This window comes from Myxocyprinus asiaticus, chromosome 10 (genome assembly GCF_019703515.2).
Source record: "Myxocyprinus asiaticus isolate MX2 ecotype Aquarium Trade chromosome 10, UBuf_Myxa_2, whole genome shotgun sequence".
NCBI lineage: Eukaryota > Metazoa > Chordata > Actinopteri > Cypriniformes > Catostomidae > Myxocyprinus > Myxocyprinus asiaticus.
In genome coordinates this window covers 43903581-43975669 of record NC_059353.1, presented here as the reverse complement: position 1 = coordinate 43975669, position 72089 = coordinate 43903581, and the positions used below count along the sequence as shown (strand labels likewise).

General features: G+C 38.4%; 1 protein-coding gene and 1 pseudogene across 2 annotated transcripts; both read left to right on the top strand.

The window, feature by feature from the left end:
• Window positions 1–21532: 21532 nt before the first annotated feature.
• On the top strand, window positions 21533–33319 carry LOC127447603 (integrin beta-2-like; annotated as a pseudogene).
• A 5236-nt stretch (window positions 33320–38555) lies between these two features.
• Window positions 38556–71876, top strand: LOC127447373 (villin-1-like). 2 transcript variants are annotated; one of them, XM_051709204.1, is made up of 20 exons: window positions 38556–38705; window positions 46097–46202; window positions 46297–46371; window positions 46501–46697; window positions 47944–48052; window positions 51205–51315; window positions 51486–51691; window positions 52204–52282; window positions 53234–53332; window positions 53559–53712; window positions 54961–55061; window positions 55148–55285; window positions 56211–56369; window positions 62140–62319; window positions 62567–62712; window positions 64937–65081; window positions 65171–65359; window positions 65466–65534; window positions 65621–65770; window positions 71201–71876. In XM_051709204.1, the coding sequence occupies exons 2-20, from the start codon at window positions 46125–46127 to the stop codon at window positions 71312–71314; spliced, it is 2499 nt and encodes an 832-aa protein (XP_051565164.1). In that variant the 5' UTR covers window positions 38556–38705; window positions 46097–46124; the 3' UTR covers window positions 71315–71876. The 2 variants fall into 2 exon arrangements, with proteins under 2 accessions (XP_051565164.1, XP_051565163.1); XM_051709203.1 differs by lacking the exon at window positions 38556–38705 and adding an exon at window positions 41004–41144.
• The last annotated feature ends 213 nt before the right edge of the window (window positions 71877–72089 follow it).

Sequence of the window (72089 nt, the reverse complement as noted above, 5' to 3'; positions counted from 1 at the left end):
GTGGCAGGTTGAACTTCCTCAACTGACGAAGGAACTACAAGGAAGGAAGTACTGTGCTGGGCCTTTTTAACAATGGAGTCAATGTGGCTCTCCCACTTCAGGTCCTGAGATGGTAGTGTCCAGGAACCTGAATGACTCCACTGCTGCACTGGGTTAATGTTGGTGTGTTCCTCCTAAAGTCCACTATCATCTCCACTGTTTTGAGCGTATTCAGTTCCAGGTTGTTTTGATTGCACCAGTGAGCCAGCCGTTCAACCTCCCTTCTGTATGCAGACTCGTCATCATCTTGGATGAAGCCGATGACTGTAGTGTCATCTGCAAACTTCAGGAGCTTGACAGAGGGGTCCTTGGCGGTGCAGTCATTTGTGTACAGGGAGAAGAATAGTGAGGAGAGCACACATCCCTGGAGGGCACCAGTGCTGACTGTACATGTGCTGGAAGTGAATTTTTGGCCTGTGTATACAAGATTTTATCCCCACTTTTGTAAGCATCCTCTTTGGCCTGACGAAGCTGCCTGAGTTTTGCTTTAAACCATGGTTTGACATTGTTGTATGTTAAATAAGTCCTAGTAGGGATGCACATATCCTCACAGAAACTGATATATGATATCACAGTATCTGTGAGCTCGTCCAGGTTGGTGGCTGCAGCTTCAAAAACACTCCAATCAGTGCAGTCAAAACAGGCTTGTAGTTCCAGCTCTGCTTCATTGGTCCATCTCTTTACAGACTTAACTACAGGTTTAGCTGATTTTAGATAATGCCTGTAGGTTGGAAGAAGATGAACCAGAGCAGAAAGTCCAGAGAGCTCTAGGGACAGAGCGATATGCATCCTTTAATGTAGTGTAACAGTGATCCAATATATTTTAATTGAATGGACTCAAATTTAGGTCATACAATAACACATCTTAAATAAAGAAGATTATAACTGATTTTAGGTCAATCATTAAATAAACTTATTTCTCCACAGAATTGCATTGACACACGTACCTTAATTGCACATGCACAAGGAGAACTGAGATGTTAACAGGGTCCAACTTGACCAAAGGGGACACAAATCACCCTAATGGTGACATCTCATGAAACAATTATTTGCAACAAAACAACATCAACAATACTACAAAAGAGCTAAAACCTCTAATTCTTAATAGCAACTATTCAGATGCCCACAGGTTCCCTTTGACCAAGGAAACACAATAAAATAATTAAAGCGCAAGGCATTATGGATATCCCCATAGCCTCAATATTGTACTCATTAGTTTGAGTTATTAACATTTAAATCTGGAGTCTATGGATTTTTAAGAAAAATAAGTTCAAAGAACATAGATATTTGGGTTATGTACCCAAAACTTGATATTTCAAGGAATGTTTATTTAAGACATTAGGGTTTAAAGTGATAGCAATAGCAAGATGTGACATGGGGGGCGTGGTCATGTGTCGGTCTGCGGGAGAGCGGTAAGGCTCGTCACCTGGCTCATAATTATCTCTAACACCTGTCTCTCATTATAGTGATGGCGGAGGAAGGCTTAAAAGGCATGCCAGAGCATCAGAGAGAGAGAGAGAGAGAGTGACCGACAAGTCCAGAGACGGCCACGAATATTCTTATTTATTATTTAATCTGTATCGATGGTTACCGTCGATTGTGTGTGTGTGAGAAACTGAGGATTAAAAGACTGACCTTGAACCTCCTTTGCTGTCTCCTGACTCATCCATTTGCCCAAACTAAGAACTTGTTACACAAGATTTCCTCAATGTTTTTCAATAAAGGCCTCTCCTACCATCATTAAAAGTAACTTCTAATGGTAGGATTAGAATCGTAGGACGAAACGTAGGATATAATTCCAAAACAGCAGTAGAAATAATGATAAGAGTCAAATCTATTATGAGTCTGCTGAACCTTGTGCTGGTTTTTGTCTAACTTACCGCTTTAAATATACTTTCGAATGATCAGAATATTAGAAATGAGCGACTGATTTTTATAACAAGTAAAAAACAGTTTGAGTGGTCAATTTCATAGGGCTGAAAGTGGATTCCTAAAAGAATAGATTCATCAAATCCGAGGTGTTGGAATCGAGAGTCGACTCCCTGGGAATCGAGTCCACTCAGAGGCTTGACATGTTCAAACGATCATAATTTCTTGACTGATCAATACGATTGTGACGCTCTTGTTCTACCCGCTCTGTACGGGACTCGAACCGGTGTCTCCGGAGGTATGCGCAAACAAGGAGGCTAAAGGCTACAGCCTCTAGCATCAGTCAATAGTGCACCTCTTGAGGTCAGGAGAGTGAGGTTTATACACATTGCACAGCTACTTACCAGCTGGCCACCATTACACTCACCCCCCTAAACTTCACTCCCATCTGGGTCACGGCACCATTGTGACGCTCCTGTTCTACCTGCTCCGTATGGGACTTGAATCGGCATCTCCAGCATGAGAGGCGGGTGTGCTAACAAGGAGGCTAAAGGCTACACCATCTAAAGTCAGTCACCAATGCACCTCTTGAGGTCAGAAGAGTGAGGTTTATACACATTACACAGCTATCTATTAGCTGGCCACCGTTACACTCACCCCCCTAAACTTCACTCTCATCTGGGTCACAGCACCATTGTGACGCTCCTGTTCTACCCGATCCGTACTCTAACCGGTGTCTCCGGGATGGGAGGCGGGTGCGCTAACAAGGAGGCTAAAGGCTACAGCCTCTAGTGTCAGTCGATAGTCACCTCTTGAGGTCAGGAGAGTGAGGTTTATACACATTGCACAGCTATCTATCAGCTGGCCACCGTTAAACGATTCTTTTGTAGTCCATCAGCCATCTGTATGAAGCAATCACAAGAGTCACTTCTGAGTGACTCAATACATTCTCAATGTTCATGAGAAAGAATAGCTTCTAGACCGACATCCATAATATGGTGAAATGACAAATTTGGTTTCGTGAACTGCACAGTAAGTAAAGATGAACCCACCCTCCTTCTGTCGTCTCCTAAGAATTAATGCAGAACTGAAATGGGGGAATTTGGGTCACTAAACTAAGAGAAATCCCACTGAAATATTTAAAAAAAAATGACTCCCACAATGTTTAGGAAGCTGTTGTGAAGGATAACTTATTCAGACAGCAGTAATAGTTTAAGTTGGGGTCAGCAATGACTCACTGGGACCTTTGAGAAATGCAGTAAATGTCAGCTCTTTGTGAGTATTCTATAACTCCTTGGAAGTAAATTACAAGATTATGGTGAACACGTAACCTGTAGAGGTTTTGAGTTCAATTCATTCATTTTACTTTTTATGGAGTTGACACCATGAGTTCTTGGAAACTTCAATAGATGGTGCTATTTCCACAACAATTCAGACATAAAGAAATTCCAAGAGGCACTGGCTGTCTAGTTTGATAGCTACAGTACTAAAGCTCCATCGCTCTAGAATATAAAATAGCTCTTGTGTTGAGCTAATTAATTTGAGGTATAGCTTTTCGACCTGCTAACTTTAGGTTCTATCATGAGAATCATCATGAGTGCAAATCTCATTTACGACAAAGTGAGGTCTGTGGCAAATGTGTTGTTTGAGAGTTCACAAAAGTCAATGTGTGCAGTATGCAGCGGGTTTGTCAGATACTAAATATATGCCATTGTGCTACACATCTCCATTATAAACAGTTTTGTTTTTCTGATTTAATTTTCATTTTAAATCTGTGATTAATCTCAGAGCTGGTTGGCTTGGTTCAAATCTTAACTTTATTGAAGAATTTTATTTAAAAACCTCATGGAGAAAATGAATAGGTCAAATTCACACTGTGTTTTTGGATCACACTTGTATGGTTTAATCCCAATGTATTATTTTAAAAAGTATTTATTTATCAGAAAATGTTGCGTCATAATTTATATATGACTGGCAGTTGTGTCAAGAGCCCTTCGCCCAATTCTAAAACATATTTAGATTAAACAAAAATAAAAACAAAACAAGCTAGTTCCCTCTTTGTGGCTGTATCTTCCTTATCTTTTCTTCTAATCACCACAGATACACAGAAAGTGTCTACTTTATGATGTTTAAAGGAAGCATAAATTATTTTCTATGTTTTTTAACAAATGCTTACTGTTCCAGTTCAGTTTTTCATGTGCGTTTTGTGTGGGTCTGAGGTGTGAACTCACACAGAAAGTGTTTTGTGAGCAGCATTCAGTTGAATTAGCGTTATGTATCTTGCATCAGGCTGCATTACTCATGATAAACAGAAACACGTATTCATACAAAATGTAATGCGCTAATATTTTTCTGTATGTATATTGAATTACGTCATGCAATTTTAAATGTGGCACAACAAACAGTAATCAAAGGCCTCTTACAATGCTACAGTATATAAGTTTATCCTTTTTATTTCACCCAGAAATGCAAATTCAGTAATCAATTACTCACCGTCATGTCATTCCATATTTGTGGAATACAAAAAGAGATATTTTGAAGAATGTTTAAGCTGCTATTTTCCATACAATGAAAGGGGATGTTGATTTTTACTGTAAAGCTCTTAAAAGAAAAAGACAAAAAAAAAAAAAGACAAAAAAACACCATAAACGTGTTTTTTGAGAGCCACATGGGGTAGAACATTTTCAGCAAATAATGACTTAAATTTTTGTCTGTTCATCATACAAAGCTATCATATTCCTTCCGAATACTTGGAATTTAGCGCATAAGACATGGGCAACTTTAATGATACTTTTATTGTGCTTTTCAATGCCTGGAGCTTGGCATTAAAAATCTTTCAAAGCAGAAATTATGCAAAATATCTCCTTTTAAGTTAATCAGAATGAAGATGCAGGTTTGGATTGGCATAAATGACAGAATTTTAAGAAGTCTACTAATTCAATAAAAAACTGAATGTATCTTAGTTGTGGTGCTGAAATAATCTCTACTGTAAAACTTCAAAAAAGTTCTAAATCTCTAGTTTAGTAGTTTGAAAGTCCTGTAAAACCTTTTGGTACCAACACGGTGGAAACTGGAAGTTTGTATATTGCCTCATCCCCTGTGACCCCCACCCCATCTTTTTCACAGGACTTAATTAACTCTACTTGCTCTCTCTCTTCCTGTCATGTGTACAGCAGTTTGCTATCTTTCATTCTACACTGACGCAACTGTGATCTGTTTCACGAAGCCAAAAACTTCTCATACCCACCCATGATGGTATTTCTCATTTAAGGCGCTGCATTTCAACAAAGGTAAGTATGGGCAAAGTTGTTGTTTGCAACTTTTTTAACAAAGTATGAGAAAAATTATGTCTACTCTCTATGAATCAATATCTAATGTAGTTTATTTTATAAGGGTGACTATTTTTGGAGACCAGTTATATCTTGCCTGTCTGCATAACATTGTGTTCACTCATCCACCCACACTAAGTATTATCAAAGACTAATCTGAATAATATTCCTGACTGTGATGTTCATTTACAGTGTATAAAATAGCATATGTAACCTCTTTAACCAGTGCAAAAATCATTAAACTTCAAATACATTTTCTGACTTTGTAAAGAGAATTTCTCTAAAGGAGTTAGAGAATTTGTATGATGACAGTATCTCAAATTACTACATTCATGGATAATTGTGGTATGTTACAGATATAAAAGAACAGCTTCATACTTAACATTACCTTAAATGAATATTTCACCCAAAAATGCAATTTTGCAAACATTAAACCGCATGTCGTTCCAAACCAGTTTTATTATTTTGATTTAATTGAACAAAAAATGAGATATTTGGCTATATCTGAGCTGCTCTTTTCCTTACAACGAAAGGGGAAATTTTTATACTGCCAAGCTCCAAAAAGGACATAAAAGCATCATGAACATGGGAGTTACTTCGTTTAAAAAATATTAATATTTAGTTTATGCCCAAATAATTTCTAACAATCTTTTACTAAGAGAGCGCCTCTTAGACTGGCACACAGATAGAGATGTCTGTTATTGACGCATGATGATTTTCCTTGACACACTTTTCTGGTATAAATATGTTTGATTGTCTTTGAAGATGCTTTGATATTAATTTTGTGTCTCTCCCCTTGCAAGCAAATTCCTGAGTGAGCAGGAAAACGAAGAGCGCTGGTGGGGCTCAAAGGTCGAACTACATAGATTATAGGAGAAATAATCTAACAACTCTGGTGGCCCGTACGGGGACAGGTAAGAGAAACATATTCTTGTTTTCACTCCTGTCTGCAGAGAAATACATTAGTTTTCACCCAAAAGATCTTTAACATATTTCAGTATATGCTATTATAACAGATCGGTTCTTCCATTGGGAAGTGGGAGCCTCACGAGCTATAGATGTGGGAAGAGGAATAGATTAAATAATTTTCTGAAACTTTTCAGTGGGATCCTATTCCTATAGTACTCTTTGTGTCCTTTGCTCACAAATGAATTTTGAGGAAAATAAGTCCCTCTTTATACCAAAAAGAGTGGTCAGAGCAAAAGTAAAGCCTAAAAATATTTTTTGCAGAATATTTGGTCATCAAATTGATTGTGTTTATTGTATCACTGAGGAGGAAAAATCTTTGTTGAGTTGTGAGAATGGGGAACAAGATAAGTCATCAGATGCCGGGGGAAACACCCAGAGACTGGATGTTCAGAAATAATAAAAGCTTTATCACAGAACTGAGTAATCTGGCAGGATGGTTATCCTAGGGAAGGTTCATTTAAAAATGCAGACATGGCTAGCATGAAATCTATGGTCACGGGAGAATGGGGAGACCCAGCGTGGGATTATAATTACACGACAACTTCATTTTCTATATGGAAAGACATGAAGCCATTTTTGGAGAAGGGCCCTGAGAGAAAAACGGACAGTAGTCAGAATCAACAATCGACCTCTGGGTCATGGGCCCAGCACGCTTCCGCTGCACAAGTTGCTCTAGGTCTAACCTCTCTGCCGAGTGCCCCTCCTTGTGTCTCTCCCCCTCAGTGCACGGAGGTGGGAGACATACAGGATCAGCCGCCACCGCAGTATGAGTCTGTTGTAAAACAACAGCTGTACCCTAATCTAAACACACTGTAGAATAGTCAAAACATCTCTCATGAGATATCGAGTGTTGAAAAAACACTCCCTACGCAGACTGTCAATCTCCCACCTGTTAGTTCTGTCCATGCGTTTCCATTCGCACAAGTCCCATATGGTTGCAAAATATCTAATCTCTTGGTGACAGAAGCAATGGCTATCTGTAAAGAACTTCCAAACCCCATTAAGAACCCACATCAGTATGTGGCAGTGCTTAAACGTCTGACTTCCTATAGTCAGAAACTATCGTTTCTTACTCTCCAAAACTCTCCCTTCGGAATGCAATGAATGTGAGTTGATAAAAGAGGTGCCAGCACTAGATCCAAAAAATGACATGCCCGTTGAAACTAACAAAGTGGTGACTAGAAGTAAAGATGAGGTAACTGAACTGCCAGAATTATTATGGGCATCCATTGCCTTTGTTGAAGGTTTCTTTAAACACTTGGATGAATTCTTGACTACTCAGGCTGCATCAAAACAAGACATTTCATATGCTGCTAATACCAAACAAAAGAAGACTGAAACACCAACTGCATTCTTTATCAGGTTTAAGCAGGCATGGACTGAAGAGTCAGCCCTACCGATCACGGGAGCTCACAGACAGTTGTTTCTCAACACACTTTTAAATAACATGGACAAAGAGATCGCCTCTTTAATTAGAATCACAACCGCCAATTTAGGTGATATTTCAGTTGAGGATATGGGACACAGGCTGCACGAACTGTCTAGTGCAGGGGCGTTTACAGATTCTAAAATGCATGCCTTCGTCCAGGTTCCATTGAAAACTCCACAAGGGAAAACTCCAACTCCACAGGGCGGGGCTACTGCAAAAACTGCACCACGAGTGTGTCACTAATGTGGCAAAACTGGTCAATTTAAGAAGGAATGCAGAAAGAGAGAATGGGATGAATAACGCAGAAACAGTAGGGTGGGTCAGAAGAAAACAGGAGGCCAGAAAGAAAAAGAGCAGCCTAAATACCCTGTTAGGTTGACCCCACAATAGGGATGCCCACAGAGTTTTGAGCCCTCTGCACCGGAATTTTCTCTGGTGTCTTTGCTATTTCCAAATAAACCATCTTCATTGCCATTTGTTGAACTGAAAGTTGATAACAAACCATATGAGTTTTTAGTAGATACCGGAGCTTCTTGTTCTTCATTGGCTGGACATTGTTTTGAGGGATCTGTTATGGGGAAACAATCAACTCTGTTGACGGGACCCCCGTAAGCTGTCACATGACACCTACTTTGCCAGTAACTTCCAAAGATGACAGATCACTGTTCAAAATGCATGCTTTTGTTATCATTCCTAATTCACCGTTCTCATTGCTCGGACGTGACAATGTATAAGATTGGTGCAAAAATCACATTTGATGATAACTCTGTACAACTCGTTTTTCCTGCTGTTTTTTATCTCACTACAGACACAGGAACTGCTGAGATAGCTGCTGACACACAGACTGAAGAGACACAGAAAGTAGCTAATGTTAACCCAAAGTTGTGGGCCGCCCACAAAGACGAGGCAGGAATTATTGACGTCATTCTGTACAGAGCAGTGCTACAAACAGATACACCAGCATATTGTAAACAATATACTCTCTCTGCTGAGAAAGAGGAAGGTATTCGACCAGTTATTGCTGAACTACTCCAGCAGGGCATCCTGGTTCCCACTCACTCACCATACAACACGTCCATTAACCCTGTAAAGAAAGCAAATGGTACTTGGAGATTAACCCAGGACCTTAGGAAGATCGATAGTTTGATTAAGCCATTATCTCCTATTGTTCCAGACATGCAGACTCCCATTAATTCTATTCCATCTAATCATGAATACTTTACAGTGATTGATTTATGTTCTGCTTTTTCAGTGTGCCGGTGGATCCTGTGACACAGCCACTGTTCGCATTCACGCCAGGTGGGGTCCAATACACGTGGACGCGCCTTCCTCAAGGGTTCAGAGATTCCCTGGCTGTGTTTTCTGCTGTAATGCACAACGCCCTGAAAAACTGAAGAACTGCCTCCCAACACCTGCCTGTTGCAATACACAGATGATATTCTGGTCACTGGACAGTCTAAAGACTTGTGTGCTGCTGCATCCAACATTGTTTGCAATAACCTCGCTGCTCCAGACAGAGTGAAAACTATCACTACATTCACTCATCCAAAGAACAAGAAACAGATGCAAAGCTTTCTGGGACTGGTGAATTATTGCAGATCCTGGGTGCTGAACTGTTCAAACTATGATAAGACTTTGCTTGAGTCTACCCTGGGCTCAGACGAGAACATAACATGGACTACTGAAATGACAGCCGCTTTCAAACACCTCAAATCTGCACTGAGCAAACCACCTGCATTAGGGCTACCTGACTATACTAAATTGTTTCATCTATATGTGCATGAAGGTGGGGGCATAGCCGCGGGGATCCTGGCCCAAGAGCATGGTGGTAACTACAGACCTGTTGCATACCTGTCCAAAACACTTGATGCAGTTGCAAAAGGACTTCCTGGTTGTCTGCGGGCAGTGGCTGCCACAGCTCTCATGGTACAAGACACTGAGCGAATCGTCTTATCACACCCCCTTGTGGTGCACACGTCTCATCAGGTAGGCGCTATAATGCATAACATAATGACTCAACATATGATGGCGCAAAGAAGGTCAGGGTATGAAGCAATTTTATTAGCTACTGCAAATTTAACCTGAAAACCTACATCAATTGTGCATGGCCCTACTGTACATTTACATAAACTTTTGACTGAAGGTGAATTTGAGTGTGACGAGCATGACTGCTTGGAGAGAGTCCAGGAAACAACTGCTTGCAGGCCAGATGTTTTTTCATCTGTCCTGGAGGAAGAGAAACACTGGTATGTAGACAGGTCGTGTTCGAAACCTAATGATAATGAATACTCGTGTGGCTATTCAATTGTAGAATTGCCAAATACCATAATCGAAGCATACTCATTACTGTATAAATCTGCACAGGCTGTTGAAATAACTGCATTAACCAGAGACTGTGAACTGGCAAAAGACCAGTGCATGAACATATACACTGATTCTAAATACGCATATGGTGTAGTGCATGATTTTGCTAAATTATGGGAAGAGAGAAGCTTTAAAACTTCAGGGGGAAAACCAATTGCTAATCATAGCATTGTGGCCGAGCTTATATCTGCAGCACAATTGCCTTCTAAGTTGGCAGTAGTCAAGGTTGCCGGACATGCTGCAGGAGACTCAGATGAGGCAAAAGGAAACATATTTGAAGACAAGGTTGCCAAATGGGCAGATAAGGAAGCAATGGTAAGTCCATTTCTGGACAAAGCGGGCACAGACATGCCTAAGATGCATTCTACATTAACTGAGGATTTAGATATTAAAGTTTTACAATCAAACCCAAGTCAGAGTGAACACCGGGCTGCAAACGATGTAAAACCTGATGTACAAGGATTTTGAGAGACAAACAAAGCAGATTAGCACTCCCAAACACTGCTCTAGTAATGTTGTGCAGACACTATCATGGTATATCACATGTTGCCAAGGAGAAAGTTGTTCAAAACATTAACAAACTGTACTGTATCCTGAATGTGAGAAAGATTGTCTCTTTTTTGCTAGATTCCTGCTTGGTATGCGCCCAGACGAATAGGCATAAATCAGTGGCCCATGAATCCCTCCCACATCCGGAACTGCCTTTCCAGCATCTACAGATAGACTTCACACACATGCCACCTCATGGCAACAATAAGTATATGCTTGTGATTGTTGACAGATTTTCTAAGTGGCCGGAAGCTTTCCCTTGTGGAAAAGAAAATGCGCAAACTGTAGTAAAGATTCTTGCACGAGAAATTATACCAAGATTTGGTGTACCCTCCGTAATAGAAAGTGACAATGGGACACCTTTTGCTGCAAAAGTAACACAATTACTAGCTGAAAAGTTAAGTATTGACTGGCACTTCAATATACCTTACCATCCACAGTCTGCTGGGGTAGTTGAAAGAACTAACAGAACAGTTAAGGAGAGAATAACTAAAGCCTGCTTAGATACGGGATTAAAGTGGGTAGATGTACTTCCTATGGTGTTAACAGAGATAAGAATGACCCCATCCTCAACCACAAAGATGTCACCTTTTGAAATATTAATGGGTAGACCTTTCCCGACCCCATGGGTCAAAGGTCGCGCTGGCAATCTTTCCACAGGAGACGTGGAGGTGCTGATTTCAGATTATGTGGACTCCCTAATTAAAACTTTGAATGGAATCAATGGCGATGTTTCTTTGTCTCTTCCTTTACCCACAGAAAAGCTGACTCATTCACTTGTTCCAGGACAGCAGGTGTTGGTGAAATGTTTGAAGCCCACTTATGTCGGAGAGCCAAGGTACCTGGGACCCACGACTGTCATTGCTGTGACACGGACTGGGGTGCTGACTGACTTGCAGCTGCAGTGGATCCACGCTGGATGGGTGAAAGCAGCCCCAGGAGAGAGAGAGCCACTGAGATCGGGAGAATCTGATATCGAGGGTTCTGGAGAACCTGAGTTTGAGAAAGCCATAGTGAAAGCACAGTAACGAGGAGCAACACAGTCGTCTGAATCGATGAATGACAATAACAAGACAAAGAGGAGAAAGAAGAAAAGAGGAAGAAAGATTCTATTTGTGTTCTTGTAGGAGTAACATGCTCTAAATTTATCCCTGATAACGACGCTGATGGCCATTTGATTGATGAAGGTTTGCAGAACATGTCAAGTATTGCTAATGATTTACTAAGTAGAGAAGTAATTGATGCTGAAAATGGTATTTTGGCCTGGCTGAATAGCTGGAAGAAGCTATTTCTGAATGCATTACTACCCATTGGTGTAATCCTTTTGATATTAGCCTTTATTGCTTGCTGCATTTTGCCACTGATTAAGTCTTTGATTAACAGGGCAATGAATACCCTTGTATCTACTCAGTATGCTCTTTTTCATGCTAGAACTGAATCTTTGTACAACTAAGAATACCACTCTTTGATTATTTGTGTAACCAGAAATCAATTGTAATCAATTTGTTTTTTAAATCAGTTTCATTGTTTTGGTTGGTAATTAGATTAGTGGATGCAAATCTTTTACTCTCTTCTAGTCAGTTCGGGAGAGAGATGTTTGGTTTGTTGTCCGAAGAATGGTACTATACAATACGGTTGATTGGTAAGAAAGTAGGTGAAATATGATTGGTCAATAGACAGTGCAGAAGGAGAAACTGGGTTATAAAGTACCACTCTTGAATAGTTTAGGTCACATACGGTATTCTTCATCATGCATTTACTGAACTAAACTGAGAGCTTGTGGTTCTTTTAGAACCAAAGCGGGCAATGTGAGAAATATAGATTTGCTCTCAGTTTCAGGCCTACATTTTCATTTTGGGCCTCCATTGTCACTAGTCTTTACTGACACATAACACTTGTTTTTCTGTTCCTTCTGCTCTCCTTATTTGAAGCTCAAGGATTTCTTAAGCTTGTCTTTTAGTACAAACTGGTATAAACTGGTATTCTGATAGCGGAGAGCGCCTCTTAGACTGGCACACAGATAGAGATGTCTGTTATTGACGCATGATGATTTTCCTTGACACACTTTTCTGGTATAAATATGTTTGATTGTCAATAAACTTTTGAAGACACTTTGATATAAATTTTGTGTCAGAGTCTACATAGGTCGAACTACATAGATTATAGGAGAAATAATCTAACAGTTTATACCCAAATAATTTCTAACAATCTTTTACTGTTTTGATAAATAAATAGTCTACGTTATGTATTGATCCTGAGATCAGGTATGAACATATTTAATTTGATCACTTTATTCCTACATCTGCCACTCTCTTTCCTAGGATAGTGTAGATTGGTGGATAAATATCTAAATCTGCATTATAATATTAAGTTAAACTATGTGGCTGTGTGGGTAAGTTTTAACTTTGCATGCAAGGGGTTCTAGGTTAATCTGACCTAATGCAACTTAATTATTAATTGCATATATTAATGTTTTAATAAACCAAATTTGCAGCTGTACGTCAGTGGATGTACGAGGAGTTGGGACACGTGTTTGCATTTTATATAAATATTTCTCTGGAATAGATTGTGATCTGTGGAAAAGCAATAGATAAATGGAGTGCATTTCTGACAAAGGTGTCAGTGTGAGAGAACATTGTTGCATAAAAGTATATAATGTAGTTGTGACGAGGAGGAGGGCATGGCCGGGCCTTGATGGAGCACGGCCGGCGCTGAATCAGCTGATCAGCAGGAGAGCGAGATAAGGGGCAGCCGGAGGCGCCGGAGAGAGAGACACACATAGCCACATTGCATGTGTGTCTGTGTCCTTATATTTTATGTTGTTTTAAATTCATTTATATCATTAAAGTTTACGTTTACTGTTCAGCCAGTTCCCACCTTCTCCTTGCCCGTCCTTATTCTATTACAGTAGTGTTGGAACAATAGGGATGAAAAAGGTGACCAAATATTTTTGGGGTGAACTATTCTATAACGACAAAACTGGCATTTTTTTTTTCTTTTGCTGGAAGCATTTTCATAGACCGAAAGTGGCGTATCACTTACCGCTTACATTTATTTTGTTGTAGAAACTAAGGTGTAAATATATCTCTGTGTGGGAAAGTAACTGTCAATTTATGGTGAGTTTTACAGGGTGAAGGGGTGATGGGTTAAAACCACTATGAAGCGATGAATGTCAAACACAGCAATGTCCACATATAACAGCCACTCCCCTATCTGAGATGTGTCACCCACAGTGACTTCTACTAAAAATATCTGCTGTTTTTCAAGTTGAAACTTTTTCTATGTAGCGCCTTTCACAGGTGTTGCAAAACAGCTCAGAAATGATGCAGTGCAGCATATTTAGATGTAGATTCCCATCTCAGTATTAAGACAGCAAGTTAATTTTCTCTCTTTTCAGTGAGGGACCATTTTAGATTGAGAAATAGGTACTGTGTTTGTTAAAACTGATAATAAGGAATACTGTTTTACATTAGGAAATGCTTCAGTCACAGTGTATGAGGGGCCTTTTCCTGTTGTTGGTGGGAAGACATGGTAGGTATATGATATACACCTTGTGCAGATGTTTTTAAACTGCATATTACAATTTTAAGATTATATCAGGCCCAAGTCAGAGGAATGTTGCTCTGTTCCAAAACCTAGTGAGCTGCATTGCCATCTAAGGACTGTCAATGGTTCCTTTAGTAACCTTATCATAAAAGAAAGTCTTTTTAGCCCTTGAAATATTGTATCTCCTGGAGATCTGAGAACATAAACAATTTATTAAAGGCTCCTTTAAAGGGTGCTTAAAGGTTCTCCAGAGGGTTCCGCCCATGTAGCATGTGAGGAACCGCAAAACTGAACAGAACAGAGCCACTGAAAAGAACAGAACCAACTAACCAGGCTTTCTCATTTGCACCCACATGCCGAAAACTGCTTTTAAGGCAGCATCCAAACTAAAATTGAACCACATAAGTTATTTAGAAAACATTCCATAAGCAGCAACTCATACAAATGAGCATCATACAAAAAGTACTTTTCACATGAAGTGCACATGGCACTTGACTCCCAGTTGATTTCAGTAGATTTTGCGGTTAACATTTTGCTAGGCAAACAACACAATACTTATAAGCAGGCCCAGACGGAATCTGCAGACTTCACATTTTTCTGCTCTAGGGACAAATCTGCAGAATTCTGCATAAGGGATATAAAGTAGGGCTGTCAGTTGTTTAAATTTTTAATCGCGCTTAATCACATAATTATTCGTAGTTAATTGTGATTAATCGCAGATTTTGAAAGTGCTGAATTTTTATTCTAAATATACTTCTTTTCCTGTCAAAATTAATTTATTCTATTCTATAATGACAAAACTGGCATTTTGTTATTTATTATTTTGCTGTAAGCATAGTCCAATGGAAAGAAAACTAAACAATATGTAACAATATAATGCTTTATTAACATTTTCCAAACAAAGCCTTCCACAGTATAAAGATAGAAACGCACTAAAATAGCAACAAGTATTCAAGTAACATTAAACGTTTCCCAAAGTCTAAGTGGGAGTTTGACTAATTGAAAGAACTAATCCCCACATAGGTTGCATATTAATTGCAATGGGCATTAAATCTCTTAAACTTCAATCCTCTTTAATATTAATCAGCCGGCAGACGGTGGCTATCCGCTTTGTTACGGCAATCGTGAAGCAGCGTTCATGATTTGCATCAGGGCATCTCAGATGTCTTAATTCTGTGGAAATCTGTAGAGCCTTCTGTGGAGTTCTGCACACGCAGAGACCACCTGGGCCTGCTCATAAGCATAAAATTACATACCACACACAAATCTTGGGTTAAATAGTACATTGTTATTAGACTGAACACTTTTTATCTATATTTTGCAATGGAGAAATTACTACATTTTGGAACAGCCTTCGCATTGGGATAATGTCTATGTCTTAAAACTAGGTTCACTATGTTCTGGAACTGAGCCTGTCTCACAAATAAATGCATTGTATTGTGCTTTTTAAAAAAAAAAAAAAAAAATGCATTAACTGTTACTAAGCAAATATCCAGGATGGTAAATCATGTGAAAAGATTGTTTAAAGATGGAACTGAAGTTTAAACTATTTGTTGTAGTCTACACTCAGGAGCAATGCTTAAAGGCTTCCGTAAACACATGTGGAGACTGTATCAGTCTGGGCCTGGCTGTGCCTGGTGTAAATGTGGTAAGCCCTGCTTTGAGTGGAAGATTGGATAGATTCTTTTGACAATGATGCAAATGTTAAGATCTAAACAGTGGAGAACATATGCAGTAGTTTTGATCACTAGTCTCGCATAGCCAGACTTTTGACTTGTCCCAGAAATTTAGTCCATTTTGCAGCTTATTCTGGCCATGAATCACCCACGTCTGACGGACATGTAAAGTGACCACAGATTTTGTTTTTACATGCCATTTAGGAGCAGTGATACCTAGCAGAATATACAGTTCTGCTTTTGAATATCTAGTTTTCATTACAAAGAGCCTCTAACAAAACTTTCAAAACTCTAAAGCCATGAAACTTGCAAACTTTGGTAAATCCAGTGATTAGTTCATCTTCACAAGCGATTAATTTAGCAACCTGGTACCTTTTAAAAACAATTTGGTTTCTCTGTCAGCTGCTACAAACTTGATTTCCAAAAGTTGCGTTGATGTCATGATATCTGATTGGATCTTGTGATTTTCAGTTTTGTGTGCAATATGCAGCAGAAGGTCAGTAAACAGATTGTGGGCGGTCTGTGGTCTGAGGCTGAGACTATTTGATCCATAACGCTGGTTATCCAACAATTATCAGTCTAATTCTCAAGAGCTATTTCAAATAAAGAAATAAACTTAAAGATCTCCTTCACATCCTGCTCTCTTTCTTATTTAATCCACAGAATTTCACCAAGACTGGGAAGCAGGAAGCTGCGCATTGTGACATTGTTGCTGTGCTTAAAGAAAGAGGGTGTGCACCTGTAGATATAATAAATCATCCGAATGAAATTATTAAAAATTCAAACAAGCCTTTGTTTGAAGGCTCTAACCCAGTGCAAATCCAACCGCAAGAAGTAGAACTAAATCTCAGACCAGGCATGTTATTATTTAGGCTTATTTACAGTACAGTTAAGCAACATCCACACTAATTGCAACCACTCATTCAGATTTTCTCTTCGGAGCCGAACGGTCATGCTCACTGAGCTGAATTCTCACGACTGTTCATTCACCTCTGCTGGATCTGACGGCGCATTTCAGCGGCTTCTCCCTCCTCTGCACTGGTGCACTGCAGAGAACGCCCCTGGGTGCTTCGGCAGAGAAAAGAGAGTATATTTTCCTGAAAGAGTATATTTCTCTAAAAAGAGCGGCACACACGGAACGTCTTTTTAAAGACGTGTCTTTTCAAAGATGCCTTTCCGATTGTGTGTTATTCCTGGTTGCGGTAGTTACCTCTCAACTTCAGACGGTCACGATCGCTGTCTTTCCCACATGGAGGCAGCGTTCGTGGATGGTTCATGTTCTCACTGCGAGAACATGACCATGGCAACGTTGCGGTCACGGCTTGCTTTCATAAGAAAGCAAGCCACCCCAGCGGCTCCCCGCCTTGGTCCTTCTACCTATGGGTTTGAGGCCAGCGCGGCTAGCACTGGGGGCGATTTGGGGACCCCAATGTGTCATCCCTGATGGCCAAGGTCTACAGCGCTGCTGGACAAGCCGCCTCTGCCCTGCACGCCATGGCTCTCCTGCAGGTCCACCAAGCCAAGGCGCTAAAAGAACTGCACGAGGGTAGTTCCGCCCCAGATCTGATGCAGGAACTGCGCTCGGCGACCGACCTCGCTCTCCGAGCGATGAAGGTCACGGCGCGGTCTCTCGGGCGGACGATGTCCACATTAGTGGTCCAGGAGTGCTAACTTTGGCTGAACCTGGTAGAGATGGGTGAGGCCGACAAGATTCCTTGCTGCCCCCATCTCTCAGGCTGGCCTATTCGGCGACACCATCGAGGACTTTGCCCAGCAGTTCTCAACGGTGAAGCAGCAGACGGAGGCTATCTGGCATATCCTGCCCCGGTGCGGCTCAAGATCCCGCACCCCGTCTGCTCATCACCAAGGGCGTCCCCCTGCGGTGACTGCATTGGCTCCGCTGCAGCCCGCCCCTTCGGCCCGGCCCCGGCGTGGAGCCCACCGCAGGAAGCAGACGCCACCCGTCTCACGGCCAGCCACCAAGAACCCACGAAGGTCGCCAAAGCACCCCTGAGACGGGCGACCCAGGGTCAACGAAACCCACTGCATTAGAGCTGGTAGTAAGACCACTCCATACCCCGGGAGAATCTTTTTTTGCCTTTTCATTTGATTTCGCCGCATGCCCAAGTGGCTGCGGTACCCAACAGTTCAGCAAAAGAGCGGTTTTCTCCTTCCCTGGGTGACATACCTGGTGTGCACGGTCATCATCACGACCACCGTCCACCTTTTTTCCCTTGCAGGATTGGCGCTCCAGCGGAGGTCTCACCGCCCCTGTGCGCCCAGCTGTGGCACACATCCGCCCCCAATGTGACAGTCTCCACGGGTTGCGAGGACAGGCCTCTTCCTCCCTGTCCCAGGCTGTTCCGGGGGTGGTCACAAGGAGCCAGTTAAGTGCTTCGATGTCCCTAGACTCAGCACGGCCACAACATGGTGTGGCACCTCGAGCTCCGCCCCGCCGCGGGGCCCCACCTGCCGGTATGTCCGACGACATAGTCCCTTTTGTCCCCCTCGCGCGGAACTTGGTTGCGTGGCTTGCGCTTTCCAATCCGTCGCGATGGCTGGTCCGGACCGTCCGACTCGGCTACGCGATTCAGTTCTCCAGGCGTCCGCCCAGGTTCAGCAGTATCCACTTCACCTTGGTGAAGGACGAAAATGCTGCTACCTTGCGCACGGAGATCGCCACCCTCCTACGGAAGGGTGCAATAGAACCTGTCCCTCCGGCCGAGATGAAGAAGGGGTTTTACAGCCCCTACTTCATCGTACCGAAAAAAGGTGGTGAGTTGCGGCCAATCTTGGACCTGCGAGTACTGAACCTGGCTTTACACAGACTCCCGTTCAAGATGCTGACGCAAAAATGCATTCTGGCGAGCGTCTGTCATCAAGATTGGTTCATGGCGGTAGATCTGAAGGACGCGTACTTTCACGTATTTTAAAGATAATTTTGTAAAAATCCAAATAACTTTAAAGATCTTTATTGTAAAGAGTTTAAACAATGTTTTCCATGCTTGTTCAATGAACCATAAACAATTAATGAACATGCACCTGTGGAACGGTCATTAAGACACTAACAGCTTACAGAAGGTAGGCAATTAAGGTCACAGTTATAAAAACTTAGGACACTAAAGAGACCTTTCTACTGACTCTGAAAAACACCAAATGAAAGATGCCCAGGGTCCCTGCTCATCTGCGTGAATGTGCCTTAGGCATGCTGCATGGAGGCATGAGGACTGCAGATGTGGCCAGGGTAATAAATTGCAATAACACCTAAGACAGCGCTACAGGGAGACAGGAAGGACAGCTGATTATCCTCGCAGTGGCAGACCACATGTAACAACACCTGCACAGGATTGGTACATCCGAATATCACACCTGCGGGACAGGTACAGGATGGCAACAACAACTGCCCAAGTTACACAAGGAATGCACAATCCCTCCATTAGTGCTCAGACTGTCTGCAATAGGCTGAGAGAGGCTGGACTGTGGGCTTGTAGACCTGTTGTAAGGCAGGTCCTTACCAGACATCACCGGCAACAACATCGCTTATGGGCACAAACCCACCTTCACTGGACCAGAGAGGACTGGCAAAAAGTGCTCTTCACTGACGAGTCACAGCTTTGTCTCACCAGGGTTGATGGTCAGACTCGCATTTATCATCGAAGGAATGAGCGTTACACCAAGGCCTGTACTCTGGAGGGGAATCGATTTGGAGGTGGAGGGTCTGTCATGGTCTGGGTGTGTCACAGTATCATCGGACTGAGCTTGTTGTAATAGCAGGCAATCTCAGCGCTGTGCGTTACAGGGAAGACATCCTCCTCCCTCATGTGGTACCCTTCCTGCAGGCTCATCCTGAAATGACCCTCCAGCATGACAATGCCACCAGCCATCCTGCTTGTTCTGTGCGTGATTTCCTGTAAAACAGGAATGTCAGTATTATGCCATGGCCAGCGAAGAGCCCGGATCTCAATCCCATTAAGCACGTCTGGGACCTGTTGGATCGGAGGGTGAGGGCTAGGGCCATTCATCCCAGAAATGTCCGGGAACTTGCAAGTGCCTTGGTGGAAGAGTGGGGTAACATCTCACAGCAAGAACTGGCAAATCTGGTGCAGTCCATGAGGAGGAGATGCACTGCAGTACTTAATGCAGCTGGTGGCCACACCAGATACTGACTGTTACTTTTGATTTTGACCCCCCCTTTGTTCAGGGACACATTATTCCATTTCTGTTAGTCACATGTCTGTGAAACTTGTTCAGTTTATGTCTTAGTTGTTGAATCTTTTAATGTTCATACAAATATTTACACATGTTAAATTTGCTGAAAATAAAAGCAGTTGAAAGTGAGAGGAAGTTTCTTTTTATAGTTTATAAAATTGCAGAGAATATTAATCAAGCAACAATACTGAAAAAGAGAAAATCGTATCTGGATAACTTAATACTCCTTTTAAAACTAAAGACAAAATTGGGATGAGAAATTGCTTATTTTAATTTACAGACCTAAAGTCTGATAGCATTAAATCAGTAACCTATTAATGTATGAAATCTACAGTAATAATCATTTCGTGGAGACAACTGAATATTTTCCTGGTACCAGTCCACGTTTTCATTATTGCCATAATCAAATCTAACAAACTTTAAAGTTGAAAAGATTGTTTTTCTGGGTCGGATGTGTCACTCAGATCCAGTTTAATCTGAAAAGTGTGAATTTGCACACATATGTTTTATCACTTGTAGAGGCATGTTTGATTACTTGTTTAAAATAAATAAAGGTAATCAGAACTGAAATTTATTTTTTTTATGGCATTATTTGAAGATGTTCATTGACATATGTGCTTTTGGAGAAATATTTGACTGATTACAAATGATAACGAAGGTCTGGTAACAGCCATTGTAAACCATTACAAAATAAACAGTGAGATTTTATATACTAAAACACAAAAATACATACACATAATTTCAGATGTGTACGTTACTAAGCATTTCAAAATTGAATAAATATCAGCCTATAGCCTAGCCTATATTTCACCAAGACGGTACATGTGTACGTGCATGGAAACAATTATAGCCTACTACAGAGAAATTTCATGTTGGAGCGGGATTTGAGCAAACTGTTTTGTACCGGTGAGTGTGAGCGGTACTTGAGCAGAGCGTTCGACTGGGCCATCAATGGTTGAGCAGAGCACATGCGCATTGAGCGGTTTATTGAGCAGAGTGTCACACTGCTCCGATTCACTCACATGCTCTGGTCTCTAGGCACAATCATGATTTCAAGCTCGATTACGCTTCTAGTGCTTGTCGCATGCGCAGAGTGCTAGATGGCGCTAATGAAGTGTAAATGAGCTTGAAATCATGATAGCCAAGTAGACTGCTGATGTCAAGATTTATAATGAAAAAGGAGATATATTTTAGTCTGTTCTCACCCAAAACCGATTGGATCACTTCAGAAGATATGGATTAAAACACTGGAGTCTTATGGATAACATTTATGCTGACTTTATCTCCTTTTTGGAGTTTCAAATGCCTGATCACCATTCACTTGCATTGTATGGACTTACAGAGCTGAGATATTCATTTAAAAATCTTAGTTTGTGTTCAGCAGAAGAAAGAAAGTCATACACATCTGGGATGGCATGATGGTGAGTGATTTTCGGATGGAACGGTCACTTTTTCCAAGTAACATCACATTAAAGAAGTAAAATGGATTGTGAATGGAATTTCATGTTGACTTCACACACACCAAAAAAGAATTAGCATTTAAAAGGTAATGAACCACCTTTCCTGATTCAGGTTTTGGTTTGTTTGTTGACAAGATGCTTCTTACATTCACTGACACCAATGAAGAGAAGCTCCAAAAACCTTGTTCGGACAAAAATGAATCATGTCAACCAGCATTTGGCTTTCAGCATGTCCTTTCTCTGACAAAAAATGGGGACACATTCAAAACAATGGTAGCAGGTAACCTGGACCTTCCATAAGTCTGGATGCCAGCATAGTCTGCAAGGTTAGATTTGATTAATTAATCAACATATCATGTAATTATTAGAGCTGTCAGAATTAACAGCACTTTCATGTCAGTGATCAAATGATTGAGAAGGGAACTCTTAACGTAATTTGATGGACAAAACAAGCCCAGATGAGACTAGAAATTAAGTATTTTTCAGCCTATGTAGCCTATGAAGGCGCATTTAAATTACCACAAAAGCATGTCAAGTCTTAACTATCAGCCAAACGCAGAATGACACGTTTTTGTCTGCAAGCGCTTTTTATGTGGAGTTCAAAGCAATGATTGACACTGGCATTGCCGCCCTCACGCAAATCACGAATGCGGCTTAACTATTGCTGTAGCAAAGTGGATAGCCACAGTCTACAGGCAGATTAATATCGTAGAGGATGAGAGTTTAAGATATTTAATGCCAATTGCAATGAAACTGCAACCTATGGGGGACTAGTTCTTCAATTATTCAACCTCCCAATTAGACTTTGGGAAACATTTAATGTTACTTGAACTGGTGCTATTTTAGTGCATATCTGTCTTCATACTGTGGAAGGCTTTGTTTGGAAAATGTTAATAAAATATAAATATTGTTACACATTGTTCTGTTTTATTTCCTAAGATGGAAATAAATGCATTTTGACAGAATAATAAGTATATATAGTGTCAAATGTAAAAATCTGCGATTAATTATGAATAACTACAAAATTAACTGTGATTAATTTTGCAATTAAATTTTTTTTAATCGACTGACAGCACTTATCTGACTAAATGTGTTCCTATATATATATATATATATATATATATATATATATATATATACAGTATATATATATATATACAGTATATATATATATATATATATATATATATATATATATATATATATATATATATACTGTACATACTATACAGTATATACTCTCTATATACAGTATATATACTGTGTGTGTTTATAGAGTACTGTGCAAATGTCTTAGGCACATAAGATGTTTCACAAAAGCATTTGTCTTAAGATGATTATTTATATCTTCAGCTTTAGTGTGTCACTAGGAAATATAAATATTAGACTCCCAAACATTACTTTTGCAAATAGCAAAGATTATAATAGAAGAACAGGGAGCCCTGCAACAGATGTCATGGCCCCCACAGAGCCCCCCACTGAACATCGTGTCAGTCTGAGATTACATAAAGAGAAAGAAGCAATTGAGACAACCTAACTAGATAGAAGAACTGTGGCGATTTCTCCAAGAAGCTTGGAACATCCTATCTGCCAACAACCAAGAAAAACTGTGTCCAGGTGTACCTAAGAGAATTGGTGCTGTTTTAAAGGCAAAGGTGGTCACACCGAATACTAATTTAGCTTTTTTTGTTGTTGTTTACTGGACTTTGTTTGGCATTAAGTGATAAATGAAAACTAATTATGTCATTATTTTTGAAGACATCCTCACTATGCAACATTTTTAAGGCAGTTTAAACTTTTGCACAGTACTGTACATACACACATTCCAGAATCCATTTTTTTCTGACTTCAACCACTGATTTGAGCAAATAAAAAAGAAAAATGTTTTTTCCACACACAGAATGATATTGGTTGGGGAAACAGCAGCACTCGGTTGTTGGTGCTTGCCACAGATGACAGCTTCCACATGCAGGTGATGGAAAACTCGCTGCCATTCTAGAACCAAACAATGGAACCTGTCAACTAGTCAACAAAAAGTACATCAAGAGAAATGTCTGGGTAAGATTCATTAATAGTATTACAGTTCAGGGTATTTATGTTAAGAACATTTAAACTAAACCATGAAAAAGTCAAAACTATGGCATGATCTGTTTTCAGGACTATCCATCTGTTGGCCAGATAGCATGAAAGCTGGAGGGGAAAAACATACAACCAATTTTTACGGTCACCAGATTTGAATCAAGGTGCCCGTGAGCCAATAGCTCAACAGCTCAAAAACAGTGCAACACGCTGTCCAATTTGCAAACGAAACACTCAATTGGTGTGGTTCTTTTTATTGCATCAGTTGAATTAATTGGTGAATCAATCCGAATTGAACATAGGAGTCATTGGACTTAACCGGTCAGACAACTCACTGCCTCACTGAATTGGTTTGAATGACTCTTTCGCTCACTGAACAGCAGTCTGCTGTGTAACTGTGTATCTTAAAAATACAAATCTGTGAGGTTAATGAACCTTAAATCAGTCTAATTGCTGATTGGTTGTTCATATGACAATGTATAATTTTTATACAGTGTATACATTTTATATTATTATATAATTTTTATACAATACAGTGTATTTTTATTGTATACAGTCTTCTTATTTTGTGTATACTGTATATTGTATGTTATTTTTATTGTATATAGTCTTCTTATTTTGTGTATACTGTATATTGTATATTATTAGGTGTATATTGTATATTGTGTTGTGTAACAAGATGTGAAAATTGTGTTATGTGTAAATCAGATGTCATACTGCTATGTTGCGTGGAACTGCACCCACGACTTTCACCCACTGGTTGAGTGACAATAAAGGGATTTGATTTGATTTGATTTGATGTGTATAATAAAATATACTGGGGGAGGTCATTATCTGCTTATTATTAATCTTTTAATAGTAGTTGTACAATGGTGTACTTGACCACAGTTTTGTGTTCTTTAACAGGGGCTCAGCAAACTGATCCCTAAATCTGCTGTTGGACTGCTTTCTGAAGACTCAAACAATGTAGTCAAACTAATTGTGGATGCATACAATGTGAGTGCATTTGGATTTTGAATTGTGATGTGTTTTATCAAAAGTCTTCTAAATCAGCTACCAGAGCAGAGCTTTGGCCTATTTAACATTCTATGGGGTTTAAACAGAATCTAACCTCAAAAGTGATTGTGGCCCATGATACCCTCTCAGAATTCATATCTTTGAAATACACATTGGTCTGTAAAGGTGGAGAAAAGCCCAGTGACCTGATAATGTGGACATTGGGAAGAAGATACGTTTACACCATTACGCACACCTAAATTTGAATCACTGGAATACTTCCCCATGTTAGTGCCTGCAAGTGAAAGCACAGGGGTCTGCAATGTTTTTGACAAAGTTTCATCTTTAATTTTTCTTGTTAATAGTGCCCCCTGAAACACACGCACACCCTTATGGACTCTGGACTTTTTAGTGCAGTTGCATGAAAAATCATGCAAATTACTGCCATATTGTTTACCGTTTTACTCTTTATTCTTTATTTGCATTGGTGTTGCTCATTTTGGGTAATATTTCATGTAGTAATAACTTACCTTTTCCTTCAATGATGTGACTTTGAGTGTTTTTGAGCAGATTAATGTGGCCTTCAAGTGGAGTCGGAAATACTGTAGTTATTACGACTTCCAAAAACATGAATGGCAAAGCTAAGTTGTATTTACCAGTAAGAAACTCAACATTTTAGATGATTAGATGATTTAGTTGCAACATTGGAAGGGGTGTGTTGTCATGAAAGTGGGGCAATTTTTTTAAATAGTAAGTGCTTTATTTCAGTAATATTCATTTGTTAAACATAACAAAATTTATAGTCAACTAATGTAAAGCTAATGACTCACCGTTCATGGATTTCTTAATAATTTGTTATTGGACTGGGTAAAAATATTGATTTTCTGATGCATCGCAATCTTCATTGGAACGATCTCAATATCGTTTCTTAAATCCCAAGATCGATCTTTTACTATATGCGCAACCCTCTTCTAAAATGAGAGAAAATCGCTCGCATTTGCAACCAAGTGTTGCGCTATTCAACTAAAAATGTCTATGATTAGCCACTGGCTGGTAAATGTTCATATTTCACACACCAGTGATTGAGTAATATATCAGAGAAATAGTTCAACATCCTTTCACTGTGTGTTGAGAGAAAAAGTTTGACTTGTTCCATGTCTGTGTGTCCAAAGACAAGATCCATGCAACCCATTTGTCATTGAATAATGTTTCTTTTAATATCCTTTCTGTTCTTTACAATCAGTTGTTGATAAAAAACAACATAAACATTAACCGCTTTTCCACTATCAGGCCGAACAGTTCTCATCGTCAAACCGTACCGTTTCAACTTACCCAGGCCAGTTGCCGCATTTAGAGTTACTTTTTCTACTGCAGTGCGGTGAAATAACGATAATTTCCAAAACAGATCCATCTGTTGCAACAGCGTGAAAGGTAAACATTGGAACGGTGGGCTATTGTCACAGATCCACTTGACTCCCTCTCTCATGCCACACTCTGCTGTCTCCCTCACTCCGTCAGTCACCCGCTCTCACTCGCCTGAGTGTTAATCATGCACACCTGCAGCTCATCATCACCCTGTTTGGACTTGCACTTAAACCTCACACTCACACTCTGTCAGTGCCTGGCCTTGTTGTATGTTCCTAGGACTCACCTTTTGCTCTGCTTCAGAGGAAAATAACTTACCTGTGTGTTAACTTACCTGTTTATCAACGATCTGCTCTGGATGTGCAAGATAAGTGACTTGAAAACCCTGAATGTGCATTATGCCTTTAAAAATTGACCTGCTCCTCAGTTTATGGATGTTGAGAGTCTGAAAACTGGTTGAAGTTTATGTTTCCTGTTTTTGCAAGGATTGGACTAGAAATACAGATCTGTGGATCCTAGTGGCGATCAGTTGATCACCTTCTGCCTATGATCTCTGGTTTTACGAACGGCTGTGTTAATAAGACTGTTTACTTGCCTGGATACTCACCTCACGCTACTTACCAGTTTCCTCTGTGTTCTGTTCAATAAACTCCCACACCTGGGTTCATGTCCAGTTCCTGTGTTGGTGTGTCATTACAGAGAGGCCAGCCCAAAAAAGAAAAGGAACCCAGCGGAGCTGCTGCCATTATGGATGAAGATCCGCTCGCGGAGCTTGTTCATCAACCAAGAGCATGGAGCCGACGGGGGCGTTCATGGAACTGTTTAGGCAGGATCTTCCTCTCCGGGAATACTCAGCTAAGTTTTACCAACTTGCTGCTAAAACCACTATATCGGACTCATATCTCAGAACCATCTTTGGAATGGGACTAAACTTTCACAGACATACAGCTCTTCTGGAGGCGGAGAATCTTTCCTTTTCAGATTATGTCAGAGTCACGCTGGACATCCATTACCCCTCGCCATTTTGACACACAGGACAGAGACCGTCCCAGAGCCAATGCCAGTAGCCTTGACCATCCCCGTAACAACACTCCCAGCTGTCCGGAAGAAGAGGAGAAGAAGGGCTCCTACTCCCCAGTCTCTGCCCATGCTCACAACCACGGAGGTCGTTCCCCAGTCTCTGCCGTGCTCACGACCACAGAGGTCGTTCCTCAGTCTCTGCCGTGCTCACGACCACAGAGGTCGTTCCTCAGTCAGTGCCCGTGCTCACTACCTCAGAGGTCATTCCCCAGTCTCTGCCCGTGCTCACGACCACAGAGGTCGTTCCCCAGTCAGTGCCCGTGCTCACGACCACAGAGGTCGTTCCCCAGTCAGTGCCCGTGCTCACGACCACAGAGGTCGTTCCCCAGTCAGTGCCCGTGCTCACGACCACAGAGGTCGTTCCCCAGTCAGTGCCCGTGCTCACGACCACAGAGGTCGTTCCCCAGTCAGTGCCCGTGCTCACGACCACAGAGGTCGTTCCCCAGTCAGTGCCCGTGCTCACGACCACGGAGGTCGTTCCCCAGTCAGTACCCGTGCTCACGACCACGGAGGTCGTTCCCCAGTCAGTGCCCGTGCTCACGACCACGGAGGTCGTTCCTCAGTCAGTGCCCGTGCTCACGACCACGGAGGTCGTTCCCCTGTTGCTGCTAGTGCTCACGACCACGGAGGTTGTTCCCCAGTCTCTGCCTGTGCTCTCGACCACAGAGGTCAGTTCCCAGTCACTAATGGCTCCTAGCCCCGAGCCTCCCACAGTTCCTAGCCCCGAGCCTTCCACATCTCCGCCCCTCAAGCCTCTTCTGGCTCTGCCTGCCTTCGTCGAGCCTCCCTTGTCGCCGCCCTCTGAATCTTCCATGGCTCCGCCCTCACTCCCTGAATCTCCACCTCCTGACTCTCAAACTCCTGCTTTTCCTGCGGCTCCGCCCGCTTTTCATCCTGAGACTCCTCCTCCGACTGCTCTGCCCTCTCTTTCTCCGGACCCATCTCCAGCTCTGCCATTGGGATCTCAAGTCACTACTCCTGATGCTCTGCCTCTGGATCTGCCTGTGGCTCCGCCCCCTAAGTTTCCACCTCCTGCAGCCAAACAGCCTGACCCTGTCCCTGCTCTGTGGCCGCCTCCCAGGCCTCCTGACCCTGTCCCTGTTCTGTGGCCACTTCAGATCGTTGATACACAAGTAAGTTACACACAGGTAAGTAGGTATACTGCAACAGGTAATATCAAAGGTCTTCTTGATAAAATATGATCGTGCCTGGTAACTTGTGCATGTAAAATGAATAGAAATAGCATTTTAGCTTAGCGTAAAGCTGATAATTTACACAAGGTTTATTTCTATTTCTTCTGCTCCAAACTTCTCTTTCTGCTCGTATGAATGTAACACATCATAAAGTGTTTCACCGCTGTTCAAATGCACTTTGGATCGCATCATTTATATGTATAAATGTTTTCCATCTGAAAGGACTAAATATTAAATGAAACAAATGACAATAAAATGCAAAGTAATCTCTTAAGTAATCAGAATACTTTTTGAATGTAACTGTATTCTAATTACCAATGATTTAAATTGTAACTGTAGTGGAATAGTTACTTATATTTTGTATTTTAAATACGTAATCCCGTTACATGTATTCCGTTACTCCCCAACCGTGTGTGTGTGTGTATATATATATATGAGAGAGAGAGAGAATATATTGATATATTTCAAGTTTTAATTAATCTGCTTCCCTGATGGAAAAAGGTGTGTAAAAAATAAATGTATTATACAATACTAGTTAAACCAGCATCATAAAGTCGTGAATATACACTAAACATACATGATTTTTTTTATGAACTTTTATTAACTTCAGCCAAATATTAGAAATTGACAAGCTAAACTGTAAACTAAAAGCACTAGAGTTACCTTGGTGTTGGCAAATATGTGCTCCTTTACAGAGGCTGTTTACAGAAATGCCGGTTTCTTAAAGAGACAGTACAGGTTCTTGGAACATGTTAAAAAAAAATCTATGTAAATAGTACAAATTACGCAATTAAACAAAACATGTAACAAAATATAATATATGCAATATAATATCATAGTTATTGATGGAATACATGGATTTGTTCATTTTTAAAAAGCTAAAATGTGACAAATGATTAAACTACTAAAATATAATTAGTAAAATTTATATTTCCATAATGTACCTAGATAGAAGGTCCCCTGTATAATTAACAGCATTAGATGGGAGAGAATTTTCTTTCATATGCAAAATGGAAATATACTGAATTATATTGAAATATATCCATATACTGAATCGTAATCAGAATAGAATCGAGAGCTTGTGAATCGAAATCAAATCGAATTGGGAAATCTGTATCAATACCCAGCCCTAATTTGTAATATAACATTCATTAATAAACCATTAAAGGGTTAGTTCACCATTCAAATTCTCTCATCATTTACTGTCATGCAATCCCGGATGTGTATGACTTTCTTTTCTTCAGCAGAACACATTTTACGAACAATTTAAAAATCTTAACTCAGTAGGACCTTAAAATGCAAGTGGATGGTGGTCCAACCTTTGAAGCTCCAAAAAGAACAGGCAGTCAGCATAAACGTCATCCATATGACTTCTCTGGTTAAATTAATGTCTTCCAAAGCGAAACGATTGCTTTTGGTGAGAAAATGATCAATATTTAAGTGCTTAAAAGTGCTTAAAAGTGGTGTGAAAGTGATCAATATTTAACTATAAATCACCGCTTCAGGTCAGCAGCAGTACGTGCGTTTGATGTAATCATGTTGGCATGTTCACATGAGAACAGATGCACATGCGACAACACCCGGAAGAGCAGCACTGTTTACAAATGAGTAGGAGGAATGCTGTACAGAAGCTTGGTTGGGTTTTGGTTTAGATCTGTATTTGTAATTGTTTGTTTACTCACAATGGTGCATTTGTCTGCTCATCCTGGATGTCTCAACCGAGAGAAATACGTGAAATTATGTCCGTAACATGCCAACGTGAATGTCATACGAGAGACCGCATGAACACTGCCCTCTTGTGAATGCGCATACAGCTGCTGACCAGAAGCGATGATATGTAGTACTTAAATATTTATCTTTTTCGCACCAAAAGTGATTGTTTTGCTTAAGAAGACATTAATTTAACCAGTTGAGTTGTATGGATGATGTTAATGCTGACTGTCTGTTATTTTTGGAGCTTCAAATGTTGGACCAACATCCACTTGCATTTTAAAGTCCTGCTGAGCTAAGATATTTTTCCATTTTTTCTTCAAATGTGTTCTGCTGAAGAAAGAGTCATACACATCTGGGATGTCATGAGTGTGAGTAAATGATGAGAGAGTTTTCATTTTTGGGTGAACTATCCCTTTAAGGTTGTGTAAAAGTGCTGCAGGTGTATTTGTTTAAAAAGGAGCTTTTGCCTTTGTACATTGTGTATTTGCTTAATGGATAATGGATGCCCAACTCAGACTTAAGGGCTTTTAAGATGAACTTGAAGGCAGCATTACTGCATATGCCAATTACTTTACCAACAATAACCAATACTATAATATTTTTGCATGCGTCATGTGTATTTTGTTGATTCATGTCTTTTATTTTGAAATGTTTAGTTCCTGTTTTCCTTGTCATGTGATTTCTGTTTTCCCTCCATGTTCATGTGTCATGTTTTCATTGGTTTATTGTTTAATTAGCTTGTTATGAGTTCTGTTTGTTCATTGGTTTATGTTCTCCCATGTCTTGTATTTAAGCCCTCATGTTTGCATTGTCTAGTTGTCAAGTATTGAATGTGTATGTGCATAGTCAAGTCATGTTTCATGTTTGTAGTTGGGGTTACTGGTTATCATGTTTGTAAATAAACTGCACTTGGGTTCTTCACATCGTTGTGGTCATCATCATTACCAGCAGCCAGCACACGTTACAGCATGTTTATATTAACATACTATTTTTTTAAAACCAAGTCACATCAAAGTGATATCAAATTTTTCAATGTTTAAAAAAATACAAATAAATAAATTACTTCAAAAATAACAACTACAATAACAAGCATGTTTCGTGTATCTTAAATTTATTAGCATCAGCTGTTGTCTGGCTATTAATATTATTGTTAAATGTTTTTTTTTTTTTTTTTTTTGGACCAATAGTTGAAACCTTGGTAAACACAGCAGGTGCAGTGATGGTCAGGGAGGTGGCACAGAGGTGGAGCTTTATTTTAAGATTACATTTTAATTACAAATTTTTTGGGGGGGATTTTTCCCCTTTTTCTCCCAGTTTTGAATGCCCAATTCCCAATGTGCTTTTTAAGTCCTCGTGGTCGCGTAATGATTCGCCTCAGTCCGGGTGGCCGAGGACGAATCCCAGTTGCCTCCGCGTCTGAGACCATCAACCCGCGCATCTTATCATGTGGCTTGTTGAGCGTGTTGCCACGGAGACATAGCGCGTGTGGAGGCTTCACGCCATCCACTGTGGCAACCGTGCTCAACTCCCCACATGCCCCACCGAGAACGAACCACATTATAGCAACCAGGAGGAGGTTACCCCATGTGACTCTACCCTCCCTAGCAACTGGGCCAATTTGGTTGCTTAGGAGACCTGGCTGGAGTCACTCAGCACACCCTGGGATTTTAACTAGCGAACTAGCGAGCTCCAGGGGTGGTAGCCAGCATCTTTTACCACTGAGCTACCCAGGCCCCCAAATTTTAATTTAAGTTCTTGCTAAAAACTGGAACACTGTGGATGAGCTGTACACTTTGTAATTAGTCCGTCCATTTCCACTAGTTACTTGTGCATTTAGGCCAATTTGTAGAGCTGTTGCAAACATCACAGGCATTATCGCAATAACATGGTAACCAGCCAATCAAAGCAACAAGTGATATTTATATTTTACTATATTTTGTTACACTTTTTACATTCATGACATGCTGGGGAACTTCAATGAAAGCAGGCGTGGACAGTGTTGAACAATTTACACTGTTGGACAGTGTTACTTAAAAAATTGTTGTAGTTTATATATTATTCAATGTCATATTTTTAAGTATTTGCTTTATGCTTTTTATTGGCAATTATTTTCTCATCTGAATTTATTTTGAGGCACTGCCTCTCTGGCCCCTGGCATGTAACAAAATTTTGCATTCTTATTTTGCAAAGATCCTAATTTTAAATCATTGCTCATGGTAACATTTCATTTATACAGTATTTTGAGTGTTCTCCCATTCTGAGTGTTGTCCAGTTTGTTGCACAAATTCTGGACATCCTGGCCTTCAGCATTTCTCCTCCTCATGCCAATGATCTTACGCATGCCTAATGTTGCCATGGATAATGTTTCAGATTCCTAATATTAGCAATATTAACAAATGCAATAAAATAAAATTTTAGACTGTGTGAATTACTTTGTTTTTCTTAATTGAATCTTTTCAGGTGTTTTTTTTTTTTTTCTGTGTGTGTGTGTGTGTGTGTGTGTGTGTGTGTGTGTGTGTGTGTGTGTGTTATGATTACAGCTGAGAAATGTATTAAGCCTCAGACTTTCCTCATTGGGCCATTGGGCTTTAGTGAAAAACTAAAGGTGATTGTTTCATCTCGATGCGAGTATAAATGTGATGAGACAAATCAACCTCATCCCCACTGTGGGGGAAATGGCAAAGTCATCTGTGGCAGCTGCAGGTACTGGAAAAATAACCCTTGCTCTTATTCCTTTTTTTAGTTAATTTACTGATTAAATTGAAAAGGCCCTGCCGGGGTGAATCTCACATATTTCCTGGTTGTATTTCACACCAAAATTTGTATTACCCTAATGCATCAGGACATCACTTTTTTTTTTTTTCCAAAGTGGTGAATCTTATTAGATTCTCATTACTGTAATATAATAATTTTTTACTTTTAGAGAAAAACATTATGGTAAAACAATGATTTTTTATTTTTTATTTTATTTAAATCAGCATAAAGGCAGTACATCAAATTCTACCATAATGCATAAATACTTTGCAATTGATAGAATATGTAATGAATAATATATTTTTTGTAACGAGAATTAGATATAAATTTCCATTTCTTTCTTGTAATTTTTGGGGTGAAATATGACAAGGACATTTGCTCAATATTTAATATACTCATTATACTGTACATCTCCACCATAAACAACCCCCAACATGTCCATAGGTGTGATCCTGGATTCTTAGGACAGCTCTGTGAGTGCAGACTAGGCGAAAAGGACGAGGCCTCACTCAAAGAACAGTGCAAGAAGGACAATGGGACAGAATGCGAGGGAAAGGGAGACTGTGTGTGCAGACGATATCAGTGCCACATCACAGAGGGCAGAATTCTATGCAAATTCTGTGAATGTGATGATGAGCACTGTGAAAAATTTGACAATAAACAGTGTGCAATTGAATCATGTGGAGAAGCTGATACTTAAAAAGTGTTTTAGAGGGGCTGCCATAATCATGTTTTTTTGCTGACAATTTATTGTTAATAATTCTGGTTAACAATTTAATTGCCTTTTCTGTTCATGTCAGAGTATAAATGTACCATAGTACATTTCCTGTCACTCTGTCAGTCTGTGTTTTCAGTCTTGTGTTTCATTGTCTGTCTTTGTGTGAGCGCACGGTTTCAGTTGTATTCCCTGCCGTGCGCTCTTCAGTCTGTCTTGTTTCATGTCGGGAGCACGGTGTCTGGATCCTGACTTACTGTCTGGTTCGGTTTTGGTCTGTGTCAGGATCCGGACACTCGTGCTCCATGTTTGTCTGTTATAGATGTGGGTGCATCGCACATATGTCATCTTGGCAGCATGCACTCGCATCAATAGTCTGTCTGTCTCTCACAAACATGGATGTGCCTCGCGTTGCGCGCCCGGGTCGCGAGCTGTCTTCATGTTGTGCTGAGGTTCTGTCACTTCGGTCTAAGTTGTCGGGTGTGTGTGTGTGGCCGAACTCTCGCACAGGTTTCCTGTCTTGTTTTTGTCACCTGTTGCATGGATCGTGTAGCGTTTGCCTCGCGATGTACGCTCCGGTTTCGTTTAGTGTGAGAATGCGTGGCATCGCATTGTTTGCTGTTGCTATGCATTCTCTCATCTTGTTTGTGCATTCTCTTGTCGTCTTTGTCTTGAGAGCACGTGGCTTTGCTTTGTTTTGTTTCCCCTGCTGCTGCCTGCGCCCACGGCCATGGAGGCAGTTCCCCTGCTGCTGCCTGTGCCCACGGCCACAGAAGCTGTTCCCCTGATGCTGCCAGCACCCATGGCCACAGAGGCTGTTCCCCTGCTGCTGAAAATGACCACGCCTGGCCCAGTCAACAAGCCAGCGCCGGAAGCCTCGTTCGTCCCAGAGCCAGCGCCGGAAGCCTCGTTCATCCCAGAGCCAGCGCCGGAAGCCTCGTTCGTCCCAGAGCCAGCGTCCTCGCTCATGAAGACCGTTCCCACAGCAGTGCTCCTGGCTGCCCAGAAGAGGAGGAGGAGGAGGAGGAGGAGGAGGAGGAGAAGGACTCCTGCTCCCCAGACTCCCGGCCACGGAGGCCGTTCCCCCATCGCTGCCAGCGCTCCCGGCCACGGAGGCCGTTCCCCCGTCGCTGCCAGCACTCCCGGCCACAGAGGCAGCTCCCCCAGTCGCTGCCAGCACTCCCGTTCTGCATAACGCGGTGGCTCATTTCAGCTTATCGCGGCCCATTCGGCCCGTTTCGCGGCCGACCCGGTTCTCCCGATGGCCAGTCCGCCCTTGATCGGCCCCAAAGTGCATCGGCCCACTGGGAAAATGCCCGGTATGCCAGATCTCCAGTCCAGCCCTGAGCATGATTCACTTTCTATACTTCACTTTTAAAGTCAACATGCATTCAAAATACCATAATTACGTTCTTAATGCATGTTCCTATTCTTGTTGTGCCTGATTTATTGGTGTATGTTTCAAAATTCTATGTAATCTTTCATAAAACAATAATAAAGCAATAACTTTTCAGTTTACATCACAAATCCTTTTTACTTTTGCAACCTCTTTCTTGAATCCTTACAACCACCTGGTTCATTCATGTAACAGCCATTTTTTCCCAATCAAAACAATGCCAATGGATAAAATCAAGTCCCATCCAACTTTTTTTTTTTTTTTTTTTTTTTTTTTTTTTTTTTTTTTTTTTTTAAAATGTCCTGTTTCCCTCAGAAATCCATCAGATTACAGAAGTAAAATAGGTTGCGAACATCATTTAATGTTGACTGAAAAATAACAGATTGTTTTCCCCTTCCCTTACAGGGTACCAGCCCATTATTCAAGGATGCAACAACCACAGTTCAAAACCCAACATTTTCTGGAGATTCTTAAGAAAACTTCGAGGTGAATGCTGGTGATGAAGCACAGAGTGGATGTATTTTAATTAATCTATGGGTTTGATACATTATCATGTAATAAAATAAAACGGCTTCAACTTTTCTTAAAAGTGTACTCAGTAATTCTAACTAATTTTGAATTGATAAACTTTTAAACACAAAGAAATAATAATTGTAGAGTAGTATTTTTGAAAAATGTTTAAAACAGTGTATACTCACATGAGAGACTTAAATCAGACATGTTAGTCTTAGAGAAAAAGCTTTATTTCACATCTGTTGCTGGATGCCCATTCATGAGTGCCACCATTTTGAGATCACATGACCAGCTGAATATTACCCTCTTTATCTCAGTCCCTTGTATTTTAATGTTTGGGGAATAAATTAATCATATCTGACTTCAAATAGTGCATTTGTACAATAAAATCAGTAAGTGAGAACTTCTGTTTGAGGATGATGCCGCATCTACACAGCTAGGTGTCAACACAACATAAACAGAAATTTTACTGAGTGCACCTTGAATGTCCTGCACAGTCTCATTAGAATTAATATGATTTTTTTACAAGTGTTTTTCAATTTTTTTTATTTGAATACACATTGATATATACAATACTAATGTATTGTCATCTTCTAGCTAACGTAAAAAAAAAAAAAAAAAAATTACATGTACACTTTAGACAAATACCTATGAAAACTAAAGAGATCATTCTGTAATGTCACTGTACTGCATTGCACTGATTCTCCATTATGAAATATGAGCACTGAACATAGGTTGGGGTTTCTCATTATAAAGATAATGGAGGGATGACCTGAACATTTGCTTAGCTTTGCATTGTAACCTGCCTTTTAGTCCTTCATAGTTCATAACATCCAACTTAGCTTATTGTGTGTGTTTCAGTGTTATTATAGTTAACGAAAACTAAAACAAAATCTAACTAAAATCATTTTCGTTAACTAAAATAAAAATAAATTATTGGAAAAAACTGAAACTAAACTCAAACACTTTTTCATAACTCCAAAACTAACTCAAATAAATAAAAATGATCTCAAATTCATTTTAGTTTTTGTTATACTAGGGCGAATATGGTCAAAGGAATTTTAAAATTTCTTGACACTTTGAATTATGATCTAAAGGACACCTAACCTAAAATTATACCTTTAAAGAAAGCTTAGGATGTCTTCTACCTTTGTCAAAAGCAAAAACAAAGAAATATTCAATACTGGGATGTAGAACCTTTGAAGACCTTCTTTTGACAAGATTTTAAGCAGTACTGGTAAAGTGGGACAGAGGAAAAATGTTTTTCTAGAAAATATCTACATCTATTTGGAATACATTTTTATATTTTCATATACACTTTAACATCACAGCATTAAGATAACATACTTTTTTAACCTTAACAAGTTTACCTGAAATTTCTGTCATTTTCTTTACCATTGTTTTTCTAACCAGTGGTCATGAAATGAGCTCTGCCACACATCCAAAAGTAAAATCATCAATTAGTTCACCCAAAAATTACAATTCTCTCATTATTTACTCACCCTCATACCATCCCAGATGTATATGACTTTATTTCTTCTGTTGAACACAAATGAAGGTTTTTAGAAGAATATCGCAGCTCTGTAGGTCCGTACAATGCAAGTCAACAGGGTCTAAAACTCTGACGCTCCAAAAAGCACAAAGGCAGCATAAAAGTTATCCATAAGTGGTTTAATCAATGTCTTCTTAAGTGATCTAATCTGTTTTGGGTGAGTACAGACCAAAATGTAACTCTGTTTTCAGTGTACATCTTGCAATTGCAGTCTACAGGACCGATAATTATTTCAAGCTCAATTACACTTACTTTTAGAGTCACAGAGTGCTAGATGGCACTGGGAAATATAATCAAACTTGAAATCATGATTGCCAAGGAGACAGCTGATGTCAATATTTATAGTAAAAAAGGACTTAAATATTGATCTGTTTCTCACCCACACCTACCATATCACTTCTGAAGACACTGGAGTACTATGGATTACTTTTATGCTGCCTTTATGTGCTTTTTGGAGCTTCAAAGTTTTGGCCCCTATTGACTTGCATTGTATGGACCTACAGAGCTGAAATATGGATCAAGCTTAAATGTCCTTTGTCATTTTACCCGTATTCACCCTATAATATAAAATTTGCAACATTTACAATCCACATTAAACATGAAAATACCACTAGATAGAGGCAACACAAGACTGCCCTGAGAAAAGAAAATTATATTATACTTTTTAAATTACACCAGAAAATGCTCAGCTTTGGCAGCCATAAAAAAAAAAATAAAATAAAATAAAAACTAAACTGAATCTACAAAACACTGAGAAAACTAAGACAAACTAAACTAAATTGTTATAACAAATTAAATATAAAATAGTAATAAAAACTATAATAACACTGGTGTGTTTGTATATAAGGACCTTGAAAAAAAATATCCTAAATATAAATAAATCTGGTTTAACACCTGTGATTTGCCCCAGAACTGTACACAACTAGTTGTTAATGATGTGATCAACAGTGTGTGTGAGATGTGTCATTCTTCTTCTGGTGCAAATCACACAAACAGAAGTATCATTCAAGTATTCCAGGCTCTCTCTCCACTGTAGTTTTTCGCATCAGCCCTGCAGTCTCAGGGTGAATTATTAACAAAACTAGTTTTCGTTCTGTGTAAAATCAGTTTTTTTCTAATGCTCTCTGATTGTCAGAAAATGTAACTGGTTTTGTTTGCCTTCAGAAATTCAAAAAAGAGATGTCTGAACTTTTATCAGTAAGAGCCTGATGAAAGGAGTAACAACTTATTCACACTGTCCAAACAATTTAACCGTATATGAATTAGTTGTTAACTTTTTAACTTTTATATATTTATAAAATATAGAACTTTATAAAACTTAGTGGCACCGGTGCCACCGCCCTCAAATGTTAGTCTGCAGCCCTGAGTCATCCGTTCTATTTTTCCACCAACCGCACACATAGGATTTCCTAGGCAGCGAAGGATACATCTATGCTGCTTTCAAAAACTGACCAGGTAAATGCATCTTAATACAGTAGACAGGAAGTCACACAAATATTGAATTCGATCTTATTCAGCCTTAATGCCTTCCTACCTCTGTATACTGCCTAAAAAGGCAGCCTTTTTCACATTTCAGAAACAGCCAAGAGGAGAACCGGTGTGAGGACGAAGCCCAGCCTCCACTGAGGCCTTACACACTCTGCAGCACATTCACAAAAGCAGTGTCACAGAGCTGAACTAACAGCCATGTTAACGTGTGTCCTGGATTATGTAAGAGAAGGGGGTGAGAGTTGGAACTGAAGCATTGGTGGCTTCTTTCTCCCAGCAGCAGGGCTGGTTAATGAGTTTAAGAAGGAGAGGGGAGCGGCCGCATTCTGAAGGCTGAAGTTCACCAAGAGACAATCTGGGAGAAGATAGGAAGACAGCACCCAACACTTGGCTACCAAGAAAAGGAACACTGCCTGAAGAAGGTAGGCAATGTTCCATGTCAATGCATGAGAGTAAATATGTACTGTGAAATTGGAACTGTTGGCAACAACTATTAATTTCAAAGACTTTTAGGCAGACTTTAAAAGAATATATTCAAGTGGTTATTAGCTGGTTTTGCTTCAGGACCCAGATTTTATATTTGGCATCAAGTCCATGACCCAATACGGTAGCAAAATTGTACAAAAGTAAACTAAATTTCCATAAAATCAAACACTGAAATGTATCAATGTTGCTGTTTTCCAGAATTAGGGCATATCATGCAACATATTGATATATATGCCATATTGGCATCTGCCTAATTTGGCTAGCTTCTACCAAGCGACGGATGAATTTGCGGCAAAACTCCATAGAGTTTGATTATGATATGGGAAGTGTTATCTCCACCCTTTTAAAAAGCAGACAAGCTGATGTATTTTGCCATCTTAACTATGCACGATAATATGACAAATTGCATTTCATTATTTGCATTTAGCATTGTTTTCTCCCTGCTCTTTGTGACCCATTCAGAACAGATCTACGACTCACCTGTTGAGAACCACTTATGTAAACTACCTCATAATTTATCTAATGTGTAAGGTTGTGTAAAATCCTTTATGATGCTATTTTATGATGGATCTTGTGTTGGGGGTTAGGGGAGGTATCTTAGAAGTCATAAATTAGTGTTTCCACAGTCATTTTGTTCTGCAGTTTTCCTTGTTTCCCATGTGCCCTTCATAATCAATGTCATTCACAAAGGCTGTACTGTTGAGCTGGCTGCATGAGGTTGAGCACAACACAACAAACGGTGGCGACAGTAGTAGACTAAAAGGGCCTGTACAGTGAGCCACTGTACATCTCACAAATAATCATCAACCCACGTTTGATGGTCTGTTTAACTCTTTAAAGAGGTACATTGCTGCCCAGTGTTTTGTAACTCATTTCACTTGCCAAAAAACGGGCCCTGAGGACAACATGAACCAACCAATGAACTGAAAGTTTTAGTGAACATACTGAGGTTCACCAAGGAAGTGCATTGTCCAAAGAGGCATTAACTAGATTATTATAGAACACAAGAAGCACCCAACATAACCTGCTTATTTTGAAACCTTTAATTTAATTACCACGGCATACCTAATTTCATTTGAAAGGACTTGTTCTAAATTGTAGTAAGATTTCTTACATATACACAACAAGTCAAAGAATAATATTTTTTATCTGCTTCAAGCATTAGAATAACTTTAGAAGACTTTAATATAGAGCACATGTCGTATGGACCACTCTAACAATGCACTTACAGAACACTTTATTAGGTATACCTGTACATCTACTTATTCATGCGATTATCTAATCAGCCAGTCGTGTGACAGCAGTCCAATGCATAAAATCATGCAGATATGGATCAGGAGCTTCAGTTAATGTTCACATCAACCATCAGAATGGGGGATGTTAGGGGGAAAAAAACAATGTTAGAAGGAGGGCAATAGCAGTTTTTGACTCAAAAGGTTAGTTTGGTGATCAAACCTACTAATGTCATCTTACCAATTGCCATTCTCTTTAAGTAGATATGGCCTTATGCTTTGAAGCCTCTCCTTCTTCTTAAGTGTTCATTTGTTTTTGTTTTAGCAGATTAGATATGATGAGCTGAAGAGATTGTTTACTTTTTCAGAAATCTATAATGATCTCATACTTGTGGAACCCAGTTTCTTTTACTCGAGCAAAGAAATATAGAAGGCACTTGGTGCCCTATCAAATTTTTTATTTTTTTAAAATAAAGATATGACACACCTGTATGGATATCACCTGCTCTTGCCAAAAAATGGCCCACGGTCATGGTAAACTAATAAAAAATACCAAAAATTACCAACAATTTTAAATCGTGATTTCCAGCTCTGGAAAAGTCATGGAAATTTCTATAGTGAAAATAATATGCTCAGATAAAAGCCTTTTATTAGAGAGTGCAGTCTCTATAAAATAATTTTTTGTAATTCTTATCTAGAAAAGTCATGGAAAAGTAATTGAAATTCATTAGTCAAAAGCTGTGGGAACTGTATCACTGAAACTGTATCAGTGCAGAAGTGTAGACAGTACTGTTCACAGTCATTTCAACACAGCACAGTAAAATGCAAAGGAAAGGTAAGCACAGCGCCAGATGGGCTGGGGGTGGAGTGGTAAACAAACACATTTGTTTCGCTCTATTGCTCAGAGACATCGATTTGGGAGAGGGCGAGATGAGCAACTAATGCCTGTAAGACAGATATGACACACCTGTATGGATATCACCTGCTCTTGCCATATATGGCTTTGAGTGATTGAATACAGAGAGAGATAAAAGTGCATGGGTTGTAAAAAAGGGAGAAAGGGAGTTGTACAGTCTCCACCATTGTCTTTGTGATCTGAGCACCTTTACCTGGCAGCTTCCTTCTCAATTTCTCCGGTGGCAGGTGAGTACCTCTAATCCCTCTTGCTCTTTTCTATACAGAAACATTTAATGCTGAGAGCAATAAACCTTTAGCATGTCCCAAAACTGCTTTGAACATGCTCGTGATTCATTTGCCAAGCTGACTGTAAAAGTTATAGAAGAACCCAGTAAATCGGTAAATAATGCAGCAGTGCTTGTCCTTTGAAATGAAGGCATAACTCCTACCCAGCAGAATATTATACAACAGTTATGCCTTAATATTTAGCATGAATATCTTCCTAGAGTTGTTCTTCTAAGACAAAATGCCCTTCAAGGTGAAATGTCCTTCTCTTGGTAGCGTTGGTACACTATACATAGAGTATAGTGTCTGGCAATAACAACATTTGCTTGATTAAATTTGACTTTGTCAACTTGCATGTTTGCAACAAGCTGTTCTTCATTTCGAACAGACAAAGCCAAATAAAGTGAATGTCCTTTGACAGCTACACTACAAGTCAAAGATTTGGACACACTTGACTGAATGTTTCTTGTAATCTTAAAAACATTTTGATATAAATGCTAATGTTCATATGCTTAAAATTAGTTTTGTAGGCACATTGCCTATGCATTTCTTTACAAAAATAAAACTGACATTTATTTAATTTGAAAGTTGGACTGGATAGTAAAGAAAGTGCATGGGAACTCCCTTAATGAAGTTGGTTAAAAGAATGCCCAAAGTGTACGGAGCTGAAATCTCGGCAAATGATGGCTACTTTTAAAAACTATAAGGAAGCTTTGATCTGTTTAACACTTTTGGTCACTACACAATTTCCATACTTCCATTTGTGTTATTTCATAGCTTTGATGACTATAGTATTATTCTTAAATGTGTGAAATAGAAATAATAAAGAATGAATTGTTGTGTCCAAACATTTGACTAGTAGTGTATGTGGTTAGGGTTGTAATCAAGCTTTTATGTTCTGGCTACCAATCAAAAAGATAAGAACAGAATGATTTGAGGACATTTTGCTTAAATAACTTACAGTTTTTGCCTATATAATATTTTATATTATACATAATCTGATGTGTTCAAGTGTAACTACATGCTTTGCTTTGAAACAGAATGTTGGATTTGCAATGATGGAGAGTCTGCAGGAATAATATTAATCAAGGTTATAGGAAGGGAGGTAGGGATGGGATATATACACAACACTGTCAGGCCTGATCAAACACAGCGTATTGTTCTGCCAGGTTACATAAAAACCCTGCACACTTTTCTGTAATGCTGGAGGGCAGATAATTCATGATATGCCTAATGTAATTTAAACAGTAGAGTAGATCAGTTAAGATATTATTGCACAATCAAAGAAACTTTTAGGATTTAGTTAGGAAATATGAACCTTTGCACTGGACGGAGGGATTTTGATCAGTGACATAAGGGTCACTGCAATCTGCCTGCACTATAGAGACAGTGATACAACCCCCTAATAAAACCCAACCATCCAATCAAACAAGAGAGATTGAGTCATCCGTATTATCACACAACATCCACATCTATGTTGCAAGGTACTAGGCAAACATAAAAAAGATAGTGATAAGGAAGCTCATAAATTTGGTATATGCAAACAGAAAATTATTTCTTAGGGGTGTGTGTGTAGGTGTATATACTGTATGTAAGACATATTGTATAGTCAGCCAGTCATTATCGTTAATCATGATCAGGACCCTGATGTGAAGCGGGGTGTACATTTTCCATCCTTTTATACTGCTATTTATCAAATAAATAAATTTATATAAAATTTCAGTTGATATTTATTTTAAATATTATTTAAACTGAATTATTTTCTGAGAAGAGTAATATAGGAAATAGGTTGCCTTAGACCAAGTTCAATTATTTATTTACACTTATGCATTTGGAAGGCATTTTTATCCAAAGCTACTTACAGGGTATTCATCTCATCGGTATGTGTGTTTTCTATGGAAATTAAACCCATGACCTTGCCATTGCTAGCGCCATGCTCTACAAGTTGAGCTATTCAGAAATATTTGACTGAAAAGCATTGATTGACCAATCAGAATAAGGCAATCCTGAGAGCCATGCAAAAAAATATATACACTTATTGAGAACTTTATTAGGAACACCTGCACACCTACGTATTCATGCGATTATCTAATCAGCCAATCATGTAGCAGCAGTGAAATGCATAAAATCATCAGATATGGGTCAGGAGCTTCAGTTAATGTTCACGTCAACCATCAGAATGGGGGGAAAATATGTATCGCTCTAATTTTGGCCGTGGTATGATTGTTGGTGCCAGACAGGCTGGTTTGAGTATTTCTGTAACTGCTGATCTCCTGGGATTTTCATGCACATCAGTCTCTAGAGTTTACTCAGAATGGTGCCAAAAACAAAAACCATCCAGTGAGAGGCAGCACTGTGGACGCCTTGTTGATGAGAGAGGTCAACGGAGAATGGCCAGACTGGTTCGTGCTTGAGGCATATGGGTTACAACAGCAGAAGACCACATCTGACACTTTATTAGGACCATAGTGTTCCTCAGTGCTAAGTGAGGGTGCTTTCATACTAGCAATTATGGTGTGCACCCGAGGTCGAATGACGTCAAAGTTCGGTTCGTTTGGATAACGTTTTCTGAACTCGGGTGTGCACCAGCGAACCGCACTCGGGTCCTCTTGAAAAGGTGGTCTGGGGTACGGTTCATGTGAACTCCAGTACGGTTCGCTGCTGATATGAACACAATCGTACCAAATCGCGGAAGTGAACCACATGTGATGACATTAATTTGCATCTTTGCAGGCTCCCGATCACAATTATTATGGTATAATGCATTTCTCATACCTGCTTGTGTCCAAATACATCCCCTGCAGAGAGCAGCTCAGATTCTTTGCATCCCTAACAACGCATCCGCTAATATTCATCACATCATTGCACATTCAATGCATCTGCGGGAGACAAAAACAAGTGTCGTTCTGTGCATGGCAAGTTTGCGTGATAAATCCAAAGAGACAAACTTTAATACTGCATTTAACACAGTGACATCTTCTCGAGTTGTTACCTAGTTACAGTGGTAAACAGCTGCCGCTTGTACTCACGTTGATGATTTAAAAATATAATATGAACAGAGACCAGCGGGGGCAGGGGGAGGGGGAAGGAAACGAACTCGGCTTCGGTGCAAGCAATCGAACCAAGTGTGAAAGCACCCTGAGTGTATATAAGCAGACTGATCTCACTATTAATTCTGAAAAAGTAGGTTGAAAGTTGTGCTTCTGAAATCGGTCTGTGCTTCCTGAAATTCGAATCACTGCTCCCAGTGGCTAAATCTGGAAATGTTATTAAACATACGGGCACATGTCTGCTCCAGTTTCTGGGTAAAATGTCCACAAAGTGGCGCCAAAAGTTGTATTTTTAGTTGTAAATGATGTTAAACTGTCAACAGGAATGCATATTTTATTAACCCTACACCCTAACACAAACACCAGCATTAAACCTAACTCTCAGTGAAGTAAAAATGTATTTTCAGAGCAAAAATGCAACTTCTGTGTTGCGCTCACCATTGTTTATGTGAACGCATTTACGTCCTTGTTCCCACGGGACCAGAACCCATGTAACAGAGGTTGCTATCAGTAGCACTAGAGGGAAAGGTGATCACGTCTCAATTGATGCAAAAATGTCTGAAGGGGGTTGCCGCTTGCCAGTAATTCAGCAGAATGGGGTTGATATCAGGGTACATGAATTTTCGAAACAACATATTGATTTCCCGTGTGATCATGTTAGTATAAGAGCTATTATCAGATGTGAAATAAGTAGGACATGGATGTGTGGATACTAAAGAGGATATGGTTGTTATATCAACATGAGATGAAGCCATGGCTCAGTTCTGAAATAGAGACACTATATCTCCCTAGACACATAGTTTGCAGTATATTTAAACAGCTGGGTAATGGCACACAACAAAGACACAGAGCAAATGCAATATAATCAAATTTTTACAGTCTTCTGTCTGTCATAAACCATGTCCAACTTCCTTTAGAACATACTAAAAGTCTGTTACCTTGTTACAGTATGTCAGTTTATAGAACATTCATATAATGAATTATGGTATTAGGGGATTAATTACCAAATAAAATATTTTCTGTATAGTCTTAATTTACTGAATCAATAGCCTTATTTTAAGGTATGAACTATGTGTTCACTAGAGGAGGCAAATTTAGGGACTGTGGCCTTTGATCATATCTCAGCCACACTTGATGATAACAGCCTTAGGTGTAGTATCTTATAAAAGATTTGCATTAGTTATAGGACATGAAGCTTTCTCTTCCTTTCCCGTGGGTGGCTGACTATCTTCCTTCCTTATAAAGCTTAAATTTTAGCTTTGTGTCTGGGTTTACTAGTGCATGAACTGAAGTGCACTGAATGCTGTTTAGGCCACTCCCTTTTATGCCTTTGAATGACATTGAAAAATCCTAACAGGAAAGAAATCATTAAAGAGGCATTTAATATATTGAAGGCATAGATCAATAATGAAAATGCTGTCATTTACTCACCCTCATGTTGTTCCAAACCCATTTGCTGTTAATCAGTGGAACCCAAAAGGAGAAATGTTTAAGAGTCTTTAAGCAGCTTTTTTTCATACAGCAACAGATCAGACTGACCACATCTGTTAAGCTCCTAAAACACCATAAAAGTAGCATAAAAGTGTGTGCTATATTCCTAGTCATCTGAAACCATGTGCTAGCTTTGTGTAAGGACCAGATCAAAATGTAAGTAATTAATAACAGCAGTCACATTAACCACATATGGGTTTGGAATGACATTTTTGGGTGAACTTCAGGCAAGTTTTGCCAGGGAAAGCACCACTCACATTTTCTTCAGAAAATGTATATAGTTCTGATGTGCAATACTAGGAAATTATGTACTATATGTCATTAAATGGAAGTCATTTTGTTCAATGGGAACTTCCTTTTTCTTTCTTTTAGGTAATTCCCTGAGACTTAAGCTGGCATCATGCCACAGGAAGTCAAGACCGACATTCCAAAAGTCCTCAATAAAACCACACCAGGGCTTCAGATATGGAGAGTAGAGGTATGGAGGAACAATAAGAAACACACTTACTTTGTTTGAGATTTAGACAACTCAACCAAATCACTAATCAATCTTCTGTTTAATCATTGGTCAGAACATGAAACTGGTGCCCTGTCCATCTAAAACATTCGGACAGTTTTATGAGGGAGACAGCTACATAATACTTTACGTAAGTATTAGCACTAAACAGTCAAAGTGTCATAATTAACATGGCTTAGTTGGAAAACTTTTGAGATAACTAACTAAAAAAAAAACTATGAAAACGGATGATTGTGCTAACTTAGCTTATCATTCTCAGACTCACAAGACCAGCAACAACTTCTCCTACGACATCCATTATTGGTTGGGCAAATGCACTTCCCAGGATGAGCAGGGAGCAGCGGCAATATACACCACCCAGATGGATGAGCACCTGGGGGGCATTGCCGTGCAGCATCGAGAGACCCAGGGCCACGAGAGTGCCACTTTCCAAGGATACTTCAAACAAGGCATAATGTAAATTCTTCAGACTAGAAAACACTAAAAAGTCTTATCAAAAAGTCATATTAAAATTACCTTGGGTGAATCTCACCAAAACATGTCCAGGTCACAATCTCCCCCAAAATCGAAAGAAAAACAATAATTAAGCATTTTTTTAGGACCACTAAGGTATTTTGCAATGTGACGAATATTTTCATGACAGTTAAGCACATTTCAACCCCAAATTCTCATTAGTGTATTTACAATTCTAAACGTTTTACTTGTAAAGTATAAAGTTATATAGTACAAGGATTTTTCATTTAAATCAATCTGAATTAAAGGCAGTACAACAAATACTGCTGTGATGTATAATACTTTTAAAATGTAACGTTATTCTTTTAATTACATTTTTTTTATAGAAATTTTAATTTTAAAATAGGAATTTTAATATATCGTTGTTAGTTTCACTTTACAGTAATGACATATTTTGGGTATTTTGGGTAGGGTGGCTTAATTGTAGCTTAATTTTCATGATAACATTGTCATATGATCATTAATCATCCCAAAAATAGACTTTATTTTCTAAATGCAAAAATATAACATCTTATTTTTTCTTTTGATTTTGCATTGAAATACAACATTACATTATCTAGACAGGTTTCATGAGATTCACCTTCTTAATTTATGGTGTATGGGTTAATTACATTTGCAGGTGAAGATCAAGTTCATGAGATTTCTGACACATATTTTTCTGTGGCATAATGGCATGACCATCATGTCATAACTTTTTCATGAGCACTTGACCATACACTCAAATTAATTCATAATTAATTAAATAATAATTTAAAAAAATGTGTTGCACCCTAATCTGTCTTGGCTAGTACTTTTCTGATGCAACTGAAACTTTGTAATGCAGCACTTTTCGTGTTACTATCTCTTTAAGATGTATCCGTCCTCATTTTGTAGGACACATTGGATAAAAGCATCTGCTAAATGTAAATGTACATATCTACTCTTGCAAATGTGATTCCAGCAAATGGGTCTCTTATCTCAACATGCTGTGGGAAGCATATGACTTTGCAACACCTCTCCTCTCTCAGTCACAATGAGTAAAATAAAAAAAAACAAAAATCCTACATTTTGTGGAAGTTTACAAAACAAGACTTCTTTATTTTAGTTTGTATGAAGCAATAGTCTGAGGGTAAAGATAGGCTAAAATGGACTTAAGAACGTGTTCCATAATGGTTACACTGATATCACATTGTTAGTTCCTTCATTTCAGATACAAACAAGGTGGAGTTGCATCTGGGATGAAACAAGTGGAGACCAACACATACAACATTCGAAGGCTGTTGCATGTGAAGGGAAATAAGCATGTGGTTGCAGGAGAGGTGAGAATGACCACACCCTAATGACAAAAGAGAAACCTAAACACATTACTGCAATGTTTAGTAATGTTGTATAAAGTTAACCTCTCATGCTTGTCCCCTTGCATGACATTTTACAATTCCTTTTTTGTATGCCAAACAACACAAAAACCCAGCACCCAGATTAAAATTAACTTAATTATAGGACTATCTCCCTAGCACGTTTCTTAATTTTTGATCCATGATGATTGATTTTACATACTTTTTAATAAGCTTTTTTCAAGGCCTTAACTAGGGTTTAAAAATGAGTGAGGTTTGGGGGGGGGGGGGGGAGAGAATTGTACCAAAATTTCACCTACAAACACAACCCTTTGTATGCACTGCATATAAACTTATTATCTATCATTATATAAATAGACACAGACATGTACTGCTTGCAAAAGATGTTTTACTTAAGATTCAAATTAATTTACAGACCAGGTTCCTTACTGACAATTTGTTGATAATTTACTATAGGCTAGGTGTGGAGAATTTATGTATTTACATATTATTCATGCAACAATACGTATTAATAATTTTCATATTAATAAGCATAAGTAATACAATTACAGTCTACAGCATCAAATACAGGAAACAGGAAATATTTATATAAAACCTGAATATATACTTGTAAATCCTGAATATATACTTGTAATTCCAAATATACAGTATAAATATAAATCTGAATATATAGTTGTAAGCCCGAATATATGGTTGTAAGTCTGAATATATAAAAATAAATCTGAATAGTTGTAAATCCTGACTATATAAATATAAATCTGAATATATGGTTGTAAATCTGAATATATAAATATACAGTATATCTGAATATATAGTTGTAAATCCTGAATATATAAATATAAATCTGAATATATTGTTGTTAGTCTGAATATATTTTTATAAAATCACTTTTTGAACAGGCTTATTGATAGACAAGCTTTAATTTTCCTTATGTGACTAAAACAGTTAACATGCTTAATATAATTATTTGTTTTACAACATAATGTCATAATCAGCCAGCTTTCCACATATTTCTGTGTTTTTATTCTGCTTCATCATTTCTTATTGGCTAGGGTTTGGAAGCCCAATGGGTCCTTTGTTACAGTCAGTTAAAAATGGCAGACTTCTCTAATTATTCTGCTAAACTCATCTAGGCTTGTATATTTATTGGTTGAAAGGCAATTAAATATCAGTTCCAGTTTTTTTTTTTTTTTTTTTTTTTTTTTTTTGCTTTGTCTGAAGAACAAAAAACTAACAACAGCTTTTCGTCATGTTTTTTGTGTAAATAGCCAAATTTATTAGATATTTCTCCTCGTTTTTCTCATAGGAATTCATGAGTAACTAATATGGTAATGGGGAATCAATTTCCCCCATGCTAAACCACGTCTCCAGTGAATGACATGTTGCTGACTGTATTCTATTAAGGACCCCAAAGTCTAAGGACCTTTTGGCATCCATGTTGCAGCCACCCTTCAATGTCATAAAGCAGAAAATATCTCCACTTGATAACTGATTTGAATCATCATTGTGCAATATCGAATTATTTAGACATGGGATCTACTTAATTAATCTTTTTGTTCAAGAACATCTGTCTATGACCATGCCTGATCATTAAGTTATAACTATATATTCAGATTTATATTTATATATTCAGGATTTATGTATATGGGGGGTCAAACAGGAAATAATTATCTAAAATTGGAATACAGTATACTATATATGTCATGTCATGATGATCATTGCTTTTGCCTTAACGCTGCCAGCAATAATGCACTCGCTGTTCACGTGCATCTTTTTGATTACTGTCAGATTAAGTGCCAGTGATACAAAGTATTGGGTGGGAAGGGCTTCACCCACACCCTCACTCATAACTCTCTTACACACAGCGGACAATAAACAATCTAGCCAACTGTCTAAACTGGATTATACATGCAGACACTCAAAGGAGAAGTTTTCAACTGCTAATTTTTCATTCAGTTGTATTCAGTTTCTTCAATTTTTATTTTTGAATATAAAAAATGTACAGAGTTCTGGACCTTGGTGACCTCATAGTTGGTTACAGCCATGGCTTCTTTACTTTTCTTATGCATATTAAAAGTCAATTACAAGTTTCAAGATAAAAAGTGGAAAATCACAAATGGGAAATAATATAACGTCTTAATTAAGAACCCTAACCCCAAAATTAACATTTTGTCATCATATACAGTACTGTGCAAAAGTCTTAGGCACATAAGATGCTTCACAAAAACATTTGTCAATGTGTGTCAATAGGAAATATAAATTTTAGACTCCCAAACATTTCTTCTGCAAATAGAATAGAATAGAATAGAAGAACAGGGAGCCCTGCAACAGATGGCATGGTCCCCACAAAGCCCCCCACTGAACATCGTGTCAGTCTGAGATTACATAAAGAGACAGAAGAAATTGAGACAGCCTAACTAGAAGAACTGTGGTGAATTCTCCATGAATCTTGGAACATCCTATCTGCCAACAACCAAGAAAAACTGTATCCAAGTGTACCTAGGAGAATTGGTGCTGTTTTGAAGGCAAAGGTGATCACAGCAAATATTGATTTAGCTTTTTTTATTTTTACTGGACTTTGTATGATGTTAATTGATAAATGAAAACTATTTATGGAATTATTTTTGAAGACATCCTCACTATGCAACATTTTTCCCAAGTGCCTAAAACTTTTGCACAGTACTGTACATAATCATGGCGTTCCAATCCTGAAAATGTAAAGTGGATGGTGATTTATACTGCCAAGCTCCTGAAGAAACTTTGTGTGAGGAACAGGCCAAACTTCAAACCATTATTCAACCTAATCCACCAGAGCTCAGAAATCTCATTTGTGCATGTGTTTAATTAAAAATTTTATGTCACTGATAGCAAATGCCACTGGTTCTCATGAGTAAGGTGAAAAATTGTGATGATGCAAGTTTGAATATACTCAACCCCAAAATGAGATTAGAGAGCTATGAGATTTGAGAGACTGTATATTATTTTAACATTAAATGCACATAATGAATTATTATATGCATTAAATGTCACATATGTTGATTTACTGCGACTGTATACATTTTACTACTATGTCGTGTAATGATTATATGCAGACTAAACAATCCCTCTGTGCTCAGGTGGAAATGAGCTGGAAGAGCTTCAATCAAGGTGATGTGTTCTTGCTGGACCTGGGGAGCCTGATCATTCAGTGGAATGGACCTAAAAGTAACCGTATGGAGAGGTTAAAGGTAAACCTTTCCTACTTATTTCCCATGCATAAAATAGATTCAATAGCACCACACCAATTCAGTAACTTAAAGTATCACATTTTCTTGATAATAAGGGAATGTTTTTGATACTGAGTGTGTATATTAACACTTCTAGACAGTAGGTTTACTGAAGACTTCTATTTTTGTAGGGGATGAACCTAGCAAAGGACATCCGTGATCGGGAAAGGGGCGGTCGAGCACAAGTGACTGTCGTGGAAGGAGATGATGAGAAATCATCTGAGGAAGCCATGAAACTGATGAAGAAGGCACTGGGAGAGAAAAGAGACACCATCAAAGATGCAATCCCAGATGAGATTGTGGATGAGAAATTGAAGACTGCCATCAAACTATTTCAGTAAGTCATTTAAATCCTGTTTTACAGCCAACACAATTCCCATTCACAACCTGTTTATTCCTGTAATGTTACACATTTTAGAGTGAAACATAATATTTAAAATGTTGGGTGAGACCTGATTTTATCCATCAAAAATGTATTGAAAAGGTGTTTTCCACACCAAAATGGAGACAGACCAAATGTGGGTTTGCTTAAACAATGCCTAAATAACTATTAAACATGAGCAAATAGCCCGCGTGGCCTAAGTGGCATCAGTGGAAAAGGAAAGACATTTTAGAGGAAGAGAAAGTTATTACGTTTTGATTAAAGATTATGAAGACCATAAAAATATATTTGGAATGATGTGCACTGATGAATCATTAACAATAAGACCAGGAATATGCATTAAGTAAGTAAAAATGGTCTTAAAATGCTGTTGCATAATTGTGAAGGATGTAATAAATACATTATTATTCTGACCATCAATATGTGCTTAAACTAAAATAAGTATTTTGTGTAAAAAAAAAAAAAAGTATTTCAGATGCTGATGGAAACCTTGTGGTACAGGAGGTAGCAGTGAAACCACTCACACAAGATCTACTGAAAACTGAGGTAAGACCAACCCTAACCCCTGCCCCAACTTTAACCCACCACAGCACAAAGCAATACTGTATAAAGGCCATGTTGATAGCAGTGGCTCAATTGATATTTATAGTCTAAAGCCATACCTTACACCTACTCTGTGTGAAAGTGCACAGCTATATTCCATTGATTAACAGTTGGGAGGGACACATGATAAAATAGTGAGGCTCATAAAGTAGTTATCCTTATGAGAAGAGGTATTCTGTCTGCATCAGCAAGATCTGTGTAAGCCTACGTAATGGGTGCATTTTTAGATAAGACAGAGCTATCAGGAACACAGTCATGCCCACTACACAGTTAGGCCTGCTCAAGTGATTGTGGTCTTGAAAGTCTAAATATAACTGACTGACTAGTAATGAAAGCTAAAGCCTTAAACTCAATGTGAAACACTGTTCACAACCTATTTTACTTCCACATTCTGACATATTTCTAAACAGCATAGAATATACAATGAGAAAAAAATACAGAGCAGGACTTGATTTTATCTATTGGCAATTGGTTGGATCATAAATAAGTGGGCATATCTTACCAGAATGGAGCCAAGTGGTTGGAAGGAAGGGGTTGGAAAAAAAAGAGGGATTTGTGATGTCAGCTGAGCAGGAAAGTCAATTCAGAAACTGAGCAAGTTATTACATTTTGATTAACATTTTAAATAATGTGCCCAGAAGAATTGCGCACAAAGACCAGCAACATGCATTAACAAAGTAAATTGGGTCAATTTTGGGGTCACGTTAACTTAAGATTTCATGTTATGGTTTCATATTAATGGAGAAATTTAGTAAAAAACAAAGAACCACTTTTGCACAACTGTCCCCTGTTAGCGACACCAGCCAAGATAGCTGAAATTTTGGAGGGAAACTAGAAGAGTGACTATAAAGGTATTAAGTCTGCCACAAGTCTGACATGAGATTTCTATGGCAGGACTGTTACTTGCTGGATCAAGGTGGATTAAAAATTTTTGCCTGGAAGGGCAAAAAGGCATCAAAAACTGAGCGGGCGGAGTGTCTGAAGAAAGCAGAGGTCAGTCGTGACATTATATTTTACACAATTGTGATTTACACAATATTTCTACTCTTGACTTAGTATTTTTGCTTACAGTCCATATCTTTATATAAAGATATGGACTGTAGAATGTTGTATGCCACATTATGCATCTACTGTATGTTGTTATGTCTCTCAAAAGTAAAATATGAAATTAAGTGAATCCTTTTCAAAGAAACACTCACTGAACTTTCTATTATTCTAGGCCTACATAAAGGCAAAAGGCTATCCTGCATCCACCTATGTAGAAACAGTTAGCGAAGGTGCAGAATCATCAGTTTTCAAGCAGCTCTTCCAACGGTGGACGGAGAAGGGACAGACAGTCGGGCTGGGCACCACACACAGTCCAGGGAAAATAGGTGAACATGGTTTAATTATAAAGTAACGACTAAGATACTACTAAAGCTGCAGCAGTGGTACAAAACCAGAATCCAGGAGTTTAAAAAAGTTCAGATGGTTGCGAGTGTGGATAAGTATGTCTTTGTCTTTGTAGTAAATGACTACAGCAAAAGACAGTTAGTGGTACTGCAATGACAAATACTGTAAACTCTTCAAGATTTAATTAATTGCCATGACTTCCCTAGACCTGGAAAGCACAATTTTTTAAATGATTATTTGTATAATAATAGTAAATTCTAAATTCAGGATTGGGAGGGTTACTTTTAAAATGTATTCCACTACAGATTACAGAATACATGCTGTAAAATGTAATTTGTAACGTATTCCATTAGATTACTCAAGGTCAGTAAAATAATCTAAATACTTTGGATTACTTCTTCAGCACATTCTCTGAAAACAGCCTAAATATCTTATGCAGTGTTGCTTCTAAAACAAGATAAAGCAAATTATCATGTTTTAAGGATTTTTCGATATTTTTACAGAAAAACAATACAAAAACTCTCATCAAGAATAAGATTTTTGCCCTAATAGGCCTTACTAGAGAATAAATATATGATCTAACGAAGATTTTCTTGATAAAAAAACACATGATCGTGCCTGGTATCAGGTGCATGTACAATGGCTAGAAATAGCATTTTAGCTTAGCATAAAGCTAAATGTTCACATGACATTTTACACAAGGTTTATTTCTATTTCTACTGCTCCAAACTTACTTCAAACTTAGGCTAATTTTCTGTCTGCTCGTACGAATGTAACCATTTTAAGAAAGTGTTTCACCGCTGTTCAAACGCTCTTTGGATTGTATTATTTATATAGATAAATGTTTTCCAACTGAATAGACTAAATGTCCAATGGAACAAATTACAATAAACTGCAAAGTAATCTCTTCAGTAATCAAAATACTTTTTAAATGTAACTGTATTCTGATTACCAATGATTTAAATTGTAACTGGAATACAGTTACTAATATTTTGTATTTTAAATACGTAATCTCGTTACATGTAATCAATTACTCCCCAACCCTGTCTAAATTACAATAAATTGTTTATTATATTGTATGCTTTATCATAAAATGTAAAAAATATTTTTTTTATAATTATTGACATAATTTTTACTGTCTACTTAGGCAAAGAACATTTACAGAAATAAGAAGAGATACATATCTTATTCTGCATTATTCTGAGTTGTGTTATGATTGATTTCTGTAGCCAAGGTTGAGCAAATCAAGTTTGACGCCACCTCAATGCATGCCAGACCTGACATAGCTGCACAGCAGAAAATGGTGGACGATGGATCAGGTGAAGCTGAGGTCAGTAAAAACATTGCTTTTCATTCATCTCAGTGAAATAGAACTCATCACATTAAATCATATGAATGGGTCTGTTGATCCCTCAGGTATGGAGGATAGAGAACAATGAACTTGTCCCTGTGGATAGGAAGTGGCTTGGGCACTTCTATGGTGGGGACTGTTACCTCATTCTCTACAAATATGAAGTCAGCAGCAAGCTTCACTACATTCTGTACATTTGGCAAGTAGGTGTATCTTTCTCTCACACTTACTCCCTCATTGTACCTCTCTTAAATCCTTTAATCATTTATTGTCATGTTGTTCTTATTTGCCCTCATGGACCCGTTTACACCTGGTATTAAGATACATTTCGGTTTAACCGATCACATGTGGTCAGCGGTAAATACAGGTCTAAATGGGGTCTAAAGCATTTCACAAAAACCACAGAAGAATGTGCTCAAAAACGCATGTGACCACATCGCATTTGAGGTGTAAACACTAATCCATCCTCTACGCATCCCGGCAGCAGGGAAGCTTCACCTCTCCTCTGTCAATCAACCGCTGCGCTAAAACGAGTTTAAACTTTGCCAGTTACGAGCGGCTTTCAAAGGAAATAACCATTTGATCAGAAAATTTAAAAAAGCGGATACATACAAAAGCACAAGAACTTCACGGATGTGTGTTTGATATTAACACAATGAAAAGCACGAACATCTGAAGCCCCTTTAATACATGTAATCCACTAAAATAACTAATAATTCTACTTGAAATTTTGCATCTGTTATTAGATTACATTTCAAATACACCTGGGTGAAACAGCGCACCATTTTTTTCAAACATTCTTTGCCTTTTCTGACTTTTTTTGCAGTTTGTAATCATACAGTAACACACTGACATAGTGATTGATGTATGCCATCATAAAATCAGAGACCCTCCCCTTCAAATCCGATCACAAGTGGTCAGAGGAGATACATTTAGCGACCAGGTGTAAACAGTGATGTGTCTCACCTGACCACATGTGATCGGATCACCTTAGAAATCTTACTACCAGGTGTCTGAGACTGTCAATCTGTCAAAAAATATATATATATTTTTGGATGCACTGTCCCTTTAAGTACCTTTAACACTTGATCTGAGGATTAAGAAACTTTCTGTTGGTGATGTTTTAAGGGTCGTCATGCCAGCACAGCTGAGTTGGCAGCCTCTGCATATCAGGCTGTGATTCTGGACCAGAAGTACAATGGAGAACCGGTGCAGGTTCGCGTTCCCATGGGAAAGGAGCCCATGCACCTGATGGCCATCTTCAAGGGTAAAATGGTTGTTTATGCGGTAGGTCTGTTAGCCCATTACTTCCCATTTTTTGCACTACAAGAAGCATTTAGAAATATCTTCAGCAGTAACAATGGAAAATTCCCCATAACCCAAACAGACTCCTATTTTAACAGTGATATTGTTTCTACTTGCAACTAAAAATGAATGCGGGTGGTTCAAATTTAATGTTACAATATGTTCACCTATCCAAGAAGTGATAGGTGAACTCACTTCACTATCTCTGAGTCAGTTGTCTCTGCAACTCTCTCTTATAGTTGCAGCGACAACTATAAGCCATTCAACTGACTTCATGAAGAGTGTAGCTACACTATGGATCTATGGTGCTTTCAAAACATTTTGGGAGGGACTACCTTTTTTGTCAGAACAATCATAAGCCACTTTCACACAATAAACCCATTAAATTGCAGTAAAACTGATGGCTTTTCTGGTAAATGTGCTACATCTGCGTTCACACATGCATCTGCATTCCATCTATTATCAATTTTGCTGCCATTCAAAAATCAGCTCCAAAATGCTGTTAAACTTTGTGATCTGCAGCAGAAATGTAGGCTTCTAATTTGAAAACATGGCAGGGTATGTCTGACTTGTATCTGAACATACAGGGTCCATAATGTTGTTGATGTTTTCATGAATGCAGTTGCTCGTGACCCTACAACATTGTATTCAAAGTCTTTAAATGGAACTGATGAAATGTAAGGAAACAGAGTATGTGAGCGGTGCGGAGTGGAGCGGAAGCAGAGCAAGGAGTGGACCATCATGATTATGCCTGTAGCGAGGAGAGGGTTTTTAAAAAATCGGAGCGTCATTGTTTTCTCTCGCTCCAAGAGTGTTCCACTAATGCTCCAAAACGAGCACAACACCTGTTAATGGCCCTTAATGCAATAATTCACCACATGTTAAGCAGTGTTTAACACTATTGGCATGAAGGAAAGATGGAATTTCTGATATAACCAGAAAGAATGTGATAAAAGAAAAAAAATACAAATTTAAAATCTAGTGGCACTTGGCAATATTCTACCTCCCGCGCAAAGGTTACTTTTGCTTTAACTCTCTGTATTCTGTGTTCACGCTCCCAATTATTTAGTTAATCTTGAGGTAAAGCTCAAATTAACTACAGCTGGTGCATACTGAAAGTTAATGACGGAACAGCGAAGGAGAACACGAGTGGCGAGGTGATTGCCACGATCAAAGGTTTGTTGTGAAATACGTGTCCAGATAACGCGATGATAATCCATTCATGTGGAAAAAATCTTAAGGTCAATAATACATATTATATATATATATATATATACAGTTGAAGTCAGAAATTTACATACACTTAAGTTGGAGTCATTAAAACTAATTTTTTAACCACTCCACAGATTTCATATTAGCAAACTATAGTTTAGGACATCTACTTTGTGCATGATACAATTTTTCCAACAATTGTTTACAGATAGACTGTTTCACTTTTAATTGGCTATATGTCAGACATTTACATACACTAAGTTAACTGTGCCATTAAGCAGCTTGGAAAATTTCAGAAAATGATGTCAAGCCTTTAGGCAATTAGGCAATTAGCTTCTGATAGGCTAATTGGAGTCAGTTGGAGGTGTACCTGTGGATGTATTTTAAGGCCTACCTTCAAACTCAGGGAAAATCAAAATAAATCAGCCAAGACCTCAGAAAAAAAAACTGTGGACCTCCACAAGTCTGGATCATCCTTGGGAGCAATTTCCAAATGCCTGAAGGCATCACGTTCATCTGTACAAACAATTGTATGCAAGTTTAAACACCATGGGACCATGCAGCCATCATACTGCACAGAAAGGAGACGCATTCTGTCTCCTAGAGATGAACGTAGTTTAGTGCGAAAAGTGCAAATCAATCCCAGATCAACAGCAAAGGACCTTGTGAAGATGTTGGAAGAAAAAGGTACACAAGTATCAATATTCACAGTAAAAATAGTCCTATACCGACATAACATGAAAGGCTGCTCAGCAAGGAAGAAGCCACTGCTCCAAAACTGCCATAAAAAGCCAGACTACAGTTTGCAAGTGCACATGGGGACAAAGATCTTACTTTTTGGAGAAATGTCCTCTGGTCTGATGAAACAAAAATTGAACTGTTTGGCCATAATGATCATCGTTATGTTTGGAGGAAAAAGGGTGAGGCTTGCAAGCCAAAGAACACCATCCCAACTGTGAACCATGGGGGTGGCAGCATCATGTTGTGGGGGTGATTTGCTGCAGGAGGGACTGGTGCACTTCACAAAATAAATGCATCATGAGGAAAAAAAATTATGTGGATATATTGAAGCAACATCTCAAGACATCAGCCAGGAAGTTAAATCTCAGTCGCAAATGGGTCTTCCAAATGGACAATGACCCCAAGCACACCTCCAAAGTTGTGGCAAAATGGCTTAAGGACAACAAAGTCAAGGTATTGGAGTGGCCATCACAAAGCCCTGACCTCAGTCCGATAGAATGTGTGTGGGCAGAACTGAAAAAGCGTGTGCGAGCAAGGAGGCCTACAAACCTGACTCAGTTACACCAGTTCTGTCTGGTGAATTCCAGCAACTTATTGTGAGAAGCATGTGGAAGGCTGCCCAAAACATTTGACCCAAGTTAAACAATTTTAAGGCAATGCTACCAAATACAAACAAAGTGTATGTTAACTTCTGACCCACTGGGAATGTGATGAAAGAAATAAAAGCTGAAATAAATCATTCTCTCTACTATTATTCTGACATTTCACATTCTTAAAATAAAGTAGTGATCCTAACTGACCTAAGACAGGGAATGTTTTCTACTATTAAATGTCAGGAATTTTGAAAAACTGCATTTAAATGTATTTGGCTAAGGTGTATGTAAACTTCTGACTTCAACTGTATATATATATATCCCCTATTAAATATTTTGAATAATCATATCATCATTCTAATCTAATGCATCGCAATCTTAACTGTAGGCTATTATGTCCCACGTTAAATAGAACTGAACTTTTAACTACCTACAACACCAACTGATCTAATCAACAATTTATTATTGCATAGTTTGACTTTAAACGACTGCCATCTAAATTTATTTTAGTTCTGTAGGCTAATTTATGCATTATACATTTTCAGTTGAAGAAGCTCCACAAACGCGAACAGAGTGAGATAGATTTTTTTAAATCTTTAAAAAATTCAAAAGATGGCATTTCTAAAACTGAACTCTGCATTAGACATATAGTTTTGATAGTCTTATCTAGTTTTGAAGAAAAAAAAAAGGGTAGAACATTCTGAGAGTGTAATTTTTTCATTCACAGAATTATAGGGCAAGGTTAATTAAAAGTGCAATAATAGAACATAATAGGTAATAATTAGGCAATAACACATAGGCCTAATAATATATATATTATATATATATATATATATATATATATATATATATATATATATATATATATATATATATATATTTTTTTTTTTTTTTTTTTTTTTTGTTTGTTTGTTTTTTTTTTTTCATTTGGTATTTTATTAATTTGATTTCATTTTTTGTTTCCATTTGGTAATTTATATTTTTAATTTCATGTTTTTTCGTCTAGTAATTTATTTAATTTATTAAATCCAGAGCATGCTGCCAACATGTTTCAGAAGTAAGCTATTGTAAGGGGGTTCAGAGGAAAGGAGGAGGCGAGAACCGGCTTGACAACTTAAATAATAATTTATTAACCAAAAACACACAACCAAAAACACACAACTAAAAACACAGCACAGCTGCCTGCAATTCTCTCTCTCTCGAACTGTCGTCCCCGGCCGCCTTTATCCCTCGCGCGCCCCATCAGGCTGATTGGGGACCGGGTGTGTCTCATTCCAGCCCGGCCCCGCCCTCCTCAGCTCTACAGCTATACAAATAATTTAATTTAGTTTTAGGCTAATGTTAGCGTTCCAATAAAGCACACTGTAGCTTTTCTCCTAGTACTGTGTATTTATTTTTCATTTAATACTTCTTCTGAATGGAGGGTAGTGATATTTAAAAGCATACTGAAATAACTTTACAGTGGAGAAGTAGTTAGGCGATAATTTTGCCATGGAGCGAACAAGGAGCGGGGTTCTCTAATCCAGGAGCGCGGACTCCGCGGAGCGAGCGTGCGAGGAGGGGGAAATGGACTACCTGGAGTGGAGCTGGAGCAGACTGATTAAAGAATGCTTTGAGCGCAGAGGGGAAATTGATGCCACTCCACTCCACTCACATACTCTGTAAGGAACAAAATGCTATCGCTAACTTCAGAAAGCCCAGCACCACATGCTAAACGACACAGAGTAATCTCCGTCAGAACATTTTGACTGGCCCAAGGCGAACTTCTGACGTCAGCCATTAATATTGAAGTTTTCTTATCAGTAATGTTTCAACTTCTCATTCCAAAGACTGCCAAAGATGATTTACCTAACGGGTCCTGGTCACACGTGACCTCTAAATGGGAAAATGGTGTTAATTTTTCGGAGAAGGCTGTTTGTTTGACACATCTGTAGACCAGTGGCAAGGCAGATGGAGTGGTAGGAGTGTTCAGAAATTATACACCAAGGATGGTGGATCGATCCTAAATTATCAATAATTACAGATGTGTCACACAAACTGCCTGATTCTGTTGTCATATCAAGAATATCGATTCTCACATAAAAATATTGATTCTAAAGCTGTTTTTTAAAGTAGTGCTATTATTATTTATTTACTATGAAAATTAATGCAAAACATATGTGTCGACATGAAAAAGGAAGTATATATTAGCAAATGGTTGCGCAGGATAGGAACTATTTGTTCTACTACTAATCTTAACACGCAGTGGCGAATTTAGGCATGGGTGAAATGGGCAGTTGCCCAGGGCAGCATCTTGCAGGAGGGTGGCACGAGGCACCCACAACACAGAATCCCAATCCCCCCCAACTTTGGGGGCGTGTTGAAGCGGGTTTGGCCCAGGGCGCCATACAAGCTAGAACCGCTACTGTTAACACGAGAAGTGCAGATAGACACAAGCAGTCACAGACAGTTTTGCCACGCTCAGCATTTGTTCAAACAGAGGAAGCAGTGTTTAGCTGATGTAATTAATGAGTTAATTAACCCTAAATAAGAACAAATCTATATGTGACATTTACTATGATGGGTTTGTTTGTAAGTTTATTTAAATTAAATGCAGTTAAAACATTAATAATGTTCTGTAATATTTGTTAATAAATGATACCCTTATGAAAATTAACTATGGTTTACTATAGTTATGTTGTAGTAACCATGACTGCATTAACCAATGTTTTAAGGCTGAAACTATGGCTTTACCGTAGTAATATTAATATTGTAGTAAACATGACCATGACCAAGTACTATCCATGAATGTAACCACAGTATCCATATAGTAACCATGGTTAATTTTGTGGTTATTTACTATGGTTTTACTACAAATACCATGGTTAAACTATGGTTACTTTCACTGATCTATTATATACATAGAGTATAAAGATCAGTGGTTACTGTAGTAAAACCATGGTTCATTTTCAAAAGGTTAAACAATCTGAAGTCTAATAATTTTCCATTTTAGGCCTATAAATGTAAAAAAAAAAAAAAATATGGATTTTGAAGGAAATTTGGGTATTTGTAATGGTATCGCCGATATTGGCCTTTGATTGTACCTTGTATTGGATCGAAAAGAAAATAAGTGGTATCACCCACATCTATTATACACTTCATCTTTAAGGATTCACAGTGCATGCCACCCTCCTTTGTTGTTGTGACTGGTTGTGATTGGTTAACAGGAAGGGACTTCCAGAGAAGGCTCCACCCACACTCAGCCACCAGTAAGACTGTTTCATTTCCACGGAACGAACGAGTTTAACACACGTGCCACTGAGGTGCCTCCACTTTCATCCTCTCTAAACTCCAATGATGTGTTTGTGCTCAGCACAGAGAAGTGCTGCTACCTGTGGTATGGCAAGGTTGGTATCCATAGGCTACATGTTCCTTGAGATAAAATAAAGCAGTAACCAGAGTATATAGATTTAGCATCTATCCTGGCATATTCAGAATGTGTTTCTGCATATGAGTTGGGGAGCACCAATATTCGTGTTATTTCTGGTGTTCTGGTATTCTTGTTGTGTTATCCCGATAAGGCTGCGTCCCTCTTTACAGTCTATCCTACATACTTAACTAGGGTTTAATTATCAATTAAATACTGCAATGCAGGGTTGCAGTGGAGATGAGAGAGAGATGGCTAAAACGCTGGCTGACATCATCTCTAAGAGGGAGAAGCAAGTTATTGCAGAAGGTCAGGAACCTGCTGACTTCTGGGTAAGCCTTGGTGGAAAGTCCCAGTATGCCAGCAGCAAAAGGTACAGTACCATTCACACAAACACTGTTACTGCACAATGTCCAACATTCAACAATATGTCTCTTTTCCAGAACCTAGAGATCTGCCTACATAGGTAGGCAGTTGCCTTCTTAAGAGCCGTTTAGGCAAATTGATTACTTACAGAAAGCTAGACACAGTGCAACAAATGGAACAGAATGTTGTTGAATGTTATCGAGACACATTTTTAAAAGTTGAAGCACTTTCAACTTGACACAGCATCTTAAAAAGCAGCACTCATGCAAGAGACACTCCGCAACTGTCAAAAGTGTGCGTCTGCGAAAGTTTACAGAAAAATAAAAAAAACAGCACAGACGGATTTAAAACCATGTTCAGTTTGAACAGCCCTTAAAGGGTTGGTTCACCCAAAAATTCTCCCATCATTTACTCACCCTCATGCCATCTGAGATTACTTTTTCTTCTGTTGAACACAAATAAAACTTTTTCGAAGAATCTCTCAGCACATGTAGACCAATAATGCAAATGAATGGTGACCAGAACTCAAAAAGCTCTAAAAAAAGGAGATAAAGTCAGCATAAAAATAATCCATAAATCCTATAGCGCCATCTAGCGTTCTGCGCATGCATCAAGCGCTTGTCAAGATCACATCCACACGACCGAAGGAAAAAGGGCAGGACTCAAAAGCAGAGTGAAAAGGGTATTTATTAAACAAATTAAAGTAAAGATACAGATAAATAAAACAGAAAGCAAAACCTCCACATAGAGGAGAAACACAGTCCAGGGCGACTAACACATAGACGGTTTGGGCTGTAGCAAAACGTATCCAAACAGGAGAAACTACAGACAGGTACAAACAGGATGAGGAAACAAGACGAACTGACACAGTACAGCGCACACGAGGAGACTAAAAAGGGAGAGAAATCAACAGGTTAACAAGCAGGGCAGATGAAACAAAATGAACAGATAATGGGCAGACAAGGAGGTGGGGTATGACGCAAGACTGAGAGACACGTGGCAAAACAGAAACAAAACAAAGCCACACGCTCTCACAAAACACAAACACACGAATGACACGAGCGCATTTCGCCAGGTCTATAAGGCTACATGCGCTCATGCCAAACAACAGACGAGACAAGAGAATGCACGGCAATGCCAAAAAAGCGATGCCATACACTCTCACACTAGACAAAGCCTGAGCATGCACCGCAAAGCAAATACCACGCGATGCACGCAACAGGCGACAAAACAAGATGAGACACCTGTGTGAGAGTTCGGACACAAATAAACAGGCATCTATGATAGAAGCGGCCGAACTCCAGCACAACATGAAGACGGATCGTGAGCGCAACAAAAAGCACGCCCGAGGTCGCGAGAAACATACACAAACAATTGACATGAGTGCATGCTGCCAAGATGACATAAGAGCAATGCACTCATGCCAATAAATGACAAGACAAGAGAACGTATGACAATGCCAAAAAGCAAGCCATACATTCTCACACAAGACACAGACTAGACAAGACACAAAACATGAGTGTCAGAGCTCAGCCACAAAGACAATAAAAACACAACCAACAGAAGTGGCTGAACCCTGACAGCGCAAGGAAGTGTAATCGAGCTTGAAATCATGATCGTGCATAGAGACTTCAATGACAAGATGTACAGTGAAAAAGGAGTTATATTTTGGTCTGTTCTCATCCAAAACCAACTGGATCACTTCTGAAGACATTTATTAAACCACCGGAGTCTGATGGGTTATGATTATGTTGAATTTATTTCCTTTTTGGAGTTCTGGTCACTTTTCACTTGCATTGTTTGGACCTACAGAGCTGAGATATTCTTCTAAAAATCATCGTTTGTGTTCATACAATCAACCCACAATCGATTTCAATAGAGTTTGGCATTAGCATGTTAAGCTAACAACGCTATATCAGCATTGATTCAACCTCCACCAGTTTCATTGGAGAAAGCGTAATGCTCAACTTGTATCCATTTGTGCATTTTAAGCCAATTATATAGGCTAATAGTCTTGACATCGCTGAATCACTTTCAGAGTTTTACAACAGTCAGTCACAGTTTGCAGATACCACAGAAATGAAAGGGAGTGCCTTAAAATGATTCACACCTGTCACAAAATTGTCTGTGGCTTATATTCTATAACCATTTAAAAAAAAAGTAATTTACAAATATAACTCACAGGTTTTGGAACAGAGTCTATAAGTTGTTTTTTCCATTCTCATGAGCAGACTTCAGGATGAGAACAGCAATATCACTCCACGGTTGTTTGAGTGCTCCAATCAGACTGGTCGCTTTATAGCAACAGAGATTACACATTTCAACCAAGATGACCTGGATGAAGATGACGTCATGTTGCTGGACATCTGGGATCAGGTGAATGTTTAGGAAGTTGTCATTCTTTGCAATGATTCTCATCCTTTATAGACCACAATAAAGACCATAGCAAATGTTTGTTCGGTCAGGTGTTCCTGTGGATCGGTAAAGGTGCCAATGATAAGGAGAAGAAGGACGCAGTGCTTACAGCACAGGAATATCTGAAGACCCATCCTGCAGGACGTGACCTGGATACACCTATCTTGGTGGTGAAGCAAGGGTTTGAGCCACCTACTTTTACAGGCTGGTTCCATGCCTGGGACCCTCAAAAATGGAGTGTAAGTAGATCTTATATGAGTTTCCCCTCTGAGCCTTTCAGCCTGAAAACTTACCTCAAAGCATGAGCACATGGTAAAAGTCAGGAATATTTTCATTCTCTCTTAGGGTGGGAAATCCTATGAACAGCTCAAATCGGAGCTTGGAGATGCAACTGATCTTATCAAAATTACTGTGGTAGGTTCTCAATTTTCTTAACAAGACAAGTTCTGCTGATGCATTTTTGATGTAACATGTAACATGATATAAAAACTTGTGCACAGGATTTGACCCAGCCTACAACAAACCAAACTAACTCAAAGGACTCTGGAGGCATGATGCCCCAGCCTGTCACGCAAACCTTTCCTCCTGAGAAGCTGGTGAACTGCCAGCCGGAGGACCTACCTGATGGAGTCGATCCTACAAGAAAAGAGGTAAACTTATCTGTCTTCCTCAGAGATCATAGCAAATTCTATTGAAAACTATCGAAATGGAATGAATTCCAAAATCACATTCCAAATTCAATACAATTTTACTTTTAGTAAGCATAATCAAATCATTCAGCACAAAAAAAAAAAACATTTCCAAACAAATGAAGCTTACTTTTTTTAAAGAATATAAATGTAATTATTATTTATGTACTGTAGGTAAATCTAAAAAAACCCTGAATTTTTCCATATTATAACAGAGTGACTATTTGCAACCAGGTGTAAATAACACCTGCCAAAAAGCCCAGCTATAGAGCGCAAAACATTCATTTATCCCATAGACAAATTTATTTTCAATTATAACCTTTAAAGACAGACCTACCGTGAGCTATGAGGTTGTTCATCAATGGTATATGCTTCCATTGAAGCCATCCGTCTGCATTATTTCAACTTCATTGTTTAAAAATCGTGTTTGATAACGTAATTCATGGTAAACAACTACATTACCCATTATACAGCAGTAAAAGATCCACCAATCATAGAACCGCAGCCAGCAAACCTGGGAAACGAAATCAGAGCGACCGCCCACTCCCATGACGCACTGTGAATGACGTAAACGAGTCGGTCTACCTTCACCCTTACACAGAGGTGGGTAGTAACGCGCTACATTTACTCCGTTACATTTACTTGAGTAACTTTTTGAAAAAAGTTGTACTTTTAGAGTAGGTTTAAAAGTGGGTATTTTTTACTCTCGCTCAAGTAAATTTCTAATGAATTTGTTTTCTTTACTTTTATACATTGGCCGGCGTTCCTGTCGTTACATTATTGGGTTTAATTTTAGTTAATGTGTAATTTAGTGAGAGATTATTGAATGGGACTTTTACTAGGGCAGAAGTTCAAACAGCTACGCGTGCTGTCACAGACTATCACTCAAGTCATCAATGCTGCAGCATCAAACTCTTCAAAGTGAAACACTTTCTTCGCTCCGCACAGTGAAAAAAAGAATAGTTTCGCCATGCAATGCTTACATTTAACACCAAGACAAGCTAATATTTCAAGATTAAAATCACAACTTAACTTAAGGCAGCACGCCGAGGTAAGTTTTGGCTCTAATGCTAACTCAGGCTTTTCTGTGTAATGTGATGGTCATTTTCAGGGTGATTCTCTAACTTCGCTCTTATGAAATCAGTTTTTAAGTGTACATTTTTAAGTTAGTGCAGCAATATATCAGTGCGCTTTGTCCCACGTTCCGCATGTCATGAGCAGTATTTACGCATTTACTTGGAAACTATTGCAGCTACTTCGGGCAGATTAACTGTGTAAATCCATGTAAACATCCAAGTTAAGTGTAAATGCCTTTTGCTCTGCCATTCGTGTGATTGACAACTGGAGCGCGAAGAGATGTGCAGGCGCGAGGCGATCGTTTGGCAAAGAGAGTGGCTGTGTCCGAAGTCGTTCACTCGTTAACTCATTCACTATTTCCTATATAGTGAATGGCAGTTAGTGCACTATATCTCAGCAGTGAATGAACGAAAAAGTTAGTGAATTCAGACGTATGCTGATGTATACACCCAGTGTCGCAGCTCTGGGGCTGTCGAGAAACAACGTCATATATGCATTTTTAAAATACTTGGGCCTTACTTGTTATTCTTATTAAAAAATAAATCTTCATTCTGTTTGTCATTTTTAATATACTGAATACTGTATGTTAATATAAAGAGTAAGCACATTTTATCAAATAAAGAGTACATTTTAAAACGTATCTGTATGTTTTGTCTCTCTATATGTTATTATGTTATTTTAATCAAGTAATGATTTGTCAAAAATTAATTTAATACATTCAGCATGAAATAAAACATTGCCGGAGTGAAGGAAGCAGTTAACTCCCAGCTTGTACATCTTCCCCGTGGTGGATTGTGGGCAATTAACCGTTGACGAGTGTACATCGTATGCACAGAATTAGACGGTACTGCTGTACAGAACTAATTATCTAAATTCTTTCGACACTGAAAACTGTAACTACACTGAAATAAGAATCCACACAGGACTTTAAAAGCTATGAAATAGTGAAAGTAGGCAATAATAAAGCATGATCTTGCTTTGATTTATATTTCAGCATTATATATAATGGTCCTTGTGGGACATTTTCACTTTTTCTCTGTTATAATTACTAGAAATGTTTCCAAACCTCTCTTCTTATTGACAAATTCATCCAGGTCTGACAAGAGCCCTTAAAGGGATAGTTCACCCAAAAATTTTAATTCTCATTATTTACTCGCCCTCATGCCATCCCAGATGTGTATGACTTTCTTTCATCTGCTGAACTCAAATGAAGATTTTTAGAAGAATTTCTCAGCTCTATAGGTCCTCACAATGCAAGTGAATGGGTGGCAACATTTTAAAGCTAAACAAAATCACATAAGTCATATCATATCATACATTAAAAGTAATCCATAAGACTCCAGTGGTTAAATCAGTATCTTCAGAAGTGATGTGATATGAGAATGTGTGGAAGAGAAACAGATCACTTTCACATTCTTCTTCTTGTGTTTTTGGTGATTCACATTCTATTCTGCATATCACCCCCTGCTGGGCAGGGAGAAGAATGTCTAGCAAAAAATGACAAATATTGATCTGTTTCTCACCCATACCTGTCATATCACTTCTGAAGATATTAACTACTGGAGTCTTATGGATTACTTTTATGCTGCCTTTATGTGCTTTTTGGATCATCAACATTTTGGCCTTCAGAGCTCAAATATTCTTCTAAAAATCTTAATTTGTGTTCTTTAGAAGATAGGAAGTCATCCATATCTGGGATGGCATGGGGGTAAGTAAATGATGAGAGAATTTAAATTTTTGGGTGAACTATCACTTTAAAGAGATAGCTCAACCATAATTTAATATTTTGTCATCATTTCCCTACCCTCATGTTGTTCCAAACCTGGGTGACCCCTTGTATTATGTGGAACACATAATATGTTAGACAGAATGTTAGGGACTGACAGTCTCCGTCACCATTCACTTTCAAACATTCGCTGAAAGTAAATAGTGACTCAGGCAAACATTCTGTCTAATATCTCCTTATTGTGTTGCATGGAGGAAAGTCATACGGGTTTGGAACAGCATGATAGTGAATGATGACAGAATTTCCATTAATAATATTAATAATAATTCTGTAATACATGTTAAATGTGTATTATGTAATGGAATATAGGGGAATTAATATAGTAATTATTTATGTTAGTACTTTTACTTCTACTTGAGTAATTATTTTTTTTTAAGTAATTGTACTTTTACTTGAGTACAGTTTTTGGCTACTCTACCCACCTCTGCCCTTAAACTATTTATATATTTGTACATATTGAAACATTTCGCAATAAACTTAAAATATATTGTTTCTATACTTATAATCAACAACTAAAATCAATAGTTTTATATATTCCCATCGTTTTTTATTCAGTGATATCATTCGCAATGCTTCATGGGACTGTAGTTTTTGCCCTCTTGAAAGACGAAAGTACACAGTTTTGTACCTTTTGTCTTTGTCCGATTTGCAAATACTGTTTTGCCTCAAAACAAAGTTTGTGATTGTGATTCACGTCGGTGCTTGTTGGTTTGCTATGAAGGATTTTATAAAAAAAAGTCTCTGGAAGGAAAGAATGGGGAAAATACTTCCGGAACCCAGGCGGCTGAAAAAGTGGGCGGGCACTATTGCGCTTTATTTGCAACCCAATAATCTTTTGGAAACATAGAAATGTAATAAAAACTGCCTTGTGAGTGTCGCTTCAGTGGTATGGGGTGTAATGTCTTTTCATACCGGGTTTGATTGCATTTATTATATTGTATGTTATTATAGTATTTATTTTTTTATTTAGTTTTTATTTTTATATTATTTTTCATTTTCATTTTAATTTCAGTTTTAGTATTTTTCTCGTTTTTTTTTTTTTTTTTTTTTTTGTCTTTATTAAATAAAAACATTTCTATGTAGTTATTATTTATTTTTATTTCAGTTTTAGTTTAAGTAATTTTAGTTTTAGGGATTGACTAATGTATGAAGTACTTCAGCTGACTGAGAGAAAATGGAATAAATCTTAATTATGGTAAATTTAAGTTCTGGAGATACTGTTAAACATACCGATATACATTTTTAATTATTTATTATTTCTATTATTATTATTATTATTATTATTATTATTTTTATTTTCAATTTATTTCGGTGCTACAGATAATATTGTGTGACACAATGATGCATTTGCTTTTAAGAGTCACTGTGCTGTATTCAAAGTACTCCCACACACAGCACTCGTTTGCTTTCTGCCAAACGCCATCACAACAATATACCCAACACCATTAAACACACCTCGCACGTTTTGAAGACACAGAGTAGGCGTGGCACCGAACACCTATTGTTGTGGTGTGATCTGACCGTTCAAAACTGCAGATGAGTTCATATTGCACCTTGATATTCACATCATTTTGTGCAAAAAATGAAACAAAAAGTAAAAATATGAAACTAAATATAGTTTTTGTGTGTTTTTTATTTTATTTTAATTAGTTGTCAAGGCAAGATTTTTCATTTTCATTTAGTTTTGTTATCTAATATTCATATCTTATTTTGTTTTAGGTAATGAATTTTTTTTTAATTAGTTTTCATTTTTGTTAACGATAATAACCCTGATTCCACATTTGTCGCACTCTTTTTCCCATTCTATTTTCTGTCTCCTCTCTTAATATTTTCTTTAATGCTACTTATAATAATACATAAAAATGAATATAAAAGTAGTTGTACTTTAGTAATATTGTAGTAACCATGTTGCATGCAATTGTTGATGGATGATGCAAAATGTTGATGCAATTAACAATGGTGTAACTACAGTAATATGGTGTTTATATAGTAACCATGTTTAATTTTGTTGTTGCTATGATTTTACTACAAAATCCCATGGTGATACTATGGTTACTGTAGAACCAATGTAAATTTTTGTAAGGGAAGGTTAGGGGTAGGGTGTCTGTGGGACTCTATATAAACACAATAAACATGCTGCAGTGATGCCCCTATAATCAGGTGTGCAAATAGTATCAGCCAATATTTGTACCAGGGTTGGGTCAAAATAATATTTTACACTATTTGCATTAGGGTGTAAATAGCATCTACCTTTATTTGCACCAGGGTGCAAATAACATCTGCCATAAAATAAAGCTATTTTAGGACCATTTGGATTTTGTGCATTGTGACATTAGTTGTATGACAATAAGCACATTTCTCTCCAAATTCTCATCACCGCAATGCAAAAAAATCCTAATGGTCCACAAAGGCTTAATGTTTATATATTTTTTTTTCCTTTTTATTTTGGGTTAAAATGTGACTTGGATGTGTTTTTACAAAATGCAACTATTTATAAACCTAACACCTTACCTCTATTGTCTGTGCAGGATTATCTCTCAAATGAAGACTTTGCACTGATTATGGGAATTTCTCGGTTGGATTTCTATGCCATGCCATCCTGGAAGCAACTGAACCTGAAGAAAGAAAATGGCCTGTTTTAGGAAGGCACAAATACTTAATCTTAACTCTCTGAATGCCAGTAGTGGTGCTATGCAAAAACACTACAGTCAGGATCCTTTCCTTTCAGATTTAGATTGACATGTTAACATATAATTACTTTATTTAAATATATATTTTGGAAAAGCTAGCAAATTGGTAATATAAAAGAGAAAGTGTCATATTTAATGTTATGGAGCTGAATTAATTGCCTTAAAGTATAATTTCAATTGAACAGAGGATATGGAATATATGGGGAAATGAAGTTTGCAGATCTGTATTTTTTTACACAGGTATTTGTTTTGGGTGTCAAGTGGACAAATTCAAGCACTTACCAAAAGCTGCTTTTCTTCAGTGGCTTAAGCACTACAGTACAATTTAATATGTTTACTAAGATAAAGGTTTTATGTGAGTTTAATTAATGTATAAAGAGTATTAATTATAAACAAATCTTGGAGACTATGCGTTCTCATTTCTAACTTCCACATTGTCAATCTTTCACTGTATGCAAGAGGCACTTCACCTGTCTAATGGAAAGTCAATAAACAGAAGGGGAAAAAACTCAGTGTAACGGAAATTCTTTTGCCACCTATTTGATAATGCAAACATTATACATTAACTTATGCACAAATTCAATGCTGCATTGTAAAACTCTTTTGTGGCCCTAATCAAGGTAACAAATTTGTAATATGTAACAAAACAGAAAACGTTCTTTTTGCAAAGTCAGTTCTCATTTTATAGCATAAGGAATGGTAACCAAAAGATTAAAAGTATACACAA

What these genes read in the sequence shown, in the direction of transcription:
- LOC127447373 (XM_051709204.1), top strand. Translation starts at nt 46,125, where the DNA reads ATGCCACAGGAAGTCAAGACCGACATTCCAAAAGTCCTCAATAAAACC. An exon ending in AGTGTCTGAAGAAAGCAGAG is followed by an intron (nt 53,333 to 53,558) that starts GTCAGTCGTGAC and finishes CTATTATTCTAG; the next exon opens with GCCTACATAAAGGCAAAAGG. An exon ending in ATCTTATCAAAATTACTGTG is followed by an intron (nt 65,535 to 65,620) that starts GTAGGTTCTCAA and finishes ACTTGTGCACAG; the next exon opens with GATTTGACCCAGCCTACAAC.